A 72,089-nucleotide genomic window follows, 5' to 3' on the forward strand; every position below is an offset into this window, starting at 1 on the left:
CTTCCCCTCATGCTTTGATGCCTTTCGCCTCAAGTATTTTATCTAACTGATTCTTGAAAACATAAATGCTGTGGCCTCAACTGCTTCCTGTGGTACTATCTGCCAGAGGCTCACCACTGTCTGGGTGAAGAAATATTGGCTCATCTCTGTCCTTATCCTCAGACTGCTACCCATGGACACACCCACCATCGGAACCATCCTTCTTGAATCTACCCTCTCTCGTCCTGTTAGAACGTTGTCGGCTTCTATGAGATCCCCTCATTCTTCTGAACTTCGGCAATTAAAATCCCAAACTACTCCATCGTTCCACATACGCCGTCCGTCGTCCCAGGAATCAGTCTGGTAATTATTTGGTGAGCTCCCTCTATAGCAAGAACATTATTCCTCAGATAACGTGACCAAACCTGAACACAGTATTCCACGTGTGGCCTCACCAAGGCCATGCATAATTGTATCAATCCTTGCTCCTTTGCTCGAGTCATTTTGTTACAAAGACCAATATAATATTCGTCATCTTTATCGCCTACTCTGCGTGCATGTCTACCTTCAGTGATTGGTGAGTGGGGACACGGAGGTCTCGGTGCATATTGTCCTATCCTAATTTATGGCCATTCGGATAATTGTCTCTCTTCCAGTTTTGGGAACTATTTGAACCCTTACGAGGCCACGAGGCCACCCGTTTTAAATGCACAAATGGCTCGTGAGTACCTGCTCCACTGTTGAAAGGTAATGGTCCCTCGGCGGACTCATTACTTCCACAGGATAAAACACGGCCCAGATAAAAGTTGGAGTTACAGCATATTCCTAGCTGGGAACTGACGGTCGCTTGTCTAAACGTCTCTCAGACCAATACTTGGAAATCAGCTTATTTTGACTCGACTTTCCAGATTCTTAGTTGATCACCGTATTGGAAAGGAGAATAAAGTTGGCGAGGAAGATAAAGAGGAACAGTAGTTAGCGCTTGCTAGACATTTGGAGGACAGCCTCCTCTCTGCGACGGATTGCGTTTGGCACCGTTTCGAATCTGCCACTGTTTGTAAAACTGGATGCATTCGATTTAATGTTTAACTTTACAGAAATACTTGTGCGCCAGAGACCACATACGTAATTGTAACTTAATCTAATAATTTAAGTATGTTATTTAAATTAATTAATTAACTAGTGCTTAAATGTCACCCAGCGGTATTCTGTGCTCTAACTGTGAGTTGTGGTAGCTCCGTGCCGCTTCAAGCATTCCAGACGATTACGTCTGAAAGAAGTGTAACCAATGGCGGCTCCTCACACACACAGTGGTTCTGTTGGAGCAGCAGTTGGATACTCTTAGGAGCATGCAAATTCCGCAAAGTGTCATAGTAAGGGGCACAGCTAAGCCTTTCTGTGGATGTAAAAGAGAGTCCAGGCTGTTTAGCACAGGGCTAAATCGCTGGCTTTGAAAGCAGACCAAGCAGGCCAGCAGTACGGTTCGATTCCCGTAACAGCCTCCCCGAGCTAGCGCCGGAATGTGGCGACTAGGGGCTTTTCACAGTAACTTCATTTGAAGCCTACTCGTGACAATAAGCGATTTTCATTTCAGTTCATCTCATTTTCATTTTCATTTCATATATTACCTTCCTGATACCAAACTCAAGGAAGTCTCTGAATGAACACAGGACACTCTGAAGAGGGAGTATGAAGAGCCAGATGTCGGAGTACACATTGCATCCAACGGCGTCGGCAGGAAAGGTGAGGAGGTCCTGCAGAAGGAGTTCAGAGAGTTAAGCAGTAAGCTAAAAAAGCAGGACAGCTAGGGTTGTAATCTCAGGAATCCCCCTTGTGCCACGTGCCAGTGAGGCTCTAATAGGAGGAATGTGCAGCTATGTACGTGTTTAAACTGGTGGTGTAGAAGGGAGGGTTTCAGATTTCTGGACCAGTAGGATCTCGACCTGGGCAGGTGTGACCTGTACAAGAATTACGGTCGGCATCTAAACTGGAGGGGCACCAATATCCTGGATGGGAGGTTTGCTTGAGTAACTCGGGAGGATTTAAACTAGTTTTGGGGGGGGGGGGGGGGGGGTGGCGGCAGAGTGTTAGCTCCGAAAGTGTAATAACAGAAGCGATTAGGTGCAGACTGAATGGGTCGAATGGCCTCCTTCAGTAATGCAATGATTAGCTGATTCTGTAATAGCACTGTCTTCTCAAATACAGTGGTTTGAAGTATATTTGTTTCAACGCCTGAAGTATCGCAGGTAAGGCAGATGAACATTGTCAGCACTTGGAATTATGATATTGCATCTGTCACAGAAACGTGGTTCAAGGGCACGATTCACAGCTGAATGTTGGAGGATATAGATGTTTCAAGAGAGATAGTCGGGATGCAAAAGTGGTGGGGCAGTAGCATTACTGGTTAAGGAGAATATTGTAGTCGTACTGCAGAGGACATATCAGACGGCTCATACAATGAGGCAATGAGGGTAGATCTCAGGAAACGGAAGGGGTCAGTTACAATATTAGCCGTTTATTCAGGCCCCCCAACTGCCAGTGAGATAGGGGAGCAGTTAGGTTCCGAGATTTTGGATAGGTGCAAAAGTAACATCGGTTATTGTGGTCGAGGATTATAATTTTGCCGCTTTTGTTTGGGACTAACTTAGTTTTAGGGGCTTGGATGGGCAAAGTTTGTAAGATGTATCCAGGAAGGCGTCTTGATTCCGTATTTAGATTGTCCAACGAGGCAAGGGACAGTACTGGACCTGGTACTGAGTAATGAGCGCGAACAGGTGGTTGTGGTTCAGCAGGGAAACATTTTTGGAGTAGTAAGGCCGACTTGAGGAGTTTCAACACCGTCGTTCTGAGCAGTCTCTATTGACACTCCGAAGCAGCCAGGTCAACACAGCGAGGGTGGAGTCCATAGTGGAGACTTTAACTGCAGGACCTCTGCCCTGCACTCGTGGAGATCACAACCTCCATGGTGGGAGGTGTAAACGCCAGGGTTCCGTCAATTGTGGCCATCCACGAGTGTTAATGCTGGAGAACTGAAGGGCTCCTGCTCTTCATTGCAGCTCCTCTATCTGCAGGAGGAAGCAAAGCCCCAGTGCATGAAGGAGAAGAGACTGGTCCGTACACCTATACCTTCCATACGAGAGGCGCTAGGGGTGCCCGGCCAATAGAATCTTAAAACGTCCTATAAACCATTCGGTCCATTCGGTAGGGGAACTGGCAACATGGGTTGGTACCTGGGACTTCGATGTTGTGGCCATTTCAGAGACATGGACAGAGCAGGGACAGGAATGGTTGTTGCAGGTTCCGGGGTTTAGGTGTTTTAGTAAGCTCAGAGAAGGGGGCAAAAGAGGGGGAGGTGTGGCGCTGCTAGTCAAGGACAGTATTACGGTGGCGGAAAGGATGCTATATGGGGACTCTTCTTCTGAGGTAGTATGGGCTGAGGTTAGAAACAGGAAAGGAGAGGTCACCCTGTTGGGAGTTTTCTATAGGCCACCTAATAGTTCTAGGGATGTAGAGGAAAGGATGGCGAAGATGATTCTGGAAAAGAGCGAAAGTAACAGGGTAGTTGTTATGGGAGACTTTAACTTTCCAAATATTGACTGGAAAAGATATAGTTCGAGTACATTAGATGGGTCATTTTTTGTACAATGTGCGCAGGAGGGTTTCCTGACACAATATGTTGACAGGCCAACAAGAGGCGAGGCCACATTCGATTTGGTTTTGGGTAATGAACCAGGCCAGGTGTTAGATCTGGAGGTAGGTGAGCACTTTGGAAACAGTGACCACAATTCGGTGACCTTTACGTTAGTGATGGAAAGGGATAAGTATACCCCGCAGGGCAAGAGTTATAGCTGGGGGAAGGGCAATTATGATGCCATTAGACATGACTTAGGATGTGTTGGTTGGAGAAGTAGGCTGCAAGGGTTGGGCACACTGGATATGTGGAGCTTGTTCAAGGAACAGCTATTGCATGTTCTTGATAAGTACATACCAGTCAGGCAGGGAGGAAGGGGTCGAGCGAGGGAACCGTGGTTTACCAAAGAAGTGGAATCTCTTGTTAAGAGGAAGAAGGAGGCCTATGTGAAGATGAGGCATGAAGTTTCAGTTGGGGCGTTTGATAGTTACAAGGAAGCGAGGAAGGATCTAAAGAGAGAGCTGAGACGAGCAAGGAGGGGACATGAGAAGTCTTTGGCAGGTAGGATCAAGGAAAACCCAAAAGCTTTCTATAGGTATGTCAGGAATAAAAGAATGACTAGGGTAAGAGTAGGGCCAGTCAAGGACAGTGGTGGGAAGTTGTGTGTGGAGGCTGAGGAGATAAGCAAGATACTAAATGAATACTTTTCGTCAGTATTCACTCAAGAAAAAGATAATATTGTGGAGGACAATGCTGAGACCCAGGCTATTAGAATAGATGGCATTGAGGTGCGTAGGGAAGAAGTGTTGGCAATTCTGGACAAGGTGAAAATAGATAAGTCCCCGGGGCCGGATGGGATTTATCCTAGGATTCTCTGGGAAGCCAGGGAAGAGATTGCTGAGCCTTTGGCTTTGATTTTTAGGTCATCATTGACTACAGGAATAGTGCCAGAGGACTGGAGGATAGCAAATGTGGTCCCTTTGTTCAAGAAGGGGAGTAGAGATAACCCCGGTAACTATAGGCTGGTGAGCCTAACGTCTGTGGTGGGTAAGGTCTTCGAGAGGATTATAAAAGATACGATTTATAATCATCTAGATAGGAATAATATGATTAGGGATAGTCAGCATGGTTTTGTGAAGGGTAGGTCATGCCTCACAAACCTTATCGAGTTCTTTGAGAAGGTGACTGAACAGGTAGACGAGGGTAGAGCAGTTGATGTGGTGTATATGGATTTCAGTAAAGCATTTGATAAGGTTCCCCACGGTCGGCTATTGCAGAAAATACGGAGGCTGGTGATTGAGGGTGATTTAGAGATGTGGATCAGAAATTGGCTAGTTCAAAGAAGACAGAGAGTGGTAGTTGATGGGAAATGTTCAGAATGGAGTTCAGTTACGAGTGGCGTACCACAAGGATCTGTTCTGGGGCCGTTGCTGTTTGTCATTTTTATAAATGACCTAGAGGAGGGCGCAGAAGGATGGGTGAGTAAATTTGCAGACGACACTAAAGTCGGTGGAGTTGTAGACAGTGCGGAAGGATGTTGCAGGTTACAGAGGGACATAGATAAGCTGCAGAGCTGGGCTGAGAGGTGGCAAATGGAGTTTAATGTGGAGAAGTGTGAGGTGATTCACTTTGGAAAGAATAACAGGAATGCGGAATATTTGGCTAATGGTAAAATTCTTGGTAGTGTGGATGAGCAGAGGGATCTCGGTGTCCATGTACATAGATCCCTGAAAGTTGCCACCCAGGTTGATAGGGTTGTGAAGAAGGCCTATGGTGTGTTGGCCTTTATTGGTAGAGGGATTGAGTTCCGGAGCCATGAGGTCATGTTGCAGTTGTACAAAACTCTAGTACGGCCGCATTTGGAGTATTGCGTACAGTTCTGGTCGCCTCATTATAGGAAGGACGTGGAAGCCTTGGAACGGGTGCAGAGGAGATTTACCAGGATGTTGCCTGGTGTGGAGGGAAAATCTTATGAGGAAAGGCTGATGGACTTGAGGTTGTTTTCGTTAGAGAGAAGAAGGTTAAGAGGTGACTTAATAGAGGCATACAAAATGATCAGAGGGTTAGATAGGGTGGACAGCGAGAGCCTTCTCCCGCGGATGGAGGTGGCTAGCACGAGGGGACATAGCCTTAAATTGAGGGGTAATAGATATAGGACAGAGGTCAGAGGTGGGTTTTTTACGCAAAGAGTGGTGAGGCCGTGGAATGCCCTACCTGCAACAGTAGTGAACTCGCCAACATTGAGGGCATTTAAAAATTTATTGGATAAGCATATGGATGATAAGGGCATAGTGTAGGTTAGATGGCCTTTAGTATTTTTTCCATGTCGGTGCAACATCGAGGGCCGAAGGGCCTGTACTGCGCTGTATCGTTCTATGTTCTATGTTCTATGTCCACCGGGTCTGCACCGGTCTGCACCGAGCACCTCTGAAAGAGCACCCTATCAAGGCTCACTCTCTCCCTAACTCTGAAACACCATAAAACCTGCACATCGTTATTCACTGAGGGCAATTTAACATGAGCAATCCACCTGATTAGCACATCAGTACACTGTGGGAGGAAAGTGGGCCACCCGATACACGGGTGAAATTGCAAACTCCACACAGTCACCCAAGGTTGGAATTGAACCTCGGTCCCTGGCGCTAAAGGCAGCAGGTCTAACCAGCTGAGTCCCTCCCTTCTCTGAACATTCCAACTCCAACCCTGCGAGGCTGCCACGTGTCAGCACCCCGAATGCCCGGCTGGGCCTTATCGACCACAGAGCTCCAGAGGACGGCGAGACATGTATGTCGGTTTAGAAAGATGAACAAAGCTAATTTGCTTTCAGTTGGTACTGGTGTTATTCGGCAATTTGTAGGTAGGGAGCAGATTAAAATACCTTTGTAATGTGTGAAACTTTATGCTTGCACGCTTTTTGTGCCTGTCTGTTCCCGTCTGATCTCTCCACGGACTCAAAGTCGTGAGGGGTGGCCATTTTAATGAGCAAGAATACGGGGTTTGTGAGTGCGTAGGAAGTGAGGGAAGCAGGGGGGAGATATGTGATGATGAGTGGGATGTTGGAGGGAATGGAGAGAAGGCAAGTCGAATGTTGGCACATCAGTTGCAGAGGCAGGCAGCGTCCAGAGAAACTTTGAAGGTACGGACAGAGACAGGAGAGTTGGTGTCGGAGCCGAGGATGATAAATGAGGCATTTAGGGAATACTATAAGGAATTGTACAGGGCGGATATGGGGGGGGGGGGTGAAGAGGGGGGCAGGGTGTGTCTTTTGGACGGGCTGGAGTTTCCACAACTGGAGGAATAGAAGACGTTGGTGGTAGAAGAGCCATTGGGACTGAGGGAGGTATTGCAAAGTATAAGGGGGATAAAGTCGGGAAGGGCCCTGGGGCCAGATGGGTAAATGTTGGAATTTTATAAGGAGTTCTTGAGGGATCTGGCAGCGCATCAGTTGGGTGGGGACGGGGGGGGGGGGGCGGTGGCTCTGTAATTCTGTTATCAGGATGGATGTTGTAGCATTCGCATAGACCACAGAAGCTAAATTCATTAACAAAGCTAACTTTTTCTTTACACTACTTATTAAAGCTCGATCACATACTGCTTCAGTAAACAATAATCTAGTAATCTATAATCAACACTCTATTAACACTAGTCTCTGGACTCTATTTGTAACTGTACTCTATACTCTCTCTCTGATCCAGCCTTCAGCCTATATTCTCTCACTCTCCAGCCTTCTCCAAACTTCTCCAGCCTCCTCCAAGAAGCCTGTGAGTGAGTGATTTATATAATTTTGCATCTAGCTCCATCTAATGGTGAATTATGAAATGACATTAACTCTTTGTATTCTGAACATTCACATGATGCACATCCCCCTTTATTTGAAAAAAAATGTTGAAATTCTTTCTACTTTTTTTTTACACACATTGTCAAGAATGCGTTCATACAGTTCATGCATACAATTATATTTCATTATTGATATTATGTTAAAGAGCAGCATGGTAGCACAGTGGTTAGCAGAGTTGCTTCACAGCTCCAGGGTCACAGGTTCGATTCCCGGCTTGGGGCACTGTCTGTATGGAGTTGAACGTTCTCCCCATGCCTGCGGGGATTTCCTCTGAGTGCTCCGGTTTCGTCCCACAGTCCAAAGATGTGCACATTAGGTGGATTGGCCATGATAAATTTATCTTAGTGTCCGAAAAGGTTACACTGTGTTACGGGGAGGTGTGGGCTTAAGTGGCATGCACTTTCCAACGGCCGGTGTCGACTCGATGGCCTCCTTCTGCACTGTAATTTCTATTATTCTATATCATAATTACAGAGTTGCAGTTCTTAGAGTTTTACAAGTTTAGTCTATAAAGTGGTTTTCTTGTCTTTTTTGACATTCTCGATGCCCTGACAGCATCATTCGAATTGTCTCTTGTTGTGTTCTTATGTCTATTCGATAAAAACGCTGTTAGTCAGTCAATGTTACAAAATATGGTGTCTGGGTTTGTTATAGTTGGCACTGGAAACATCAGAGAATTCTTTACTTTCAACAATGCTCAATGATTTCTACGAAACATCAGTCCAGCTACAGATTGTACCACATGCGATCGTGATGCAACCTCATTTAACGCCTTTGTAATGTCTAACCAACCACCAGCTCGATTTCGTATCCGGACGGCATCTCCTTCTTTCAGTGCCGGTAATTGTTTTGCATGCCTCTCATAGTGTGTTTTTTCTTGCATTGATGTTGCTTTATATTTTCATGCATGTACTGCTCATCCATGTTTGGAATTGTTGTGGCAGGCAAGTTATACGAATCTTCATTCTGATTAGCAGCTGGGCAGGCGACAATGCTGGTGACAAGAGATTAGCTCTGCAGCTGAACAGTGCTAGCGAAACATCATTTTTATCATTAAATGCCGTTTTGAACTGTTCCACTATTGTTTCACTATTCCGACTCCTTTCTCAGATTTCCTATTGGATTGGGGATATAATGGACGAGAGTGACGTGTTGGAAGTTGTATCCTTCTGCAAATTACAACCATTCACAACGACTGAAACATGAACAATTATCCTTCACGACTTTTAATGGAATGCCATGTAGAGCAAACACAAACTTCGCTGCTCTTATGACTGAATGAGTGGTCAAATCTGGCAATGTTATGACTTTGGATAATTGGAATAGTAATCACTGATAATTACATAATCATTCACTCTGAAATAGAGAAGGTCTATCTCAACCTTTGATCATGAGTGTGTGACTATCTCAGTTACGACAAAGGTGTCTTTACATTCGGATGGTTGATGTGTTTGAGAGACAATACACTCGTGTACGTAATTGTCATCATCTCTATTGACGCCTGGCCAATATACTAAATGTCTGGCACGTCTTCAACTATCCGCTGATGCCCATCATGCATTTTTTCCATAATACTTCTTCTTAGGATGGTATTACAATTCTGTCTCCTTTCAACAGGAATCCATTTATAATAGTCAGGTCATCCTTGATAGTTTGAAAGCTGTTGCAATTGCCATTAGGCAATCCTCTTAGGTTTTGATCACGCGATGAAGTATTGTGTCTTTTTCAGCTTCATCCTGTACCGAACACACCATATCTGACCCTATTTGTCGGCTCAGTCGACTTCAATATTATATTGCATTGTTGAATTCTATCCAATCCGTCCTTGAGACGGTATCTTAATGGCGCGCTCTCTTCTGGGCACATGTATCACTGGTCTTAGCATCATTTTTGAGTTTACCGCTGTACATGAACGGTTAGTTGCCCATTCCACTAAAGCCATGCTTGAAGATGCTCAATATTTCCTCAATTCTATCATTCAATGAGCCATTTAAATTTCTGGCTGTATGTATTCGGTGTCGCAAATTCAATTTAATTCTGCATCTACCCAAATTAATGATGACTTTGTATAATTCACAATTTTAAATTCCAATGGCATACAGATGTCACTATTCTGTACCATGAGGCAGCAGGAACCTTTGATCACTAATGCTTTTTACTTTGTACTCTGTAAACCTAAAGATTGATTTTTGAATTCTTGGGATCTTGGTCACTTGTTTTAGATCTGCTTCTGTGCTTAAATGTGCATGTGTACCCGTATCCAGCTTGAATGGAACATCACACCCATTAAGTGTCAGAGTCCAATCTTTCATTAAATCAGGGAGTTGAAATATTGTCCTGTGATCAGTTTTATCACGACCCTAAGGGGCTGAGGGAATATCAGGTAAGCTCTTCCTTTCTTTTTCTTGTTTTTATCTAGAGGGGATGGCAGGGAAGGCTCCTCCAGCAGAATGTTTGAGGTGAGGGACGCCGTCAGTGTCCTTGCTGATTTCATCTGTGGGAAGTGCACCATACTTCAGCTCCTCAAAAACCGTGTTAGGGACCTGGAGTAGGAGCTGGATGAACCGGATCATTCGGGAGACAGAGGTGGTCATAGATAGAAGCTTCAAGGAGATAGTTACGCTAAAGAAGAAAGAAATATGGGTGACGGTGAGAGCGGCTGGGGGAAGCTGTCAGTACAGGGATCCCCTGTGGTCATTCCACTTAGTAATAGGTACACCACTTTGGATACTGTTTGGGGGGGGGGGGGGGGTTACCAGGGGTCAGCCATGGGGTACAGGTCTCTGGCACAGAGTCTGTCCCTGTTGCTCATAAGGGAAGGGGGAGAGGAGGAGAACATTAGGCACTGGAGACTCCATAGTTAGGGGGATAGATAAGAGATTCTGTGGGGACGAGAGAGACTCGCGGTTGGTGTGTCGCTTCCCAGGTGCCAGGGTCCGCGATGTCTCAGATCATGTTTTCGGGATCCTTAAGGGGGAGGGGGAGCAGCACCATGTCGTGGTCCACATAGGTACAAACGACATAGGTAGGAAAAGGGATAGGGTTGCAAGGCAAGAATTCAGGGAGCTAGGGTGGAAACTTTGATCCAGGACAAACAGAGTTATTATCTCTGGATTGTTACCTGTATCACGTGCTAGCGAGTCGAGGAATAGGGAGAGACAGCAGTTGAACACGTGGCTGCAGGGATAAGACCATAAGACATAGGAGCGGAAGTAAGGCCATTCGGCCCATCGAGTCCACTCCACCATTCAATCATGGTTGATTTCAACTCCATTTACCCGCTCTCTCCCCATAGCCCTTAATTCCTCGAGAAATCAAGAATTTATCAATTTTTGTCTTAAAGACACTCAATGTCCCGGCCTCCACTGCCCTCTGTGGCAATGAATTCCACAGACCTACCACTCTCTGGCTGAAGAAATTTCTCCTCATCTCTGTTCTAAAGTGACTCCCTTTTATTCTAAGGCTGTGCCCCCGCGTCCTAGTCTCCCCTGCTAATGGAAACAACTTCCCTACGTCCATCCTATTCAAGCCATTCATTATCTTGTAAGTTTCTATTAGATCTCCCCTCAACCTCCTAAACTCCAATGAATATAATCCCACGATCCTCAGACGTTCATCGTATGTTCGGCCTACCATTCCTGGGATCATCCGTGTGAATCTCCGCTGGACCCGCTCCAGTGCCAGTATGTCCTTCCTGAGGTGTGGGGCCCAAAATTGCTCACAGTATTCTAAATGGGGCCTAACTAGTGCTTTATAAAGCCTCAGAAGTACATCCCTGCTTTTATATTCCAAGCCTCTTGAGATAAATGACAACATTACATTTGCTTCCTTAATTACGGACTCAACCTGCAAGTTTACCTTTAGAGAATTCTGGACTAGGACTCCCAAGTCCCTTTGCACTTTAGCATTATGAATTTTGTCACCATTTAGAAAATAGTCCATGCCTCTATTCTTTTTTCCAAAGTGCAAGACCTCGCACTTGCCCACGTTGAATTTCATCAGCCACATCTTGGACCATTCTCCTAAACTGTCTAAATCTTTCTGCAGCCTCCCCACCTCCTCAATACTATCTGCCCCTCCACCTATCTTTGTATCATCGGCAAACTTGGCCAGAATGCCCCCAGTCCCGTCATCTAGATCGTTAATATATAAAGAGAACAGCTGTGGCCCCAACACTGAACCGTGCGGGACACCACTTGTCACCGGTTGCCATTCCGAAAAATAAACTTTTATCCCAACTCTCTGCCTTCTGTCTGACAGCCAATCGTCAATCCATGTTAGTACCTTGCCTCGAATACCATTTTACTCAGCAGTCTCCCGTGAGGCACCTTGTCAAAGGCCTTTTGGAAGTCAGGATAGTTAACATCCATTGGCTCTCCTTGGTCTAACCAATTTGTTATCTCTTCAAAGAACTCTAACAGGTTTGTCAGGCACGACCTCCCCTAACTAAATCCATGCTGACTTGTCCTAATCCGACCCTGCACTTCCAAGAATTTAGAAATCTCATCCTTAACGATGGTTTCTAGAATTTTGCCAACAACCGAGGTTAGGCTAATTGGCCTATAATTTTCCATCTTTTTTCTTGTTCCCTTCTTGAACAGGGGGGTTACAACAGCGATTTTCCAATCCTCTGGGACTTTCACTGATTCCAGTGACTTTTGAAAGATCATAACTAACGCCTCCACTATTTCTTCAGCTATCTCCTTTAGAACTCCAGGATGTAGCCCATCTGGGCCCGGAGATTTATCAATTTTCAGACCTTTTAGTTTCTCTAGCACTTTCTCCTTTGTGATGGCAACCATATTCAACTCTGCCCCCTGAGTTTCCTGAATTGTTGGGATATTACTCATGTCTTCTACTGTGAAGACTGACACAAAGTACTTGTTAAGTTCCTCAGCTATTTCCTTGTCTCCCATCACTAGATTACCAGCGTCATTTTGGAGCGGCCCAATGTCTACTTTTGCCTCCCGTTTGTTTTTAATGTATTTAAAGAAACTTTTATTATCATTCCTAATGTTACTGGCTAGCCTACCTTCATATTTGATCCTTTCCTTCCTTACTTCTCTCTTTGTTATCCTCTGTTTGTTTTTGTAGCCTTCCCAATCTTCTGACTTCCCACTACTCTTTGCCACATTATAGGCTCTCTCTTTTGCCTTGATGCATTCCCTGACTTCCTTTGTCAGCCATGGCTGCCTAATCCTCCCTCTGATAACCTTTCTTTTCTTTGGGATGAACCTCTGCACTGTGTCCTCAATTACTCCCAGAAACTCCTGCCATTGCTGTTCTACTGTCTTTCCCACTAGGCTCTGCTTCCAGTCGATTTTCGTCAGTTCCTCCCTCATGCGCCTGTAATTACCTTTATTTAACTGTAAAACCTTTACATCTGATTCTACCTTCCTTCTTTCAAATTGCAGACTGAATTCTACCATATTATGATCACTGCTTCCTAAGTGTTCCCTTACTTTAAGATCTTTTATCAATTCTGGCTCATTACATAACACTAAGTCCAGAATAGCCTGTTCCCTCGTGGGCTCCATCACAACCTGTTCCAAAAAGCCATCCTGTAAACATTCAATGAATTCTCTTTCTTTGGGTCCACTGGCAACATTATTTACCCAGTCCACCTGCATATTGAAGTCCCCCATGATCACTGTGACCTTGCCTTTCTGACATGCCCTTTCTATTTCGTGGTGCATTTTGTGCCCCTGGTCCTGACCACTGTCAGGAGGCCTGTACATAACTCCCATTATGGTTTTTTTGCCTTTGTGGTTCCTCAACTCTACCCACACAGACTCCACATCGTCTGACCCTATGTCGTTTAGTGCTATTGATTTAATTTCATTTCTAATTAACAAGGCAACCCCGCCCCCTCTACCCACCTCTCTGTCTTTTCGATAGGTTGTAAATCTAGCACTAAACGACATAGGGTCAGACGATGTTTAACTGCCATTCCTGAACCCCCTGCAACCACGTCTCTGTGATGCCTACCACATCATACCTGCCAGTCACAATCTGGGCCACAACCTCATCTACCTTGTTCCGTACACTGCGGGCATTTAAATATAGCACCTTTAATTCCCTATTGACTGTCCCTTTTTGTTTTCTTAGTGTGGTGGACCTTGGTTTACTGAGCCTTTCCATACACTGTGTCATATTTTGTGAGATGGGAACTATCGTAACCTCTCCTGAGCTCTGTCTTTTCGTGATTTTTTGTAATCCCAAGCAGCTACGCTTCCCACTGATTCCTTCACCTCTTGGTTCCCTGACTTTCCCTTCCCCCCCAATCTCTAGTTTAAAGTCCTATTGACCACCCTATTTACTCTTTTCGCCAGAACACTGGTCCCAGCTAGGTTCAGGTGGAGACGATCCCAACGGTATAGGTCCCCCCTGTCCCAAAACTGATGCCAGTGTCCCATGAAAAGGAACCCCTCTTTCCCACACCACTCTTTCAGCCACGTGTTAACTTCCCTTATTATTGCCTCCCTATGCCAATTTTCACGTGGCTCAGGCAGTAATCCGGAGATTATGACCCTTGAGGACCTGTTTTTTAATTTGAATCCTAGCTCTTTATAATCTCTAAACAGGCCCTCTTTCCTAGACTTGCCTATGTTGTTGGTACCGACATGGACCACAACAACTGGATCCTCCCCCTCCCTCTCCAATATCCTTTCAAGCCGGTCAGAGATGTCCCGCACCCTAGCACCGGGCAGGCAACATACCATGTGGGACCCTCTATCCTGCTCACAAAGGATACTATCTATCCCTCTGATAATAGAATCCCCAACAACTACAACTTGCCTATTTACTTCCTCCCCTTGAATGGCCTGCTGAACCATGGTGCCTTGGTCAGCTGACTCATCCTTCCTGCAGCCCTGTTCGCCATCCACACAGGGAGCAAGTGCCTCGTACCTGTTGGACAGGGTCAAGGGCTGAGGCTCCTGAGTTCCTGACTCCTGGTTCTCTTTACCTGCCTGATTTGCAGTCACACCCTGCTATCCCTGGCCACTGGCAGGATTTAAACTATTTACTCTGACAGGTGTGACTACCTCCTGAAACAAAGTGTCCAGGTAAGCCTCCCCCTCCCGGATGTTCCTCATTGTGTGAAGCTCAGACTCCAGCGCATCAACTCTGAGCCGGAGTTCTTCGAGCAGCCAACACTTACTGCAGATGTGGTCGCTGCAGCTCGCAATGGGATCTGCCAGCTCCCACATCAAGCAGCTTAAGCACATCACCTGACCAGCCATCTCTAATTAATTAATTTGTTTAATTTAAGTTTACAGAGTTTTAAATTTGGGGCAGATTGGTTATCAACCAATCAGATCACAGCTTCCCTCTGACGTCACTATTGAAAAAAAAGATGATGCAGAAGGGAGGGTTTCAGATTCCTGCACAACTGGGGCACATTCTGGGGTAGGTGGGACCTCTACAAACGGGATGGTCTGCACCTGGACCAGAGGGGTACTAATATCGTGGGGGGGGGGTTGCTAATGCTCTTTGGGAGGGTTTAAACGAGTTCAGAAGGGGATTGGGAACCTGAATTGTAGCTTCAGTGCACAGGAAGCTGAGAGTAGTGAGGTCATGAGTAAGGTTTCAAAGTTGCAGGAGTGTACCGGCAGGAAGGAAGGTGGTTTAAAGTGCGTCTACTTCAATGCCAGGAGCATCCGGAATAAGGTGGGTGAGCTTGCAGCATGGGTTGGTACCTGGGACTTCGATGTTGTGGCCATTTCGGAGACATGGATAGAGCAGGGAGAGGAATAGTTGTTGTAGGTGCAGGGGTTTAAATATTTCAGTAAGCTCAGGGAAGGTGGTAAGAGAGGGGGAGGGGTGGCATTGTTCGTCAAGGACAGTATTACAGTGGCTGAAAGGACGTTTGATGAGAACTCGACTACTGAGGTAGTATGGGCTGAGTTCAGGAACAGGAAAGGAGAGGTCATCCTGTTAGGAGTTTTCTATAGACTTCCGAAAAGTTCCAGAGATGTAGAGGAAAGGATTGCAAAGATGATTCTCAATCGGAGCGAAAGTAACAGGGTAGTTGTTATGGGGGACTTTAACTTTCCAAATATTGACTGGAAACACTATAGTTCGAGTACTTTAGATGGGTCCGATTTGGCCAATGTGTGCAGGAGGGTTTCCTGACGCAGTGTGTAGATAGGCCAACGAGAGGCGAGGCCGTATTGGATTTGGTACTGGGTAATGAACCAGGACAAATGTTAGATTTGGAGGTAGGTGAGCACTTTGGTGATAGTGACCACAATTCAATTACGTTTTCTTTCGTGATAGAAAGGGATAGGTATATACCGCAAGGCACGAGTCATATCTGGGGGAAAGGCAATTATGATGTGATGAGGCAAGACTTAGGATGCATCGGCTGGAGAGGAAAACTGCAGGGGATGGGCACAATGGAAATGTGGAGCATGTTCAAGGAACAGCTACTGCGTATCCTTGATAAATATGTACCTGTCAGGCAGGGAGGAAGTGGGCGATCGAGGGAACCATCATTTACAAAAGCAGTTGAAACACTTGTCAAGAGGAAGAAGGAGGGTTATGTAATGATGAGACGTGATGGTTCAGTTTGGGCGCTTGAGAGTTACAAGTTAGCTAGGAAGGATCAGAAGAGAGAGCTATGAAGAGCCAGGAGGGGACATGAGAAGTCTTTGGCAGGTAGGATCAAGGATAACCCTGAAGCTTTCAATATATATGTCAGGAACAAAAGAATGACTAGAGTTAGAGTAGGGCCAGTCAAGGACAGTAGTGGGAAGTTGTGCGTAGAGTCCGAGGAGATAGGAGGTGCTAAATGAGTATTTTTCGTCAGTATTGACACGGGAAAAAAACAATGTTGTCGAGGAGAATACTGAGATACAGGCTACTAGACTAGAAGGGCTTGAGGTATATAAGGAGGAGGTGTTAGCGATTCTGGAAAGTGTTAAAATAGATAAGTCCCCTGGGCCGCATGGGATTTATCCTAGGATTCTCTGGGAAGCAAGGGGGGAGATTGCTGAGCCTTTGGCTTTGATGTATAAGTCATCTTTGTCTTCAGGAAAAGTGCCGGAAGACTGGAGGACAGCAAATGTTGTCCCCTTGTTCAAGAAGGGGAGTAGGGACAACCCCGGTAACTATAGACCAGTGAGCCTTACTTCTGTTGCGGGCAAAGTCTTCAAAAGGTTTATAAGAGATAGGATGTATAAGCATCTGGGAAGGAATAATTTCATTAGAGATAGTCAACATGGTTTTGTGAAGGGTACGTCATGCCTCACAAACATTATTGTGTTCTTTCAGAAGGTGACCAAACAGGTGGATGAGGGAAAGCAGTTGATCTGCTTTATATGGATTTGAGTAAAGCGTTTGATGAGGCTCCCCACGCTAGGCTATTGCAGAAAATATGGACGCATGGGATTCAGGCTGATTTAGCAGTTTGGATCAGAAATTGGCTCGCTCGAAGAAGAAAAAGGGCGGTGGTTGATGGGAAATGTTCAGACTGGTGTCCAGTTACTAGAGGTGTACCACAAGGATTTGTTTTGGGGCCGCTGCTGTTTGTCATTTTTATAAATAACCTGGAGGAGGGCGTAGTAGGATGGGTGAGTACATTTGCAGATGACACTAAAGTCGGTGGAGTTGTGGACAGTGCAGAAGGTTGTTACAAGTTACAGAGGGACATAGATAAGCTGCAGAGCTGGGCTGACAGGTGGCAAATGGAGTTTAATGCATAAAAGTGTGAGGTGATTCATTTTGGAAGGAATAACAGGAAGACAGAGTACTGGGCTAATGGTAAGATTCTTGGTAGTGTGGATGAGCAAAGAGATTTTGTTGTCCATGTCCATAGATCCCTGAAAGTTGCCACCCAGGTTGAGGGGGTGGTTAAGAAGGTGGACGGTGTGTTAGCTTTTATTGGTAGAGGAATTTAGTTTCGGAGCCATGAGGTCATGTTGCAGTTGTACAAAACTCTGGTGCGGCAGCATTTGGAGTATTGCGTGCGGTTCTGGTCACCACATTATAGGAAGGATGTGGAAGCATTGGAAAGGGTGTAGAGGAGATTTACCAGGATGTTGCCTGGTATGGAGGGAAGATCTTATGAGGGAAGGCTGAGGAACTTGAGGCTATTTTCGTTGGAGAGAAGAAGGTTAAGAGGTGACTTAACTGAGGCATACAAGATGATCAGAGGATTAGATAGGGTGGACAGTGAGAGCCTTTTTCCTCAGATGGTGATGTATAGCACAAGGGGACATAGCTTTAAATTGAGGGGAGATAGATATAGGACAGATTCAGAGGTAGGTTCTTTACTCAGAGAGTAGTAAGGGCGTGTAATGCCCTGCCTACATCAGTACTGGACTCGCCAACACTAAACATATTCAAATGGTCATTGGATAGGCAAATGGACGATATGGGAATAGTGTAGATGGGCTTTAGAGGGATTTCACTGGTCGGCGCAACATCGAGGGCTGAAGGGCCTGTACTGCGCTGAAATATTTTATGTTATCCTGCAGAATAAACTCGAGGAATCATTATTCGAAGATGACATTTCTTATTTATATCCTTCATTTTGTATACTCTGTACCTTTTTATATCAATGGAATGATTTTTTTAGAGTTGTTTGCCATTATCGCTGACGTAAAATGCCATTATGAGGCAAAATTATTTAAATTGCTGCATCGCATGCATTTGTATCCTTTCGCACAACATTTTTTTCGATAGTTGGTGTTATCACAGCGTATGCACGACATCACGCTGGTGACGTCACTTTCAAAATCGTCACCATCAATGTCCTCTGAACTGCACCACAGAGTTAATGGCGTCGGCCATGTTTCCCGGTTGGCGCCTTTTTCTTCAGCCCTTAACTCGGCATATTTGTCTGTGGTTTGTTCACTGGCCTTGCAAAGATTTTTTTTTCCTTTCTTTTTTTAAATTTAGTGTGCCCAATTATTTGTTTCCAATTAAGGGGCAATTTAGTGTGGCCAATCCACCTACTCTGCACATCTTTGGGTTGTGGGGGCGAAACCCACACAAACACGGGGAGAATGTGCAAACTCCACACAGACAGTGACGCAGAGCCAGGATCGATCCTGGGACCTCGGTGCCGTGAGGCTGCAGGGCTAACCACTGCGCCACAGTGCTGTCCTTTGGCAGATGTGTGGCTTGTTCTCAATGCAAAACTGGTCTTCTTTGTAATCTTTCTCACCATCGCTTATCATATATACCAAACACTATTTGATCCCGCACATCAAATCCGCAATGGAGGAAAAGTTACAGGACTGTATTCTCAAACTTCAATCAGTTAGAAATCAATCTATTGAATCTCCTTTTAGCTTAAGCATTTTTCTAAACATATTGCAGTCATTTGTTTCATTCATTTGCGCATTGCAATGGTCATGAAATTTGTCCAGGACGCAGTCAAAGTTTTTTCAGATCCTCACTGTCTGCGAATTCAAAGGAATTAAACAATTCAAATGCCTGTGGCGCAGTCAAGTTGAGGAGGAGCGTGATTTTCTAATGATCAGGAGCTGATTCTAACACAAAAGCTCCAAATTTTTTTTGAAAATGTTTTCAGTTTATTCTTAGTTTATCAGTCGTCCTGAAGTGCTTTGGCTTTTTCCGACATTACATCTTACGGTCATTAACCATTACAATCAGATCAGTGTATCCGATATCTGTGTAGTGGCGAGATTGTTTGTCTTTTCTTCTTTGAAGCTAAACTCACTGCCTACTTCTTTTAGGAACACACTCGAGACCATGAGGTGTTCTGTGTGACTTAGTTATCAGGATGGATGTTGTAATATTCACAATGATCATAGAAGCTAAGTTCATTAACTGAGCTAACTTTTGTTTCCACTACTTATTAAAGCTCAACCACCTACTCCCATTGTAAACATAAATCTAATAATCTACAATCTACACTCTCCTAACACTCGTATATACACTCTATCGTTAACTCTCTCTGCTCCTCTCCAGCCTGATCTAACCTTCTCCAGTCTTCTCCCAGAAGTCTGTGAGCCAGTGCTTTGTGGTTCTGTGTCTAGCTCCATCTGGTGGTTACTTATGATATTAACCCTTTCCATTCTGAACGGTTCACATACTGTCACAGGGGCATTTAGTGAGACGGTGGAGAAGGGGGAGCTGCTGGAGACGAGGATGCAGGCGACGGGAACATTAATACTGAAGAAGACGATTACATTAATACCAAAGAAGCGGAAGGGCCCATTAGAATGTGGGTCGTGCAGGCCCACGTCGTTGTTAAATAAAGATATAACGGTGCTGGCCATGCTGGTGACGGGATGACGGAAGTGTGTGTCCTGGGGGTAGTTCCGGAGGACCAAACAGGTTTCGTAAAGGGCAGGCAACGGTAGGCCTCACGGTAGCATGGTGGTTAGCATCAATGCTTCACAGCTCCAGGGTCCCAGGTTCGATTCCCGGCTGGGTCACTGTCTGTGTGGAGTCTGCACGTCCTCCCCGTGTGTGCGTGGGTTTCCTCCGGGTGCTCCGGTTTCCTCCCACAGTCCAAAGATGTGCAGGTTAGGTGGATTTGCCATGCTAAATTGCCCGTAGTGTAAGGTTAATGGGGGGATTGTTGCGTTACGGGTATACGGGTTACGTGGGTTTAAGTAGGGTGATCATTGCTCGGCACAACATCGAGGGCCGAAGGGCCTGTTCTGTGCTGTACTGTTCTATGTTCTATGTCTATGTTCTAACTCTCCAGTAATGTAAGGCGACTGTTAAACGTGATACCCATCGAGAGGACGGGTACGGGACGCACTGGTGTCCGTGGAAGCGGAGAAGAAGTTCTAACCGATGGAGTAGCGGTACGTGTTCGAGGTCCTGAAGGCTCGAGTTCGGGCCGACGTTGGTGGCGTGGGTGCGCCTGCTTTTTGTGGCACCAGTGGCAAGAGTACGGAATAACAATATAAGCTCTCAAAGTTTTGTATTACACAGGGGAACAAGGCACGGATGCCTGCTGTCGCCGTTGATATTGGCGCTAGCATTAGTGCCCCTGGGAATAGCCCTCAGGGCATTGGCAGAGTGGCAATAGATGAGCAAGAGGGGCAGGGACCACCAGGTGCCACTATATGACCTATTACTGGACATGTCGGACCCGCCGGAGAGCATGGGGGGGGGGGGGGGGGGGGGTTATGGGCCTAATAGAGATGTCTGAGGTTTTCTCAGGATAAAAGCAGAACGTAAGGAAAAGTGAGATGTTGCTGGTTAACGAATTGAGTCCGCGAGCCAGCTCAGGGCACCTGCTATTCAAGGGAACCAAAGACAGTTTCAGAAGATTGGGGATCCGGGTAACTGAAGAGTTTGCGATGTTGCAGAAATGGAACCTGACTTATCTGGTGGAGGTTATTAGGGAAAATATCAAGAGATGGGATACCCTGCCACTGTCTCTGGTTGGGGGCGGGGTGGAGGTGTTCCAGGTGTTGGAGATGAATGTCCTGCCAAAATTCCGATTTAGATTCCAGACGCACCCGGTTTTTGTACCAAAATCCTTTTTTACGGAAGTTGGATACAGAGTTTCTGTGGGAATAGACGGTGCCAAGGGTAAAGGGGACCCTGTTACCAAGGTGGAGGCAGAGAGAGGGGTTGACGGTGCCAACTCTGCTGCATTATTCCTGGGTGGTGAACGTGGAGAAAGTGAGGAAGTGGTGGGAAGAAGAGGGGGCAGAATAGGTTGAGATGGAGGAAGAATCTTGTAAAGGGTCCAGCCTGAGGGCTATGGTGACGGATACGTTGCCACTGGTGCCATGGAAATACACGGAGAGCCCAGTTGTACAATCCACGGCAAAGGTGTAAACCAGATGAGGAGGCATTTCAGGAGAGAGGGGATGTTGGTGTTAACGGCGTTGGGTGAAAACCATAGATTTTAGCGGCGAGTGGGGTACACATTGTATGTACAGGACGTGGAAAGAAGTGGGGTGGATGAGGACGAGGTATTTCTATCTCGTAGAGAGGTTTGCTCGGAGGGAGGAGTTGCAGGAGAGTGTAGCGCTCCCGAAATGAAACATGTTTCGATATTTACACGCAAAGTACTTTGCGCAGAATGTCTGGGTTGCAGAAAGTTGCTGAAGTATGCCCTATGGAACGGTTGCTGCTACTGGATGTGGAGGTGGAGGGCAGGATCGGGTACATATATGGATGGTTGGGAGAACAGGGGGTGAGCAGGTGGTGAAGAATAAGGAGGCGTTGAAGGGGGATCTGGGAGTGGAGATAAATTGCGGGTGTGGAGTGAGGCGCTACGCAGGGTAAACTCGACATCCTACTGTGTGAGGATGAGCCTGATACAATGTGAGGTAATACATAGGGTGCACATGACTCGGGAGAGAATAGAATAGAATAGAATAGAACAGTACAGCACAGAACAGAACAGGCCCTTCGGCCCTCAATGTTGTGCCGAGCCATGATCACCCTACTCAAACCCACGTATCCACCCTATACCCGTAACCCAACAACCCCCCCTTAACCTTACTTTTTTTTTATTAGGACACTACGGGCAATTTAGCATGGCCAATCCACCTAACCCGCACATCTTTGGACTGTGGGAGGAAACCGGAGCACCTGGAGGAAACCCACGCACACAGGGGGAGGACGTGCAGACTCCACACAGACAGTGACCCAGCCGGGAATCGAACCTGGGACCCTGGAGCTGTGAAGCATTTATGCTAACCACCATGCTACCCTGCTGCCCCTAATGAGTGGGTTATTTCAGGGAGTGGCAGGCGAGTGTGAGGAGGCAGCGACCAACAGACCACGCACAAATTTCCTGAGACTGTGAGAAGTTGGAGACATACTGGGCGGGACTGTTCACGACACTAACAAAGATTCTGGGGTAGGAGGTCGGGAATATGCTGGCAACATTCGGGATATAAGAGAAACCGGATTTGATGGAGATACGGAAGGCAAAGTCGCATCTCTGGTTGTCCGATGAATGTAATGGCAGTCGGCAATGCCGCTGCGGGTGACGATCTGGTCAGGAGACGTCTATGACTTTCCCTGCTTGGTAAGAATTACATATGAACTGAGGGGTTCAGCGGAGAACTTCGAGACATGGAGAGAGCTGTTCGAGTCCATGTTTGAGGAGCTGTTGGTCCCGTGAGGGGGATATTGGGGGAACGGATAAAATTGGGGGAAACCTTGTACAAACTAAAATTGTGTGATGGGGAACATGTTCCCCAGATTACTTATGTTGTATAACTGTTTGAATAAGTTTGGAATAAAATACATTTAAAGAAATCTCTCCACGTACCCACTACCTGAGCTCAATGGCCGCTTATCTATGAACCCCTTTGCAAGTGAGGCTGCCAGGTTCCAGTCTGTAAAAATCTATTTTAACCCATGATGGCTTGATGTCGCGAGACCAGGGGCAAACGATCGAGCATCATGTGAAGTTAGCAGGAGACAAATCACTAATCATGAAACAATGAATTTGAACAGGCTTCACACCACCTTTCCCAAAACTGCTCACAATACTCCAAATGGGGTCTGATCAGAGCCTTATACAGCCTCAGGAGTACATCCCTGGTCTTGTATTCGAGCCCTCTTTACGTGAATGATAATATTGCATATGCCTTCTGAACTGCCGACTGAACCTGCACGTTAACCTAAAGAGAATCGGAAACAAGGACTCCCAGGTCCCTCTGTGCTTCTGATTTCCTGAGCATTTCCCGATTTAGATAATAGTCTATGCCTAAATTCCTCCTTGCAAAGTGCATAATCTCACACTTTTCCACATTGTATTTCATTTGCACATCAGTGCCCACTCTACTAGCTTGTCCAAATCCTTCTGCAGCCCTCTTGCTTCCTCAATACTATCTGTCCCTCTGCAGATCTTTGTATCATATGCAAACTTAGCAAAAGTGCGTTCAGTTCCTTCTTCCAGATCATTGCTGTATATTGTGAAAAGTTGTGGTCCCAGATCAGAGCCCTGAGGCACACCACTAGTCACAAACTGCCATCCTAAAAAAAGTCCCCTCAAGTCGGTCTACATTCTAGAATACATAAATATTTCTAGATTCCATAGCTCTCGTGATGGATATATGTCAGTTTTTGCCTTTTCATACTGAAATATTAATCGTGGTATTAGCTGATCATTTGGGATAGTCCACACGGATGTGTGAGGGGTAGGTCTTGCCTCACAAGTCTTATTGAATTCTTTGAGGAGGTGACCAAGCACGTGGATGAAGGTAAAGCAGTGGATGTGGTTTACATGGATTTTAGTAAGGCATTTGACAACGTTCCCCATGGTAGGCTTCTGCAGAAAGTGAGGAGGCATGGGATAGTGGGAAATTTGGCCAGTTGGATAACGAACTGGCTAACCGATAGATGTCAGAGAGTGGTGGTGGATGGCAAATATTCAGCCTGGAGTCCAGTTATCAGTGGCGTACCGCAGAGATCAGTTCTGGGCCCTCTGCTCTTTGTGATTTTCATTAATGATTTGGATGACGGAGTTGAAGGGTGGGTCAGTAAATTTGCAGACAATACGAAGATTGGTGGAGTTGTGGATAGTGAGGAGGGCTGTTGTCAGCTGCAAAGAGACATAGATAGGATGCAGAGCTGGGCTGCAAAGTGGCAGATGGTGTTTAACCCTGAAAAGTGTGAGGTTGTCCATTTTGGAACGACAAATATGAATGCGGAATACAAGGTTAATGGTAGGGTCTTGGCAAAGTGGAGGAGCAGAGAGATCTTGGGGTCTATGTTCATTGATCTTGGAAAGTTGCCATTCAAGTGGATAGAGCTGTGAAGAAGGCCAATGGTGTGCTTGGGTTCATTAGAAGAGAGATTGAATTTAAGAGCCATGTGGTGATGATGCAGCTGTACAAAACCTTGGTAAGGCCACATTTGGAGTACTGTGTGCAGTTCTGCTCACCTCATTTTAGGAAGGCTATGGAAGCTTTGGAAAAGGTGCAAAGGATATTTCCCAGGATGTTGCCTGGAATGGAGAGTAGGTCTTACGAAGAAAGGTTGAGGGTGCTAGGCCTTTTCTCATTAGAACGGCGAAGGACGAGGGGCGACTTGATAGAGGTTTATAAGATGATCAGGGGACTAGATAGAGTAGACAGTCAGAGACTTTTTCTCCGGGTGGAACAAATCATTACAATTAAATGTGAGGTGAATGGTGGAAGATATAGGAGGAATGTCAGAGGTAGGGTCTTTACCCAGGGAGTAGTGGGGGCATGGAATGCACTGCCTGTGGAAGTAGTTGAGTAGGAAACGTTAGAGACCTTCAAACGGCTATTGGATATGTACATGGATTACGGTAGAATGATGGGGTGTAGATTAATTTGTTCTTAATCTAGGACAAAAGTTTGGCACAACATCATGGGCCGAAGGGCCTGTTCTGTGCTGTATTTTCTATGTTCTATGTTCTATAATTCAAATTGGTTCAAAACGTATGATCACAAAATAATCAGAGCAGGCGTAGACCACTCGTACCGAGGAACCTGCTCTGCCAGTCAATATTGTCAGCTTCAACTCAGGACCGGTATTCCCAGGACCGAGCCAGTGTCTCGCCCAATGAAGCTGGAAATTGACAACATCTCACTGGTCGATACTATGATTATTTCATAAACTACGCCCCTCCCTTTGCTTGTCAGACAAACACTCTGTAAATTGGGAGCAGTAATACATTGCATTAACAATGGCGCGTTCATGGAACTGCCTCAAATCCAAGCTCACCAGTTGTTGAATTTAATAACTTCTCATCCAGAGCCGGATCGCTCTGTGCCTGTGTTATATTGTTGGCAGCTGGACATTAACCCTAACAGCACCATTGTTAGACAACTGCAGGAAGTCTTACAAAAGATTAATGACCCTTGGGTGCAGCTATTAAAACACCTGATAGAGACCAGCCGAGAGAACATAGTGAACCACTGAATGGCTTGGTATGCTCGTGAGGATGAGCTAACATAAAATTTACAAGCGCAAGTGCATGTCAGCCCATTTTTATGTTTTGGTGTTGTGGCATTAGGAATGTTAGTGCAGCTGACCCAGAGTCGGAGGGACCTCTTCAGGATGGATTTAACTTCAGAACCCCATCTAACATTGGCCATAAGACATCCTGCTAAGGAAAAGCAAATAGGAGAACTGATCAAAGAGGCCAGAGAACAAAAACATAATACAGGAGATTGATGTTGAAATAGATGAACAAAATTGTCTGATAGAGTTTTATGGCGAACAGGAGGACAGTGACCTGGAAAGAGGAGCAATGGCCCACTACGTTTGAAAGACAACAACCTCCCCGAGAGAGCCATAATTTACTCACTTCAATCCTGGCCCGGATACCGTGACACCTATGGGCCCAAAATAAAAATCATGTTGGAAAAGTACATTCTGCCCCAGCGCAGACGGTGCAGTTACAGAATAACATTGCCCTGCCCTGCTTAAAAGAATACCGGTAGGCACTGGAAGCAGAAAAGGAGACCGAGGGAGTGATCAATGCACTATTAAAGCAAGGGGTGCTGAAGAGGACACAATGCCCCTGTAATGCCCCTATTCTCCCCATTCCAAAAGTAAGAAGACCCAACGACTGGCGGTTTGTGCAGGATCTCAGAGCCATCAATAAAATTGTTATCCCGATTACTCGATTGGTGCCGGACACAAATGTAAATTTTGTCTTCTGTACCACCAGATACTTTCTCTGTCATAGATTTATGCTCAGCTTTTTTCTCAATATCATTGCACCTGGACAGTCAATATCTATTTACTTTTATGTATTGGAATCAACAGTACACTTGGACCCGCCTCCGGCAGGGCCATACAGAAAGCCCAGCAGTATATTCTGTGGCAGTGAGAGAGACTTGGATGAGTGCCAGTTGTCGTCCGGCTCAATGCTTTTACAATATGCGGACGATATATTATTAGCCTCAAAGGGGGGTCTAGCTTGCCAATAGGATACCCTTTTGTTGTCTTCACATTTTGCAGAAAGAGGGCAGAGGGCCTCAATGTACAAACTGCAATTCCGTCAGGAGACAGTTCAGTATTTGGGATTTCATCTGCAGCAAGGACAGCAGAGGCTTGGGTCTGAAAGAATACAGGGTTCCAACCCCGCGCACTAAAAAGGAAACTCTTTCCTTTCTTGGCATAGTGGGCTAATGCAGGCAGCGGAAACCGGACTATGGAGAGATGGACGTAGTACTGTGCCAGGCTACCTTACATAATGCCTGTTCAGTTGTTACCTGGACTCAGAGGGAGCAAGCATTTCGTAATTTGAAACAAGCCATGATTAATGCCCCTGCCTTGGACTTCCTAATTTCAGCAATCCCTACACTCTTTGTCTATGTGAAGCAGGGGATTTGCAACAACGGCACTGGTACAAGAGCATGGAGGAGGGAAAAGACCCCTTGCCTTTTACTCGGTGGCCCTATGTGCTGTGGTTGCTTAAGTTGCTTAAGAGCAGTATCAGCCACGGCGGCCATAGTACAAAAATCAGTACCCCTTGTACTCGACCATCCTTGTACAGTATTGGTTCCTCTGTTTTGCTGCTGCTTAATTCATCCAGAACGCAGCATTGTACTGGGTACTGGGTACGAAGTAATCCTTCTCTCTAAAACCAACTTTACCTACAAGTGAGCACCAGGAGTCATCCCTGCTACACTCTTGCCCGCGCCCTCGGAAGAAGAACATCTCTTTGATCATCACTGTTTACAATTTTTTGATGCCACCACAACCCCACGACCTGATTTATTAAGTCACCCACTAGACAATCCAAAACACATCTTTTTCATCGATGGGTCAGCAAACCGACCAAATGATATGATCCTCCTGGCTGGTTATGCAATCGTAACTCCATTCCAGATAGTGGAGGCGTCTGCTCTGCCGTCGGGAACGTCTGCTGAAGCAGCCGAGTTGTTCGCACTTACTAGGGCATGTATTCTAGCTATAAGTAAGACAGTCAATATTTATGCTGATTCTCGATACGCTTTTGGGGTAGTACACCATTTGCCCAATTATGGAAAAATAGGGGATTCGTAACTTCCTCCGGCCAACCTATTAAACATGCTAAATTGGTTTTAAATTTACTAGATGCTGTTCAGCTGCCCAGCAAGATTAGCCATTTTAAAGTGCGAAGTGCGTACTGCTGCAGATGATGAAGTCTCATGCATAGATTTGCAGTTAAAAAAGCAAAAGAAGAAGTAGCTCTCAAACAGCAGCCACAACTGCAAACTTTTTTTTCATAGAATTTACAGTGCAGAAGGAGGCCATTCGGCCCATCGAGTCTGCACCGGCTCCCACCCGACCCAAGGTCAACACCTCCACCCTATTCCCATAACCCAGTCACCCCACCCAACAGAAAGGGAAATTTTGGACACTAAGGGCAATTTATCATGTCCAATCCACTTAACTTGCACATCTTTGGACTGTGGGAGGAAACCGGAGCACCCGGAGGAAACCCACGCACACACGGCAGTAGAACTTCCGTCCCGCATAACAGAACCACAGTTAAAACAAGCACAGGAGCATTGCTCTTGGCTAAAAGCTGGTTGCTACAAAGACAACTATCATATCTGGGTCCACCCCGATACTCGGTATATATGAAAGCACAAAACAAAGATTATTTTTCTTCTAGGTGAAATGGACTCTACCAAGTGCTGCTAATAATCCGAACAGCCATTAAAGTAAACGAAAAGCCAGATTGGATCCACGCAAATTGGTGTAAACTACATCATTCGGAACTTTGAGAGTACTAGCGAACTGCTGACCTGAAGAGAATGACGGCGTTGATGTTTATATGTATTATCATATTAATGCAACATCATGTAGAGGGTAAATTGAATACGAACACTTTAATATACATGTCCCACTCATACCCAGAGAGAGTAAATAAATCTATTTTTGGGTTTGTACACAAATTGCTAAATGCTCGGGGGAGAGCATCCCACTGCGACCTACCCCATGCACCAGTAACGAGATAGCAGAATGGGTCCTAAAACGGAATAATACAGGGCGCGGTGAAGATACACAGGATATGCTGGACTGGAGATCAGCTGGATATGGTATGAAAAGATTTAAAGGATGGTGGTTGCCTAGGTTTAATGTAACATGCTCTCCGCCTTGTTTGATACTTCAGAATTACACTGGAGTCCCAAAGGGTAACATATGCTTTAGGAAACATAAAATATATGGGACCCACTCAGTAGGCATGAGTCAGTGTGATTAGACCTTGAATTGGTAAACCCCTATGTTCCGCCTTACAGTTAATGGACTATTCATCTCTGACTGGTCAGGAGTTGAAAAGCAAACTAGTGGAGGCCCCTGGAGAGGGGATCCGATAAGACTACTGATGACTTATAGTAAAGAAAACCTGACGCATGTAATGGTACGGTATTTTATCAATAGCCGTGAGGCGTACCCATGTTTACCAGAAAATTGGGAAGGCTCCTGTTATTTGGGATATGTAGTCCTTTATGTGCATCACATTCAGCAATTGCAGGACCATCCCCATGACAGGATGACACAAAGTATTATGACATGGGCACAAATGCTGGGAATAATGATACCACCATTAGGAATAGCCACTAATGCATATAAACTACGCGAACTAGGAGACATCCTTGAGCAGGTAGCTAATAACACTGCAGAAGCTGTTAACCAGATAGAAACTGAAATGGTTGCTATAAGAGCCGTTGCCCTGCAGAATAGAATGGTCCTTGACTTCTTGATAGCTGAAAAAAGAGGTACTTGTGCCTTGATTGGAAGTGACTGCTGCACGTATATCCCTGATAACTTAGAGAAAATTGATAACCTGGCGGTCACATTCGTAGAGAGGTAACAAAGTTACATGAGTAGGTGACTTTGGCTTTGGCTTTGGGTGGTTAGGATCCTTAGGACAGAGGATTGTGTTTTGGATTAAAATCGCCGTTCTAATCCTGATTGTCATTTTGTTACTATTTAAATGTTGCTCGGGATATTGTTAGGGCATGGGAGCGAGTATGTAAGCATTGCCTCCATGGGCCCAGCAACTTAACAATGAAGTGCCTGTCATAAGTCCATTCCCCTTCCATTATAACCCACCCTTTGCTGCGGAGGACACGGAAATGTACTAACAATGTGTTGATCATAAGGTCAACAAGGAGGGAATTGTACAAGGGACTTTAGTTGGCGGATTAGCTGCCTAATACGCTGTATTCATTTTAACCGGCTGCTTGACTATTTTTCATGGAAATAGGTATTTGGCAAAGCATGATGGACATTTAGCCTTAACTTTGGCAAGAGTTCTGTATGAAATAGTCAGAAGATCATACAATGTAAACAAGCATACAGGTGCACATTGTTTTGCTGACAACATAATTTTATGTTGCTTAGGCAAGGAACATATTATTAAAATATTACTCCGGTCTGCTTGTTTTTCTGTCCCTCTCTCTCTCTAATCTAAAGAAATTCCTTTGTCCCAGATATTGCTTAGTGTATCATATAAATATTTACATTTACGTCTGTAACACAGAGCATTTGAAATGACTGCTGTCCATCCAGCCCTCCACGAACGTCGTGCTCAAATAAAAAGACCTTTGGCGAAAACTTGAAGTGCTGACTTATAATTTCCTCGACACTGACCAAACCACATATCGATTGATTTTTGACATTCCAAAACCTATCTCAGCTCAATGGTGGAACATTAAAGCGGCACGGTGGCGAAGTGGTTAGCACTGCTGTCTCCCGGTACTGGGTGCCCAGTTTCGATCCTGGCTTTGGGTCACTATTCATGTAGAGTTGCACATTCACCCCGTGTGTGCGTGAGTTTCGGCCCCACAACCTAAAGATGTGCAGCGTAGATTGATTTGCCACGCTAAATTGTCCCCTAATTGGGAAAAAATAATTGGGTATTCTAAACTTTTTTTAAAAACGATGGAACATCAATAAATTCCCGAGGTAGTGAATTTTAAATATGAACGTCACTTCTGCTCATTACTGTCCTAAATGTTGGCTCCTTATTCTACAACCATGTTTCAGGGTTGTAGATAATCTAGGCCTCCAAAACAGCCTGGAAACACCGGAAGGTTGACGAGTTGAGAAAAGCGATGGCGAGGCAGAGACATGTGTCCTCAGCAAATCTGTGTATCCTGTTACCATTGTCTCAAGGCACAATATGTAGATTGGAATGACGATGTGTACGGCAGGGATAATTCAACGGAGTCTTGCAGGAACAAGATTAATGATTTGAATGGTAAGAGGAGCACCAAACATGGGCAGTGTTACTGCGCTGGACAAGCGATCAGAGACACTGAGAAAGGACGGCGTGGTCAACCATGTCAGAGTTCACAGGAAACTTGAAGAGTTTTTATGATGAGTTGGGGAGGGTGTGGCTTGGGCGCGATCTATTCACCATGGGCACATTCAGGGGCCATGTAATTTATCCAGACATGCATTTGATAAGGACCGGTTCAGCATGAACGAGGAAGAAAGACCCAATGGAAGAGGTTCCAAAATTGAATTTCCAGAAGGATTTGCATTGATTTGGACCGGAAAATGGAAATAACATTAAGATCGAACTGGAGTTGTAAGTTATATCGGGAGAGAGGATTTGCCTCGGAGGAAGATATGCCAACAATGGCTTGAAATGGAGGGTGGAGAAGATACGCGGAAGGGCATAAGTTAAATAAAAACTAATATCGAATCCAGCAATAGTTCAAAACTTGTTATTAACAGAGTGGAAATCAGCTCAAAGCAGGAGGAGGTGTGCTCCATGGATAAAACAACTACGAACAGTGATTGAGGGGAGATCTTTTTTAATGGTCAGGAAATGGATGATTTTGGTATAGGCTTACATTGCAAAACAAGGAAAAGTCGGTTTCCGCAAAACCTGGTGAGGATATGAACTGAACGCTCATGTAAAAGACATCTGCAAATATCTGAATTATGTTGCATGAAGTGAGATGGGGAAAAAGTATTTGTCGTGAAGAAGCAGGTGAATTGGGTTTGAATTACCGGAATAACCACAAAAATGACCTCTTTGAGAAGAACTAAACTCGCTTTGTGTGACACAGGCCTATCAGCAGTATAGAAGATTGTCTCAAATATGTGTTTCATGGATATGTGGAAAATAATTTAGGATTTTACTAGGATGTTGTAGCCAGGAGGAAGAGATAAAAGTTGACTCTGAGACTGGAACGTTTCCTGTCATTTTGATGCCATTCTGCCCCTTGTGGAGGAACCTTGATTGCTGAAATCTTATAAAATTGTCCCTGTGTGCGTTTGTCTCTCTAGAAGTGTTTATGCATTTAACAAAAAATGACCTGTACCATGTTTAAACATCTTTGGATGAGATTGCTTTTGAGTGTGGAACATGATCTTTAATGTTGCACCTCTTTTAAGGCCCATTAATTTTATGTATTTTGAAAATCTGTACGTTAACTCTTTCAACCCAGTAATCAAACTAACACCGGAATACCTCATGTTTTACGTATCTTGCTCCATCCGACATGTCACTTATCCACATGAAAATTAATCTTTAATATTTGGACCATTATATATAACTAACCAAGCTGCCACTGTTTGCCTTTCATTTTCCCACCTCTATTTGAAGAATATGATAGGCATTTACTGGAAAAACTATATCTGCTTCAGCTCGATGCTATTTTTGAATGATGACATAATTTCCCATTCAGAGTAAACACATATTTCACCCCATTCTTTAATTCGCTCCTGAATTTCCTCTGTGTCAGACCATAAATGCAAGTGTTTGTGCCGGAACTCAGTAGCTGCAGCATGAAACCAACTTGTTGCATAATGTATATAGGGTTACTGTAGTATTTGTTTGAGTAACCAAAGTTCATCACTGGCCAGTTTAATGAGTGCACAACGTACGTCATCCACAGTAGGATGAAATTGGCAGAAATAGCAAACAGCAAGACCATTGATTTCCTCCGGTTCTTCATCTCGGTGTCATTCTGGTTTTCACTGTTGCTCCGAAGTCCACTGCGGACTCTATTTGCCGCTATAATATGTCTGACTGTGAGTGCATTGAACAGCATAATTAAAAGCATCGGTAATAGAGGAGTTATGATACTATCGATACACTCCAATGCTTTCCACAACGGGGACGTGTGATACTCTGTTCTTGGAACACAATGCCATGGCATGCTGTCAATTATGAAGGCAGGTTCAGTTAAAAAATAAAATTGAATACTCCTCAGGCAGCTCACGACAAACACAATGGTGATAACCACCTTCGCTGTTTTCTCTGTACAATATTTTGACTGTATCTTCTGACAGCAAATTGCTACAAAGCGATCAAAAGTGAAGGCAACCGTAAACCAAACAGAACAATCGACAACGACAATGTATGATACAAGGTTCAGAGTACAAATTGGAGTCAGAAGCAGAATAGTAACTGGCAAATATATTCTATTAATCCGATGAAATATCACATGGATGAAAACCACCATTAGATCCGCCGCTGTCATTGCCAGTAGGTAGCAGGTAATGCATTTGGAAAGACCGCATTTTCCTCGTAGCAGGATCACTATCGCCACCAAATTAACTGTAGAAATAAAGTAAAGATGAAATTTTCCGTGAGACTGTTGCGGAACACTGGTTTGAGGGAGTCATTTAAAGCCTATTGTAGACATCTGAAAATGCATGTTCTGTAGTTGTGAAATGACTTGATTGGTAATTTAAAGGGTTACCCAGTTATTTCCCAGTACGGATATCTGTGGCAGAAATTAGGAAATGACTATAGATTGATTAGATGCCAAAAATGATGATTCTGTCAGATAGAGCGAAATGTGCTCACGAGAAAATACTGTTCCTTTTTCTGGAGAATTGACTTGTATCAATCACATATATGCCCGGTTTTACCAATGTCTTCAAATCCAAATATCTTAGACACAGCGTTGTCGTTTGGAATAACACGCCATACAAAATAGATGGTAAGCTTTCATTGTTTGGGGTTATGGTTGGTACAACACGAAAAACGTATTCTCTTTGTATTGTGAGTGCAACATGGAGAGCAGATCTTCGTCTTCTTGGGTTATGACAACATACTCTCTACCTTTCTGTGGAACATACTTAACATCTTGTATAACTGTCTGTCCAACATGCGGAGAGCATCCTCACCCAGTTGTATAATGATCTGTGCAACATGAAGATAGCATCCTCGCCCTGATGATCTGTGCAACATGAAGAGAACATCCTCGCCCTGATGATCTGTGCAACATGAAGATAGCATCCTCGCCGTTATGATCTGTGCAACATGGAGAAAGCATCCTCGCCCTGTTGCACAATGATCTGTACAACGTGAAGAGTACATCCTCACCCTATTGTATAGCCGTCTCGACAACATGAGGAGCATGCTGTATATTCGTGTATTGTTTTAGTTTTTGCATTTGATTGTGACAACTGTGCAAAATGGCAAATGAATAAAACATATACAAACAGAAACATAAAATGACGAAGGGGACAACAGAATAATAGGAAACATATGTACAACTATAAGGCCTGTAGATTGCCGCTCCCCGCCCAGTAGTTGGTTACCACAAATGTCCGATATGACTATTTACATGTGGCCCAATGATAAACAAAAACCAGAGGCGTGCTTGCAGCCTTCGAAACTTACTCCGTTGTGTTGTTGCGGCCGCACCAATGGGCTCACTTTCCTTATGTAACCTTTTGTTCCTCTGCCTTGCTTCCCCGCTACTCTTGGTAGCGTCTCCCCTCCTCCTTTCTCCCAATCTCCTCTCCCCCTTCTTTTCTCCATTTGTATATTTGAGTCTCTCCCCCCAGGCCGTGCTTCCCGCTCCCTTGTTGGTTTCTGATCACGAACAGATCCCTGAGCCGGTCTGTAAATTGCTTCCATGTGTTGAGGAAGTGTCCTCTGATGGGGAAATGTATCTTTAGCAATTTAAGGAATTCCGTGAAGTTAATTAACCAGTCATGATGTTTTGGGTGGCAATGCTGATCTCCAGCTGAGCAGGAGCCTCCAGCAGATGATTAGGGAGGTAAAGACTTTTGCAGCTTCCCCTCCCCCCCCCCCCCCCCCCCACCCCCCGTAAATAGCTCTGGCTGTTCCGATACCCTGACGACCGCCACTAGTGGACGTGCCTCTACCCTCCCACAACCTTGGATATGGTCTCGAAAAAGGCGGTCCAGTACACAAGAAATAAGTCTGGGTCAAGACCAGAACATGTGGGTGTGGGTGGCCAGGTCTCCATGGCACCATTCACATTTGCCCTCCACCTTCGGGAAGAACCAAGATAGGCGTTCTAGTCAGGTTTACCCTGTAGAACATAGAACATACAACATTACAGCACAGTACACGCCCTTCGGCCCTCGATGTTGCGCCGACCTGTGAAACCATCTGAAGCCTATCTGACCTACACTATTCCATTTTCATCCATATGTCTATCCAGTGACCACTTAAATGTCCTTAAAGATGGCGAGTCTACTACTGTTGCAGGCAGGGCGTTCCACGCCCTACTGCTCTCTGAGTAAAGAAACTGCCTCTGACATCTGTCCTATATCTACCACCCCTCAATTTAAAGCTATGTCGCCTCGTGTTGGTCATCACCATCCGATGAAAAAGATTCTCACTGTCCACCCTATCTAACCCTCTGACTATCTTGTATGTCTCTATGAAGTCACCTCTCAGCCTTCTCCTCTCTAACGAAAACAATCTCAAGTCCCTGAGCCTTTGCTCGTAAGACCTTCCCTCCATACGAAGGTAACATCCTAGCAAATCTCCTCTGAACCCTTTCCAAAGCTTCCACATTCTTTCTCTAATGTGGTGAGCAGAACTGCAGGCAGTACTCCAGGAGCGGCCGCACCAGAGTTATGTACAGCTGCAGCATGACCCCATGGCTCCGAAACTCAATCCCCCTACTGATAAGCGCTAGCACACCATATGCCTTCTTAACAGCCCTATTAACCTGGATGGCAACTTTCAGGGATTTCTGTACCTGGATACCGAGATCTCTCTGTTCATCTGCACTACCAAGAATCTTGCCATTACCCCAGTACTCTGCATTCCTGTTACTCCTTCCAAAGTGAACCACCTCACACTTTTCCGCATTAAACTCCATCTGCCACCTCTCAGCCCAGCTCTGCAGCTTATCTATGCCCCTCTGTATCCTATAACATCCTTCAGCACTATCCACAACGCCACCGACCTTCGCGTCATCTGCAAATTTACTAACCCATCCTTCTACACCTTCTTCCAGGTCATTTATAAAAATGACAAACAGCAGTGGCCCCAAAATAGATCCTTGCGGTACACCACTTGTAACTGAACTCTGGGATGAACATTTGTCTTCTTTCAGCTAGCCAATTACTGATCCAAACCTCTAAATCACCTTCAATCCCATACTTCCTTATTTTCTGCAATAGCCTACCGTGGGGAACCTTATCAAACGCCTTACTGAAATCCATATACACCACATCAACCGCTTTCCCCTCATCCACCTGTTTGGTCTCCTTCTCAAAAAACTCAATAAGTTTGTGACGCATGACCTACCCTTCACAAAACCGTGTTGACTATCGCTAATCAACTTGTTCTTTTCAAGATGATTATACACCGTATCTCTTATAACCTTTTCCAACATTTTACCCACAACCGAAGTAAGGCTCACAGGTCTATAATTACCAGGGTTGTCTTTACTCCCCTTCTTGAACATTTGCTATCCTCCAGTCTTCCGGCACTATTCCTGTCGACAAAGACGGCATAAAGATCAAGGACAAAGGCTCTGCAATCTCCTCCCTGGCTTCCCAGAGAATCCTAGGATAAATCCCATCTGGCCCAGGGGACTTATCTATTTTTACACTTTCCAAAATTGCTAACACCTCCTCCTTGTGAACCTCAATCCCATCTAGCCTGGTCGACTGTACCTGAGTATTCTCCTCGACAACATTGTCTTTCACCAGTGTAAACACTGTCGAAAAATATCCATTTAACGCTTCCCCTATCTCCTCTGATCCGACACTCAACTTTCCACTACTATCCTTGATTGGCCCTAATCTTATTCTAGTCATTCTTTTGTTCCTGATATACCGATAGAAAGCCTTAGGGTTTTCCTTGATCCTATCCACCAACAACTTTTCGTGTCCTCTCCTCGCTCTTCTTTACTCTCCCTTTAGGTCTTTCCTGGCTAACTTGTAACTGTCAAGTGCCCTAACTGAGCCTTCATGTCTCACCCTAACATAAGCCTTCTTCTTCCTCTTGACAAGTGCTTCAATTTCCTTAGTAAACCACGGTTCCCTTGCTCGACAACTTCCTCCCTGCCTGACAGGTACATACTTATCAAGGACACGCAGCAGCTGTTCCTTGAAAAAGCTCCGCATTTCGATTGTGCACATCCCCTGCAGTTTCCTTCCCCATCCTATACATCCTAAATCTTGCCAAATAGCATGATAATTGCCTTTCCCCCAGCTATAATTCTTGCCTTGTGGTATTTCCCTATCCCTGCCCATCGCTAAAGTAAACATAACCGAATTGTGATCACTATCACCAAAGTGCTCACCTACATTTAAATCTAACACCTGGCCGGGTTCATTACCCAGTACCAAATTCAATGTTGCATCGCCCCTTGTTGGCCTGTCTACATACTGTGTCAGAAAACCCTCCTGCACACACTGCACAAAAACTGACCCATCTATAGTACTCGAACTATATTATTTCCAGTCAATATTTGGAAAGTTAAAGTCCCCCATAACAACTACCCTGTTACTCTCGCTCCTGTTGAGAATCATCTTTGCGATCCTTTCTTCTACATCTCTGTAACTATTCGGAGATCTATAAACAACTCCCAACAGGTGACCTCTCCTCTCCTGTTCCTAACCTCGGCCCATGCTACCTCAGTAGACGAGTCCTCAAACATCCTTTCTACCACCGTAATACTTTCCTTGATTAACAATGCCACACCCCCCCCCCTCTTTTACCATCTTCTCTGTTCTTACAGAATCATCTAAATCCTGGAACTTGCAACAACCATTCCTGTCCCTGCTCTACCCATGTCTCAGAAATCGCCACAACATCGAGACCCCAGGTACCAACCCATTCTGCAAGCTCACCCACCTTATTCCGGATGCTCCTGGCGTTGAAGTAGACACACTTCAAACCAGCGTCTTGCTTGTCGGTGCCCTGTTTCGAACTTTTAACCCTATCCCTGACCTCTCTACTCTCAACATCCTGTACACTGGGACTATAATTTAGGTTTCCATCCCCCTGATGAATCAGTTTAACCCCCCCCCCCCCCCCCCCGAAGTGCACTAGCAAATCTCGCCCCCAGGATATTGGGACCCCTCTGGTTCAGGTGAAGACCATCCTGTTTGTAGAGGTCACACCTACCCCAGAATAAGCCCCAATTATCCAGGAAACCAAAACCCTCCCTCCTGCACCATCCCAGTAGCCACGTGTTCAACTCATCTCTCTCCTTATTTCTCACTTCGCTAGCACGTAGCACGGGTAACAACCCAGAGATAACAACTCTGTTTGTTCTAGCTCTCAGCTTCCACCCTAGCTCCCTGAATTTCTGTCTCAAATACCCATCTCTCTTCCTACCTATGTCGTTGGTGCCTATGTGGACCACGACTTGGGGCTGCTCCCCCTCCCCCTTAAGGATCCCAAAAACACGATCAGAGACATCACGAACCCTGGCACCTGGGAGGCAACATACCAACTCTTTTGTTCCCACAGAACATCCTGTCTGTTCCTCTAACTATGGAGTCCCCAATGACAAGTGCTCTGTTTCTCTTCTCCCTTCCCTTCTGAGCAACAGGGACAGACTCTGTGACAGAGACCTGTGCCCCATTGCTTACCCCTGGTAAGTCGTCCCCTGCAACAGTATCCAAAACGGTATACTTGTTATGGAGGGGAACGACCACAGGGGATCCCTGCACTGCCTGCCGGTTCCCTCTCCCTCCCCTGACGGTAACCCATCTACCTCCTTCTTTTACCTGAGGTGTGACTACCTCCCTATAACTCCTCTCAATAACCCCCTCCGCCTCCCGAATGATCCGAAGTTCATCCAGCTCCAGCTCCAGGTCCCTAACGCGGTTCTCGAGGAGCTGGAGTTGGGTGCACTTCCCGCAGATGTAGTCAGCAGGGACACTCGAGGAGAGCCTTTCCTCCCACATTCTGCAGGAGGAACATTCAACAGCCCCAACCTCCATTCCCACTGAACTAACTTCCCAACAACTGAAAACTAAAAAAAAAAAATTGTTAGTTTAGCAATCCAATGGACAGAACTTTGTTTTTGGTTAGAGTAGGAGAATGGGTGGGACACACTACATAAGTAGTGTTTCGGGTAAAGCTGTCACTCGAGAACAGCCCCTTCATAAACCACCTTCAACTTACGCTGAACGCACTGCACGTATGCAAATCTCCCCGGAACAGCCAATCAGAAGCTCTGCTCTGCTTCCCTCTGCTGTGCACTACCTTAAGCTGCGTTTGGAACAGCCCTGCACATGAGGTGGAGCTCTCTCTATACAGAGCTTTAATCCAGACTTCTCCCCTTATTTCCATGCCTATTCTTTCTTCCCATTTTTCCCGTGCCTCACCCAATGATTTCCTTACCTCCTCCCGCAGCCGTCCATAAATGTCGGAGCAGCTACCGTCCCCTATTTCATCCAATGTCAGATGTTTGTCGACTAAAGAGTGTTTGGGTCACTGGGGAACATTGCGGTCTCCTTGTGGGGGACGTTCTTTTGTTCAAGTACTGGAGCTCATTCCCCTTTCGGGCACTCGAGCTTATTTGTTATGATCGCCTGAGGTGGTCCTCCTGATTTGGGCCTTTTCCGGAGTGACTGTGGCCCCATTAGAGCTCTGGGGTTTGGCGAAGCTTTTTCTACGACCAGTTCCCCGAGCATACTCGCAACATGCTCTGTCAAGTTGCTGCCCTCTGTGCTCTAAGATAGTGCCAAAAATCCTTAGATTCTGGCAGCAGGAACATTTTACCTGATCATCCACCTTCCGCTTGACCATTCTCTATATAGTTACCACCGTGCCACTTCGGCCTAGAGCGAGGTAACCGATCATTCTGGTGGGTTGCTGCTTACTCCAGGACCTGCACCATCGCTTCCTGGTTTTTCAGTCTCCTCTCTGTTCTTTCCAATTAATCGTTCATTGGGCACAGAGCAGTTTCTATGGCCGACTTCATTGCCAACATGAGATCCTCCTTTATGGACCCCCTATGTCATTGGAGCTCTATTGAAATAAACTCCTTCCACTGTTCCGTCGGTGGGTTGGCCGACGTTTGAGTTCACGATCCTTTGGGTTTGCATTGCGTTGCTCTGCATAACTCCGCACGTCTCCTCGCTCTGAAGTCTGGATCTGCCACTCACAACTCTTACTATTGTGATTATCTTTCCGGCTCCATGGTATTCAAAAGTATTCCCTTGGGTGCTTGTTAGTTTGGAGTGAGAGTGGGGTATATATTTTATGTCTATGGTCTCCAATTTATGGGTTCATAAAGCCTAAGTTGGTTACCAAGGGAAAGCCACTTTCATGCGACCGTCACCGGAAGTCCAGCATATTACATATAGGTCTGTACAACATGCAGAGCACATCTTAGTCCTTTTTGTGTTCTAGTCTCTAACAATGTGGAGAGCACATCCTCGCCCTGTTGTATAATGGTCTGTACAACATGGAGAGTGCATCCTTGCGCTGATATATAGTGACCTGTATAATATAGAATCCATAGACAGAATGTCTACAGTGCAGAAAGATGCCATTCGGCCCATCGAGTCTGGACGAAAACTTCAAATGTGCACTCTACCGATAAAGCCAATTCCCGTAACCCCATAGCCTTCGTTGTACATCCCTGGACACTGAGGGACAATTTGTCATGTCCAATCCACCAAACCTGCACATCTTTGGACTGTGGAGCCGGAGCAAACCTACGCAGACAGGGGGAAAACATACAAACTCCACACAGACAGTGACCCAAGCCAGAATTGAACCCGGTTTCTGTCGTTGTGAGGCAGCAGTGCTAACCACTGTGCCACCGTGTTGCCCTGGAGGAAAGCACATCCTCCCCTATTGTACATTGGCCTTTATAACATGGAGAATGTATCCCCCAGCATGTTATATGCTAGTCTGTGCAACATAGCGACGATATCATCCCATATTATAGATTGGACTCTACAACATGGAGAGAACATCCTCCTCTGGTGTATATTAGTTTGTACAACGTGTAGAGCGCAGCCTCAGCATGTTGTACAATGATCACTACAACATGGAGAGCACATCTTCCCCTATTGCATATTAGTTTGTACAACATGGAGAGCGCATCCTTACCCTGATGTTCAATGAGCTGTACAACACGGAGAGCACATCCTCCCCTGTTGTATATTAGTTTGTACAACATATAGAGCACATCCTGACCCTGTTGTACAATGATCACTACAACAAGGAGAACGCATCATAGAACATAGAACATACAGTGCTGAAGGAGGCCATTCGGCCCATCAAGTCTGCACAGACCTCAATTAAGCCCTCACTTCCATCCTATCTCCGCAACCCAATAACCCCTCCTACCCTTTTTGGTCACTGAGGGCAATTTCTTGTGGCCAATCCACCTAACCTGCATGTCTTTGGGCTTTGTGAGGAAACCGGAGCACCGAGAGGAAACCCACACAGACACGGGGAAGACGTGCAAACCCAGCGGGGAATCGAACCCGGGACCCTGGCGTTGTGAAGCCACAGTGCTATCCACTTGTGCTACCATCCACCCCTATTGTACATTCGTTTGTACATTGTGTAGAGGGCGGCCTCAGCCTGTTGTACAATGATCTCTACAACATGGAGAGCACGTCCTCCCCTGTTGTAAATTAGTTGTGCAACATGTAGAGCGCAGCTGCAGCCTGTTGCACAATGACCTCTAGAGCATGGATAGCATATCTTCCCCTATTGTATACTGGTTAGTGCAGCATGGAGAGCTTATCCCCACTCTGTTGTAAAATGATCTCTAAAACTTGGAGAGAACAGCTTCCCATTTTGCATATCGTTTTTTACAACACGAGAGCGCACCTTCGCCCTGTTATTTAATGGTCTCTAAACCATGGAGACGGCTCGACCTCCCTGCTGTAAATTGGCTTCTCCAACACGGGCAGTGGACCACCAACCCCCCCCCCCCCCCCCCCCCTTCCCATTGTATATTGGTGTGTACAACATGGAATGCACATCCTCGCCGTGTTCTTTATCTTGTTCTAATAAATTTAGAGTACCCAATGTTTTTCCAATTTTGGGGAAATTTAGTGTGGTCAATTCATCTACCAGGCACGTCTTTTTGGGTTGTAGGGTTGAGACCTACGCAGCCAGGGGGAGAGTGTGCAAACTCCACACGGACAGTGACCCCCGGCTGCGATGTAAAACGGGTCCTCAAGCGCTGTGAGGCAGCAATGCTAACCACTGTTCCACGGTGCTTCCCGAACTGTGTTTAATGGTCTCTAAAACCGCGGCGGATACGTCATCCTCTGTTGCATTTTGGTTTATACAACAGGCAGAGCGCATCTTCGCCCTGTTGGATGAGCGTCCCTACGGAAAGGCGAACTAAATTATTTTTCCTTTTGAAAATGATATATTTTTTCTCGTGACCTGCGTCTTAAAGGTGCCGTATGCAGAGAACAGAAATCCAATTCTGTTGGACTTATGGCACACAGCCACATAAACTGGTGGACTGTCCCTTCTACATCAATCAGCTGGAAAACATAATCAAACCTGGAATCAAGTAAATACAAACAACAATAACACAAAATTTAATTCTGCAATAAAACTGCAAGAACTATATTCACGAATAGCATAAAGCATTTCACAGTCGTAATTCATTTCTAATATGATGTCGAGTCTGCATTATCGAAATGTTTCTATTCCGAACATTGAATGCTTTGTATTTCAACGATGTGTGGTGAAAATTAGGAACACGTTATTAATTATTTCAAGAAATTACTTTTAAAAATGCAGCACACTGTATACTTAACCTGTAGCTCAAAACAATGGAAATGTAAAATTAGCTATCACATGTTGATATTCAAATGTTTCATTGTCTTACCAGGAATCACAACGGCTACAACAACCGGGGAGAAAATAAGGTCTATCTGGTATATTACAGGGTATCCCATTTCGGTTCTGAACCTGCAGCAAATGATGTAGCCCTGGCTGTCAGAATATAGAGACTTGTACAGACACGCCCTTATAAATACCGAACGTAATGCCCATGGAGAGTGCTCCCCCGGAGAATGTGAGTAGAGAAATTAGTTCCCTCCCACTGAACAAACTGATTTATTGCAAGGACTTAAGTGTGGCAATACGTCAGTTAGAGACTATGAAAAACAAAATACCTTTATTTCTTGAAATCTGTGAGTAAGTGCATTGAAAATCTATTTCAAATTTTCCCAGTTCGGAGCTGGGTGAACAACCTCATTATCAACAGCTCTGGTGTTGTATTGAATGAGTTTTATTGACATAAATCATGTTGTGGAGTCAAACTAAGATCATCATAGATCATAGAACTTACAGTCCAGAAAGAGGCCATTCGGCCCATCGAATCCGCACCAGCCATTGGAAAGAGTACCTCCACCCTATCCCCATAAACCAGTAACCCCACCCAACACTAAGAGCAATTTTGGACACCATGGGAAGTTTATCATGGCCAATCTACCTAACCCGCACATCTTTGGACTGTGGGAGGAAACTCGAGCATCCGGAGGAAACCCACGCACACGGGAAGAACGTGCAGACTCTGCACATACAGTGACCCAAGCCGGGAATAGAACCTGGAACCCTGGAGCTGTCAAGAAATTGTGCTAACCACTATGGTACCGTGAAAAGTGAAATCCTACAAATATGCAGCAGGTCTGGCAGATTCTGGGGAGAGGCAAATAGCCGCAGAATTGAACTGAAATAACAATCCCACTGATAAAATCCCTGGCTGTCACCCGCACCGGGCAAATCATCGGTACAGGGACCGGCGCCTACTTTTTGGTCTTAAGACCAGATGGATCCTGTGGACACAGCCGCAGAATAGGAGAATCAAGCCCAAAGTCTCAGAAACGGAGAGTCCGACCCATTAGGTTTGTAGTTTTCCAAGCAAAAGCTGGTTGCCTTTGGACAGTGCCTTTGCACATTGTGAATAGCTAAAAGGTGTTGGGCTGGATGGTCCGATCGCTAACTCCGAATCACATTCAGCCATCAACTGGAGAATCATAGGTTCCGACCAAATCAGGGCAGCACCTCTTGCGTGATGCCCCGCCCGCTTCAAAGCATATGGACGTATCGACAGCCTCAAGATATTGGTTGAGACCCGCACCTGACGGCCGAGTCCTCAACAGCGTCAGTTGCCTCTCGACTCACCTGCCAACTTCAGCATGGCGCGTGCGGACTCAGACTCAGGATGGGCACTATTTCGCTGCTAGGTCCACGAGCGGTCTCCACCATGTGCCATGGCATGGTCGCTGCAGGCCGCCGACGTGCACATGCATGGGCCACGGACCGGGCAATTCTTGAGGCCGGATCAGCAGCGAGAGCAGGGTGTTCTACGCTGCCGGCATGCTGACGCCCAGCAAAACAGGGAATCGGTGGCCGTTTTATGACACATTTTCTGGGGTAAACACGATGGACGGGATTCTCTCAGCCCGGGGCCAGGCCGGAGGATCGCCTCGACCGACGCGAATCGCGGCATGCCGCCCCAACACATGGTCAGTGTGGAGAGACCCCCCACCCCGCCGATTCTCGGCCTGGGATGGGCCTAGCGGCCGTAACAAAAGACCCTACTCCCGCCGGCGCCGTCCACATGTGGTCTTACCCAGTGGGACGTCGGCGTGGAAGGGTCCGGGGGTGACCTGTGCAGGGGATGGGGTTCCGATCCTGTGTGTGGGGAGAAGGCTACAAATGTGGCCTGGCCCGCGATCGGGGCCCACTGATCAGCCGGCCGACCTCTCGGGCTGGGGGCCGCCTTTCTTCCATGCTAGCCCCTTTAGCCCTATGCCATGTTGAGTTGGGGCCGGCACAGAGAAAGGAGCCACTGCGTATGCACACCTTGGCGCCGGTGCATGCATTGGTGCCGGTGCAACTGCGCATGCGCAGGCGCTCAGTTGACACCGGGACCGGCAGCTGGAGTGGCGTGTGTCGCTCCAGTGCCATGCTGTCACCCTGTAGGGGCCGGAATTGCCTATCCTGAGGCCATGTTGACTACCATCGGGCAATGCGATGGTGTTTGCGACGGCATCAACAGTTTCCAAGAGGCGGTGCAGACTCGATGGGCCGAATGGCCTCCTTCTGCACTGTAAATTCTATGATCTATGTTTTGGCTTAACGCTAGCATACTGTTCGGATAGAATAACAATCATGTTGGAATGTCATAGTCGCAGATTCACCTGCTGCCAAATCTTCTAAAATGCCTGATGATTCCAGTGTAATTTGAAGTCACTGTGCTTTGTCCAGTTAAGTTGGCATGGGTGCAGGGTGCAATTTAGATATAGCGGTTAGGGCACAAACTTGTATATATTTGTTCACAACAAACACATGTTACCACTATTCCAAAATGCCTCGGTGCTCTGCGTGATGGGTGGGAGGGGTGGGCTGGACTGGACTGGCGGGGGAGGAGGGAAATGGGCGGACGTTGGGAGGGATATGGGCGGATCCTATGGGTGGCCCGTGCTTCCCACCCTTCTGTCCCCTCGACCGCCCCCAACACCCCAGGGAACTGATGGGAACGTGTGATGGAATGGTCAGCTTGCATGCAAGGATCACACAGGAGGGTGGTGGAAACTGCTACCGTGAGCAGGAATAAGACATTATTGTACGATGCGGAGCAGCAGAGCTCATTGCAGAGCGGGTTGTCATCATCCTCCATCTGCTGCTCGTTATGCTCTCCTTAATTTGCTCCGTTTTGATTCCGTTTGCTCAAGAGTCACCAGGTATCCTTTTGATACCGCCACAAGGTTCAAAACCGAATACTGATCAAAGACTCGATACACCAGATAGTAAGTTTAAAATCAGTACACATTTATTTACACACAGTCAATTATACTCATGCACAAACTCTACTCACTAAACTACAATTACTACTAAAAGCCTATACTTAGCTTCAGGGGCCCACTCAGTCAGAGGAACAATGGCAGTTGTCCGGTTCTGAGGCTGCTGGCATCAAACTGGTGCAGAATATTAGCTAGGAGCGTCTATCTCGTTGCATGTGTTGACTTTAGACTTACTTGGCTGGTGCTTGGCGGGTCTCTCGTCGCTGAGAGCCAAGGCCAAGATGAAGGTGAAGAAGAAGAGAGCGATCTGTCTTGGGGGATCCTCTTTATACCCCAAGGGGGCTTCGCGCCCTTTTGGACGGGATTTGAACTTGGCCCCAATTAATTGGACCATGTCCTAATCGTTTGTATTGATTTTCTCCAATAAAGGGGTCGTTGCTTGATCACTGGGCGGGTCCTAGATGACCGTTAGCCTGCCTTTGTTTTAGTCTCCACTGGCACCGGGGAGTCTGCTCTGGTACCAATAGCTTAAATGTTTCTCTTTTGTCCCCGGAAATAGCTCATTACTATGTGAATGGCTTGTAGTATCGGTTTAGTCTGGGAGCTGCAAACTCCAATCCACAGGCAAACCTTGCATTTGCTTGTTTTCTTAGCATTGTACAATTTTCCCTTTACTCTTTGCAAGTGTCCATTTTGAAATCGGGACTTGGCCACCTCAGATGGCTACACATCCCATGGAGCAGACCCGATGTTACTGCCAACCCAGAGCCCCCCCATACCATAGTGCATCAGGTGTGTATCATGGAGGGGGTTGCAGACGGGGAGTGGCCGGAGCGGGGGCGTGAGGGGCTGTGTGGTTGGCATGTGGTGTTGGTACCCCTGGCCAGTTACCCCCCCACACAATCCACCCTCCTAGTCGGTGAACCTGGAGCTGTCAGAGCAGTTTGGCCCTTGCACATCCCTTGTGTAGACTCCCGTGCCTATCTGGGCTCCATGTTCTGCCCACCCTCACCCTCCACCACATCCTCCTCGTAGGACGAGGCCTGGCGTACCTCCTCCGCATACCTCTACTGTGCAATCTTGTGGAGAATGGAGCAGGCTACCATGATGCGGGCAATCCTCTCATCATCATACTGGAGGGCGCTCCACAGTTATCCTGGTACCTGAACTGCATCTTCAGGAGGTCGAACCACCGTTTGACCATTGCTGTCCCGATTTCAGATTCACCGGTCAATCGCCGTACATGATTTAGGTGACGGCAACCGGAGAATGCAGCACTTTGTCTCAGAAATGGAGAATCCCACCCCACGGGATTGGCGCATATGAGGCTCACATGCCGCAGCCGCACATAAATGATCCATCCCCACGCACACTGTCCCAGCCAACAAGATGGCTGGAAGGAGAGCAGCGCCACGGTTCAGGGACGCTGAGCTGGACAGCTATCTGAATGCCGTGGATGAGAGGTGGTTGATCCTGTCTGGGAAGAAGGCCGCCAGGTGCCGCCGTTCACCTTGTCTGGGCACAGGTGGCAGTCACGGTCAGTGCCGTGGGCAATGTTGTCCAGACTGGCATCCAATCAGGATGAAACTGTACAACCTCCTCAGGGCGCCCAGGGGGTGTCGGCAGCACTGTGCCCCTGGCACTAACCTCGGCCCCGCATACCAGTAACCCGGTCCCTAGGGGATGGACGAAACCCCACCCTGCCCGACATGCCAGGACCCATGCCAGCACAATTTAGGGTGCCCTAACCGCTGGTTCCATCATCTGTGGGCTGCATGCGTTGGACTGTCATTGCTTGTATTCCGTGTGTCTGCCCTGCCGGAAGTGGGAGAAGACCGGATGGGCAAACACTCACCTTGGCTGAGCAGAGAGCACTGGATGTGGTCGGCAACCCGGAGGAAAGGCGGTGGGCAAGCAAGTGAGACCCAGCTTAGTTGCGGAACCCCATGAGACATGTGTGGAAGCCCCCCACACATACATCTGCCTCACGCCCGTAACCTGCAACACCCTTCAACTCACGCCCCCAACCCGCACCCCCCTCACGTTTTGAGTGTTACAGGAACTGCCGGAGATTGGGCCTCTCCATCCGGCGCCCCCTGACCCAACCAGTGCCAGAGCCAGTGCCCCCCAGATGGCAGAGCGCTGACTTGGAGAGCGGCGTGAACACCAGATCTCTGCCCAATACTCAGGAGATGCAGAAGTTCGGGTCAGAGGAGGGCACAGACTTTCCATCACAGCTGTCACGAACACACTCTACCATCTCAGAGACTATCACCTCGGTTGGGCACATTAGTGAAGAGGGTCCTTGCACACCATCTGGTGTGCATTATACATCACATCTAGTCAGCGGGTGGAGGTGGGAGCGGCCGATTGGTCGGAAGGTCGGAGGGCAGGTCAGCTCCAGGAACCAGCTGCCTTCAAGACAAGTTCCGGGCTCCTGGAACAACCAGTCCCAATCACATTGTCGGTGCAATCGGACAGCGAGGCGCTATAAAAATGAATCACTGCCAGCTTCCAGGACCTACAGGTACAGGTGGAGGAGTCCATCCACGTGCAGGAGCAGCAGGTGGTGTCAGTCTTGCGTGCCACATAGATGGTGTCTGCGGTGGAAGCGATGGTGCCGGATATGGCTCAGAGTATGCAAGGCCTGGGGCATTCTGTGCAGGCGTGCGTAGAGGCGTAGGACAGGGCTGCCCTTCACTGGCAGGCATGTGCCAGAGGCACCTGGTCACCGCAGCGGTACTCCTTAGCGTGGCGTAGCCAGGGCAGGCCATGGCTGAGAACTCGGCTGCATTTCCCGGGTGCAAACACTGTGTGGTGTTGCCTCGTCCCAAAGGGTTGATGTGGCACAGACACTCAGGGTGGTGGCACAGTCCCAGACGGGGATGGTCCACTCTCTGCATTCCATGGCCGCAAATGTGCAGACCCTGGTCGAGACGTGAGTGACCATCCAAAATTGACAGAGCCAGATGGTGGGGGGCCTCAGGGGATAGCTCCACTCGCCCACCTCCACTGGCAATGCGTTCCAGGCACCCACCATCCTCTGCATCAAGAACATTCCACGCATCTCCCTTTTTCTCCCTTAAACTTTTCTCCTCTCACCATGAACTCGAGATCCCTAGTCCACTCTGGGAAAAAGATTCTTGCTATCCACACTGTCTATATCTCTCATGATTTTGTAGACCTCAATGAGGCCCCCCCTCAACCTCCTACGCAGCCACCTTCAGGGTATAATGGACCTAAACAGCCAGATCTCTCTGTACATCAATTTTCCCCAGGACTTTTTAATTTACAGTATAGTTCGCTCTTGAATTGGATCTTCCAAAATGCATCATGTTGCCTTTGCTTGGATAGAACTGCATCTGCCATTTATCTGCCCAACTCTCCAATCCACCTATATTCTGTTGTATTCTCTGACAGTCCCATTCACTATCTGCTACTCCACCAATCTAAGTGTAATATGCAAATTTACTAATCAGATCACCTATAACTTCCTCCAAATAATTTATGTATATCACAAAGAACAGTGGTCCCAGCACGGATCCCTGTGGAACACCACTGGTCACAGTTCTCCATTTTGAAACTCCCTTCTACGACTACTCTCTTTCTCCTGTTGCCCAGCCAGTTCTTTATCCATCTAGCTAGTATGCCTTGAACTACATATGACTTCCCTTTTTCCATCAACCTGCCATGGGAAACTTTATCAAACGCCTTACTGAAGTCCATGCATATGACATCTGCAGCCATTCCCTCATTAATTAACTTTGTCACTTCGTCAAATAATTCTGTTAGGTTTGTAAGACATGATCTTCCCTGCACAAAACCATGTTGCCTATCACCGATAAACCCTTTTTCTTCCAAATGGGAATAGATCCAACCCCTCAGTATCTTCTCCCACTGCTTCCCGACCACTAACATCAGCCTCACTGGTCTTTAATAACCCGGATTATCCCTGCTACCCTTCTTAAACAAGGGGACAACATGAGCAATTCTCCAGTCCTCCAGTACCTCACCCGTGTTCAAGGATGATGCAAAGATATCTGTTAAGGTGCCAGCTATTTCCTCTCTCACTTCTCACTTCCCTCAGTAACCTGGGATAGATCCCATCAGGACAAGTGGGACTTGTCCACCTTAATGCCTTTTAGAATACCCAACACATCCTCGCTCCTTATGCCAACTTGACCCAGAGTAATCACACATCTATCCTTAACCTGAACATCCGTCATGTCTCTCTCCTCGGTGAATACCGATGCAAAGTACTCATTAAGAATCTCACCCATTTTCTCTGACTCCACGCATAACTTTCCTCCTTTGTCCTTGAGTTTCTCAAGTTACCCTCTTGTTCCTTATATATGAATAAAAGGCTTTGGGATTTTCCTTAACTCTGTTTGCTAAAGATATTTCATGACCACTTTTAGCCCTCTTGATTCCTCGTTTCAGAATATTCCTACATTCCCGATATTCTTCCAAAGCTTCGTCTGCCTTCAGTCGCCTAGACATTATGTATGCTTCCTTTTTCCTCTAAGCTAGTCTCACAATTTCACCTCTCATCCATGGTTCCCGTATCTTGCCATTTCTATTCCTCATTTTCACAGGAACATGTCTGTCCTGCACTCTAATCAATCTCCCTTTAAAAGCCTCCCACATATCAAATGTAGATTTACCTTCAAACAGCACTCCCAATCCACATTCCCCAGCTCCTGTCGAATTTTGGTCTAGTTGACTCTCCCCCAATTTAGCACTCTTCCTTCAGGACCACTCTTGTCATTGCCCATGAGTATTATAAAACGAATCGAATTGAGATCACTATTCCCAAAGTAATCCCCGACTGAAACTTCAACCACCTGCCCTGGCTCATTGCCAGGTCGGGTATGGCCCCTTCCTGAGTTTATATACTGCTCTAGAAAACCCTCCTGGATGCTCCGTGCAAATTCTGCTCCGTCTAGACCTCTGATACTAAGTGTATCCCAGTCAATGTTGGGAAAATAAAAATCTCCTATCACCTGTTGCTCCTACATCTTTCCATAATCTGTTTACATATTTGTACCTCCATCTTACGCTCGCTGTTGCGAGGTCTGTAGTACAGCCCCAACATTGTTACCGCACCCTTCCTATTTCTGAGCTCTGCCCATATCGCTTCGCTGCTCGAGTCCTCCATAGTGCCCTCCTTCAGCACAGCTGTGATATCCTCTCTGACCAGTAATGCAACTCCTCCACCCCTTTCACCTCCCTCTCTATCCCGCCTCATGTCCTTCCCTTAACCAGGTTTCAGTAATAGCAATAACATCATACTCACAGGTACTAATCCAAGACCTAAGTTCATTTGCCTTACCTACTACACTTCCTGCATTAAAACAAATGTACCTCAGACAATCAGACCCTTTGTGTTCATCATCTGCTCCCTGCCTCTTCCCCTTAGTCACGCTGACTTCATGATCTAGTTCCTTACAGGCTTTAGTTCCTACCTCCTTACTGTCCACTAACCTCCTCATTTCGTTCCCATCCCCCGCCACATCAGTTTAAACCATCCCCAACAGCACCCCCAAGGATATTGGTTCCAGTCCGGCCCAGATATAGACTGACCAATTTGTAGTAGTCCCACCTCCCCCAGAACTGGTCCCAATGTTTCAAGAATCTGAACCCCTCCCTTCTGCAGCATATCTTAATTCACGCATTCACAGAACAAAGAACAAAGAAAATCACAGCACAGGAATAGGTCATTCGGCCCTCCCAGCCTGCGCTGATCCAGATCCTTTATCTAAACCTGTCGCCTATTTTCCAAAGTCAATTCACTCTGTTTCCCGCCCGTTCATATATCTGTCCTGATGTATCTTAAATGATGCTATCGTGCCCGCTTCTACCACCTCCGCTGGCAAATCGTTCCAGGCACCCACCACCCTCTGCGTAAAACACTTTCCATGCACATCTCCCTTAAACTTTTCCCCTCTCACCTTGAAATCGATACCCCCTTGTAATTGACACCCCCCACTCTTGGAAAAAGCTTGTTGCCCTCCACCCTGTCCATACCTCTCATAATTTTGTAGCCCTCAATAAGGTCCCCACTCAACCTCCATCTTTCCAACGTAAAAAATCCTAATCTACTCAACCTTTCTTCATAGCTAGCACCCTCCATACCAGGCAACATCCTGGCGAACCTCCTCTGCACCCTCTCTAAAGCATCCACATCCTTCTGGTAATGTGGTGACCAGAACTGCACGCAGTATTCCAAATGTAGTCTAATCAAAGTCCTATACAACTGTAACATGACCTGCCGACTCTTGTACTCAATTCCCCGTCCATAAAGGCAGGCATGCTGTATGCCTTTTAAACCACTCTATCGACCTGCGTTGCAACCTTCAGGGTACAATGGACATGACTCCCAGATCTCTCTGTAGATCACTTTTCCTGAGGACTCTTCAATTGACCACATAGTCTGCTCTTGAGTTAGATCTTCCAAAATGCATCACCTCGCATTTGCCTGGATTGAACTCCATCTGCCATTTCTCTGCCCAACTCTCCAATCAATCTATATTTTGCTGTATTCTCTGACAGTCCTCTTCGCTATTTGCAACTCCACCAATCTTAGTATCATCTGCAAACTTGCTCATCAGACCACCTATACATTCGTCCAAATAATTTATGTACATCACAAACAACAGTAGTCCGAGCACGGATCCCTGTGGAACACCACTAGTCACCCTTCTCCATTTTGAGACACTCCTTTCCACCACTACTCTCTGTCTCCTGTTGCCCAGCCAGTTCTTTATCCATCTAGCTAGTACACACTGAACTCCATACTACTTCACTTTTTCCATCAACCTGCCATGGGAAACTTTATCAAACGCCTTACTGAAGTCCATGTATATGACATCTACAGCCCTTCCCTCATTAATTAACTTTGTCACTTCCTCAAATAATTCTATTACGTTTGTAAGACATGACCTTCTCTGCACAAAACCATCCTGCCTATCACTGATAAGTCTATTTTCTTCCCTATCCCTCAGTATCTTCTCCAACAGTTTGCCTACCACTGACGTCAAGCTCACATGTCTACAATTCACTGGATTATCCCTGCTACCCTTCTTAAACAAAGGGACAACATTAGCAATTCTCCAGTCCTCCAGTACCTCACCCGTGCTCAAGGATGCTGTAAAGATATATATATATCTGTTAAGGCTCCAGCAATTTCGTCGCTTGCTTCCCTCAGTAACCTGGGATAGATCCCATCTGGTCCTGGGGACCGGTCCACCTTAATGCCTTTTATAATACCCAAATCCTCCTCCTTCCTTATGCCGTCATGACCTAGTGTATTTAAACATCCATTCCTAGCCTCAAAATCCTTCATGTCCCTCTCCTTGGTGAATACCGATGCAAAGTACTCATTAAGAATCTCACTCATTTCCCTCTGACTCCACGCATAAGTTCCCTCTTTTGTCATTGAGTGGGCCAATCCTTTCTCTAGTTACCCGCTTGCTCCTTATATACAAATAAAAGGCTTTGGGATTTTCCTTAACTCTGTTAGCCAAAGATATTTCATGACCCCTTTTATCCCTCTTTATTACGCGTTTGTGATTTGTCCTACTTTCCCGATATTCCTCCAAAGCTTCATCAGTTTTGAGTCGCCACGATATTATTATCACTTCCTTTTTCATCTCAGCTAGTCTCTCAATTCCACCCGTCATCCATGGTTCCCGAAACTTGCCATTTCTATCTCTCATTTTCACAGGAACATGTCTGTCCTGCATTCTAATCATTCATCCTGCCTATTCTTTCATTTCCAAGTGGCACTGGTAGCAATACTGAGATTACTACCTCTGAGGGCCGACTTTTTAAACTTGGCTCCTCACTCCCTAAATTCTGATTGTAGGACCTCATCCCGCTTTTTACCTATATCATTGGTACCTATATGCACCACGTCAACTGGCTGTTCATCCTCCTTCAGAATGTTCTGCAGCCGATCTGAGACATCCCTGACTCGTGCAACTGGGAGGCAACATATGATTTGGGAGTCTCGTTGTCGACCACAGAACTGTCTACCTACTCCCCTTACAATTGAATCCCCTGTGACTATAGCCCTTCCACTCTTTTTCCCGCCCTTCTGTACAGCAGAGACAGCCACGGTGCCATGAGCCTGGCTACTGCTGCCTTCCCCTGGTGAGCCATCTGCCCCAACAGTATCAAAAACGGTATACCTGTTTTGGAGGGAGATGACCGCAGGAGACACCTGCACTGCCTTCCTGCTTTTTCTCTGCCTTTTGGTCACCCATTCCCTGTCTCCCTCACCAATCCTAACCTGCGATGTGACCAACTCACTGAACGTGCTATCCACGACCTCCTCAGCATCATGGATGCTCCAAAGTGAGTCCATCCGCAGCTCTAGAGCCGTCATATTGTCTAACAAGAGCTGCAGCTTGACACACTTCCCGCACGTGAAGCAGCCAGGGACATCAGCCACGTCACTGATCTCCCACATTGAGCAAGAGGAGCATAACAGGGGTCGAAGATCTCCTGCCATTTTTAATCTTAAGCTTAATTTAGTCCAACTATAATATCAAGTAATAGATAAATGAAAAAGGAAAAAAAAGAAAAAATGTTACCAATCACACGATTAATAAAAAAGAAAGAGAAAAAACTTGCCTTATAAACACACCTCAGGGGAAAGAAAAACGACTTACCAGTCACCAGCCAATCACTTGCCTGTGGCAGTGACATAACAGTTAAACTTCTTTCTACTTCTACCTGCCCTCGAGTCTCCCTCTTGAATTTTACTCGGCTGGGATAGTTACAGTTATTGTTTTTATTTTTGGTTAGAGGAGGAGGTAGGGAGGGAAACCTTAAATAACTGTTCGGGGTTTAACTGCCACTTGAAAATTGCTCCTCCACAAACCACCTTCTAGATACAGTGACCGCAATGCACTGATGCAAATTTTCCCCGCAACAGCCAATCAGTGGCTCCGCTCTGCTGCATGCTTGCCTTCACTTGAACAAGGAGGGTGTGTTGTTCAAGGACGACTTCTGGATACAGTGACCGCAATGCACCTATGTAAATTTAAGCCGCTACACCCAATCGACAGCTCCACTCTGCTGCCTTCTGCTGGATGCTTATCTTCGCTTGAACATGGATGGTGTCTTGCTCAGGTACACCTTCTGGATACCGTGACCGCAATGCGATGATGCAAATTATCCCCACAACATCCAATGGCAGCTCCGCTCTGCTGCCCTCTGCTAGATGCTCGCTTTCACTTGAACATGGAGGGTGTCTTGCTCAGGTACACCTTCTGGATACAGTGACCACAATGCACTGATGCAAATTTTTCCCGCAACAGCCAATCAGCGGTTCCACTCTGCTGTATGCTTGCCTTCACGTGAACACAGAGGGTGTCTTGCTCAGGTTCACCTTCTAGATACAGTGATATCAATGAACTGATGCAAGTTTTCCCCGCAACAGCCAATCTGCTGCTCCGCTCTGCTGCCCTTTGCTGGAAACTTACCTTCACTTGAACTCAGAGGGTGTCTTGCTCAGGTATACCTTCTGGATACAGTGAGCACAGTGCACTGATGCAAATTTGCCCCACAACAGCCAATCAGCGGCTCCGCTCTGCTGCCCTTTGCTGGATTTCATTCAAATATTTGAAGGTCAAGGGCAGCAGACACAAGGAAACACCAGCACATGTAGGTTTCCCTCCAATGCAAGCACAGTGAAGAGTTGGAAATATATCATCGTTCCTTCACTGTCGCTGGTTCGATGTCCTGGAACTCCATCCCCAACCGCACTGTGGATATACCTAAACCTCATGGACTGCAGTAATTCAAGACATCAGCTCACTACCACCTGTCCTCAGCCAATTAGGGATGTGCAATAAATACTGACCTAGCCCACGATGCCGGAATCCCAAAACTGAATCAAAAGAGAGTAATAGAGGTAGGAACCAAAGAGAAAACGATGGAAAATCTCAGCATGTCTGGCAGCATCTATAGCAGGGGTGGGCAAACTACGGCCCGCGGGCCGCATGCGGCCCGCCAAAGGTATTTCTGCGGCCCACCAAGTCATTAAAATAAAAAATAAAAAAAATAAAAAAAATTTTTTATTTTTTTTATTTTTTTTTTTTTATTTTTTTTTTAATGTTAATAGGGGGGGGGGGCTGTTGGGTTACTTACTGGTATAGGGTGGATACGTTGACTTGAGTAGGGTGATCATTGCTCGGCACAACGTCGAGGGCCGAAGGGCCTGTTCTGTGCTGTACTGTTCTATGTTCTATATGAGGCGCCCAGAATCATAACCAGGTGAAGTAATTATTTTACTTAATATACTATGCGGCCCTTTGTGAATTGTGAATTTCTGAATGTGGCCCTTGCACGGAAAAGTTTGCCCACCCCTGATCTATAGGGAGAAAAACAAGCTAACGTTACGAGTCCAGACGACCCTTTCTCAAAGTTTTGGGTGCAGAGGTGCGCTATACCAGAAAACCGATGCAGCGGATCAGAGAAAAACGCCCATTGACTATCTACTTTATCAAAGCCTGTCATTATTTCATAGACTTCTTTTAAGATCACTCCTCAGCCTCCCAGGAGCCAGCAAAAAAGCCCCAGTCTATCCAGCCTCTCCTCCTAACTCAAAACATTAAGACCCAGGTGCATCCTAGTAAATCTGTTCTGCACTCTTTCTAACGAAAGAGAAAATGCTGGAACATTGCAGCTGGCCAAGAATAGACATGTGGGCATGGAAGCAGAGTCTTTTGTTAAAATGGCAAGCAACAGGAAGGTCAGAGGCCTGAATGCGCACAGACCGAAGATGCTCAGCAAAGAGATCACCCAGTCTGCGTTTGGATTCTCCGATATAAAGGAGACCACATTGGGAGCAGTGAATGCAGTAGACAAAATTGGAGCAGGTGCAATTGAAACGCTGCTTAACCTGGAAAGAGTGTTTTGGGCCTGGAATGTTAAGCATGGAAGAGGTAATGGGGAAGGTGTTACACCTTCCGCGATTGCATGGGAAGGTGCAATGGGTGATGGGAGAGGTACTGGGTATGGTGGAGGAGTGGATTAGATTGTCTCGGAGGGAACGGTCTCTGCGGAATGCTGACAGAGGGAGTGAAGGGCAGATGTGTTTGGTGGTTGTATCACGCTGGATTTGGCGAAAATGGCGGAGGATTATGCTTTGCATACGGAGGCTGGTGGGATAAAATGTGAGAACGAGGGGGACTCTATCCTTGTTCTGGGGGGGAGTGGGTGGGTCATGGATTGTGGCACGGAATGTGTAACCCCAGCCACTTTACCTCTTCCATATTAACATCCCAGGCCCAAACTAATCATTCCAGGTTAAGCAGCGTTTCAATTGCATCTCTTCCTATTTGGTCTACTGCATTTGCTGCTCCCAATGTGGTCTCTATCTCAGAGAGACAAAACTCAGACTGGGTGATCGCTTTCCTGAGCATCTTCGGTCTGTGCGCATTCAGGACCCAGGCCTTCCCGTTGCTTGCCATTTAGACAAAAGACCCTGCTCCCATGCCCACATGTCTGTTCTTGGCCTGCTGTAATGTTCCAGTGAAGCTCAACGCAAACTGGAAGAACAACATCTCATCTTCCGGTTAGGCACGCTACAGCCTTCCGGCCTGAACAACGAATTCAACAACTTCAAATGATCAGCTCTACCCCACCTCGACACATTTGTTTTCATCCCATTTCACTTTAACTGTCTTTTACCTTTTATTTCATTCTAATATATATTTAATTCCCTCCCCCCGCAATCATATCCACCTTTCCTTATACTATGTCCTCTTTGCTTTCCCTCTCCACCCCCCCCCCCCCACTCCTCCTCCCCCCACATCTACAGTTCATCCTCTGATGTTAGTTTCTCTGCTGTTTGATCTTTCACTTCTTTTGTTCTCTCTGGGGACTGCCATTAGCACTCTTGCCTCTTGGTTTCTGTAGCCATTAGCACCCGGTTACCCTGGATTTCTGTGGCAATGACTCATTTTTCATTCTCACTCCACAGTATAAATATTTCCCACTTTCTCTGTCCATTAGCTTTGACAAAGAATCATCGGACTTGAAATGTTAGCTCTTTTCTCTCCCTACTGATAATGCCAGACCTGCTCAGATTTTCCAGCATTTTCTCTTTCATTTCAGATTTCAGCATCCGCAGTAATTTGCTTTTATTCTGTACTCTTTCTAGTTTAATAAAGCCTTTCTATAAGAGGGTGACCAGAACTGTATGCAGTATTCCAAGTGCATCCTTACAGGACGTTCTAACTCCTATATTCAATGTTCTTACCAATGAAACCAAGCATGCCGAATGATTTTTTTATCCAAGCTGTACACCTGTGACTCAACTTTCAATGATCTATAAATCTGTACACCTAGATCTCTTTGTTCTATATCCCTCCCCAACATTAACTGAATAGGTCCTGCCCGATTCAATCGACCAAAATGCATCACCTCACATTTATCTGAATTAAACTCCATCTGCCATTCATTGGCCAATGGCCCAATTGATAAAGATTCCATTGCAATCCTAGACAACATTCTTCACTATCCACTGTGCCTCCAATCTTGGTGTCGTCTGCAAACTTATTAACCATGCCTCCTGAATTCTCATTCAAATGATTAATATAAATAACACAAAACCATGGACCCAGCACTCATCGCTGTGGCACACCGCTGCTCACAGACTTTCAGTTTGGAAAAACAACCCTCTACAGCCACCCTTTTTCTTGCGCCATCTAGCCAATTTTGTATCCAGTTGGCTATCTCACCCTGGATTCATGAGATTGAACCTCATGCATCAACCTATCCTTGGATGCTTGGCTTGGATGAGGATGTGGAAGTGTGGGTAAGTAAGTCTGCCAATGACACGAAAGTTGGTGGAGTTGTGGACAATGTTGAGGGCTGTTGCATGTTACAACATGAGGTGCTTTTTAACCCCGGTAAGTGACTGGTAAGTAGTCTCTCTTTTTCTTTTTTTTCTCTCTTTTTCTTTTCATTGTCTAATTTATTTATTTTTATTTTGAAATTCTAGTTGTTTAAGTTTACCAAGGGTTTAAGACATGGCAGGAGATCCCAGACCCATGTTATGCTCCTCGTGTGCGATGTGGGAGCTCAGGGACACGTCCACTGTCCCTGGCTCCTTCACGTGCAAGAAGTGTGTTCAGTTGCAGCTCTTGTTAGACCGTTTGACGGCTCTGGAGCTGCGGATGGACTCACTTTGGAGCATCCGCGATGCTGAGGAGGTCATGGATAGCACGTTTAGCGAGTTGGTCACATCACAGGTGAAGGTTACTGAGGGAGATAGAAAATGGGTGACCAAAAGAAAGAGCAAGAGTAGGAAGGCAGTACAGGTGTCCCCTGCGGTCATCTCCCTGCAAAACAGATATACCACTTTGGAAACTGTTGAGGGAGATGGCTCACCAGGGGAAGGCAGCAGCAGCCAGGTTCATGGCACCGTGGCTGGCTCTGCCGCACAGCAGGGCAGGAAGAAAAATGGCAGGGCTATAGTGATAGGGGACTCGATCGTAAGGGGAATAGACAGGCGGTTCTGTGGACGCAATCGAGACTCCAGGATGGTATGTTGCCTCCCTGGTGCAAGGGTCAAGGATGTCTCGGAGCGGCTGCAGGACATTCTTGGGGGGGGGAGGGTGAACAGCCAGCTGTCGTGGTGCACATAGGCACCAACGATATAGGTAAAAAACGGGATGAGGTCCTACAAGCGGAATTCAGGGAGTTAGGAGTTAAACTAAAAAGTAGGACCTCAAAGGTAGTAATCTCAGGATTGCTACCAGTGCCACGAGCTAGTCAGAGTAGGAATGTCAGGATAGATAGGATGAATGCGTGGCTCGAGAGATGGTGCAAGAGGGAGGGATTCAAATTCCTGGGGCATTGGGACCTGTTCTGGGGGAGGTGAGACCAGTACAAACCGGACGGTCTGCACTTGGGCAGGACTGGAACCAATGTCCTGGGGGGGGGGGTGTTTTCTAGAGCTGTTGGGGAGGGTTTAAACTAATGTGGAAGGGGGATGGGAACCGATGCAGGAAGTTGGAAGGTAGTCAAACAGGGACAGAAACAAAAGGAAGTAAGTGGAAAAGTGCAAGGCAGAGAAGACATAGTCAGAAATGCATAAGGGCGACAGTACAGTGACTGAGGGGAGCACAGTGAATAGGCCCAGTAATAACAAAAGGAATAAAACTGGAGATGTTAAGATTCAAAACAGAGGTAAAAAAACCAACATAAGTGTACTTTACCTGAATGCTCGGAGTATTCGGAATAAAGTAAATGAGTTGGTGGCACAAATCATCGTAAATGACTATGATTTAGTGGCCATTACTGAAACATGGTTAAAGGATGGTCACGACTGGGAGTTAAATATCCGAGGGTATCAAACTATTCGGAAGGACAGAGTGGATGGTAAGGGAGGTGGTGTTGCTCTGTTATTTAAGGATGACATCCGGGCAATAGTAAGGGATGACATCGGTGCTATGGAGGATAAGGTTGAATCCATTTGGGTGGAAATCAGGAATAGTAAGGCGAAAAACTCACTGATAGGAGTAGTCTATCGGCCACCAAATAGTAACGAGATGGTGGGGCAGGCAATAAACAAAGAAATAACTGATGCATGTAGAAATGGTACAGCAGTTATCATGGGGGATTTCAATCTACATGTCGATTGGTTTCACCAGGTCGGTCAAGGCAACCGTGAGGAGGAGTTTATAGAATGTATCCGCGATAGTTTCCTAGAACAGTATGTAATGGAACCTACGAGGGAACAAGCGGTCCTAGATCTTGTCCTGTGTAATGAGACAGGATTGATTCATGATCTCATAGTTAGGGATCCTCTCGGAAGGAGCAATCACAATATGGTGGAATTTAAAATACAGATGGAGGGTGGGAAAGTAAAATCAAATACTAGTGTTTTGTGTTTAAACAAAGGAGATTACAAGGGGATGAGAGAAGAACTAGCTAAGGTAGACTCGGAGCTAAGACTTTATGGTGGAACAGTTGAGGAACAGTGGAGAACCTTCCAAGCGATTTTTCACAGTGCTCAGCAAAGGTTTATACCAACAAAAAGGAAGGACGGAAGAAAGAGGGAAAATCGACCGTGGATATCTAAGGAAATAAGGGAGAGTATCAAATTGAAGGAAAAAGCACATAAAGCGGCAAAGATTGCTGGGAGATTAGAGGACTGGGAAATCTTTAGGGGGCAACAGAAAGCTACTAAAAAAGCTATAAAGAAGAGTAAGAAAGAGTATGAGAGTAAACTTGCTCAGAATATAAAAACAGACAGTAAAGGTTTTTACAAATATATAAGACAAAAAAGAGTGGCTAAGGTAAATATTGGTCCTTTAGAGGATGAGAAGGGAGTTTTAATAATGGGAAATGAGGAAATGGCTGAGGAACTGAACAGGTTTTTTGGGTCGGTCTTCACAGTGGAAGACACAAATAACATGCCAGCGACTGATAGAAATGAGGCTATGACAGGTGAGGACCTTGAGAGGATTGTTATCACTAAGGAGGGAGTGATGGGCAAGCTAATGGGGCTAAAGGTAGACAAGTCTCCTGGCCCTGATGGAATGCATCCCAGAGTGCTAAAAGAGATGGCTAGGGAAATTGCAGATGCACTAGTGATAATTTACCGAAATTCACTAGACTCTGGGGTGGTCCCGGTGGATTGGAAATTAGCAAACGTGACGCCACTGTTTAAAAAAGGAGGTAAGCAGAAAGCAGGAAATTATAGGCCAGTGAGCTTAACTTCGGTAATAGGGAAGATGCTGGAATCTATCATCAAGGAAGAAATTGCGAGGCATCTGGATAGAAATTGTCCCATTGGGCAGACGCAGCATGGGTTCGTAAAAGGCAGGTCGTGTATAACTAATTTAGTGGAATTTTTTGAGGACATTACCAGTGCAGTAGATAACGGGGAGCCGATGGATGTGGTATATCTGGATTTCCAGAAAGCCTTTGACAAGGTGCCACACAAAAGGTTGCTGCATAAGATAAATTGGAATTTATCATGGCCAATCCACCTGACCATCTTTGGACTGTGGGAGGAAACCGGAGCACCCAGAAGAAACCCACGTACACACGGAGGATGTGCAGACTCCGCACAGATAGTTACCCAAGCCGGAATCGAACCTGGGACCCTGGAGCTTTGAAGCAAGTGTGCTATTCACAATGCTACCGTGCTGCCCATACTGCAAGGCTTTGCTGCAGTTTTATAAAAGCCTGGTTACACCACACTTGGAATATTGTGTCCAGTTTTGGTCGCCTCATTATACGAAGGATGGGGATGCTTTGGAGAGGGTGCAGAGGAGATTTACCAGGAAGCTGCCTGGACTGGAGAGCATTTATTTCGAAGAAAGGTTGAGGGAGCTAGGGCTTTTCTCACTGGAGGGAATGAAGAGAGTTGACTTGATAGAGGTGTACAAGGTGATGAGAGGCATGGATAGAGTGGAGACCAGAGACTTTTCCCCAAGCCTGAAACGGCTGTCATGAGAGGACATCATTTTCAGGTGATTAGAGTAAGGTACTGCATTGGGGAGATGTCAGAGGTAGGTTCTTTACACAGAGAGTGGTGTGTGCGTGGAATGCACTGCCAGCGGAGATGGTGGAATCAGCGTCATTAGGGACATTTAGGCGACTGTTGGACAAGCACATGGACAGCAGTAAATCGAAGGGTGTCGGTTAGGTTGATGTTAGATTAGGATAAACTGATCGGCACAGCATCGTGGGCCGAAAAGCCTGTACTGTGCTGTACTGTTCTACGTTCTATGAATCTAAAACCCTTCCTCCTGCACCAACGCACAAGCCACGCATACATCTGCGCTATTCTCCCATTTCATTACTCTCCAGAGCGTGGCACTGGTACTAATTCAGAGTTTACAACTGGAGAGGTCCTGATTTTTCGTCTTCAGCCTAGCTCCCTGAATTCCTGATGCAAAACCACTTTCTGCCTCTTTCATCAGTACCAACACGTACCATAACCTCTGTCTTTTCACTCTCCCCCTTCAGGGTGCTCTGAATCCATTCAGTGACATCCAGCACCCTGTTAAAAGGGAGGCAACACAGCATCCTAGAGTCACATGGACGGGCACAGTAGCACGTATATGTGCCCCTAACAAATGAATCCCCTACCACTATAGTCCTGCCATTATTCTCATTTTATATGTGTGCCTCTGGACCTAATTCACATGCACCCAGAATAGTCTTTCTAACCTCATCATAAGACCATATGAATTAGACTATTCGGTCCATCGAATCTGCTCTATCATTCAATCACGGCTAGTATTTATCTCATCCCAATTCTCCTGCTTTCCACTCGTAACCCCTGATCCCTTTCTTAATCAAGAAACTTAAAGTTTCTACCTTAAAAAAATTTCTACCTTAAAGGCACTCAGTGAGTGCAATCTTCTGCAGCAATGAGTTCCAGAGATTCTCTACCCTCTGACTCAAGACATTCCTCTTCATCTCAGCTTTTAAAGGATTGTCCCTTCAGTCTGAGGCTGTGCTCTCTGGTTTCATGTCTGACTTGTGAAAACATCTTCTCCACGTCTACTATGTCTAGGCCTCTCAGTATTTTGTTACTTTCAACAAAATTCCCCGTCATCCTTCCAAACTGCATCGAGTACAGACCCAGAGTTCTTAAATGTTCCACATATGACAAGTGCTTCATTCCCCTGATCATTCTCATGAACTTTCTCTGCACCCTTCAGCACATTTTTCCTTCGATCTGCGGCCAAAAACTGTTCACAGTATTCCAAATGGGGGTCTGATGAGAACCGTAAACAGTGTCAGGAGTACATCCCTGCTCTTCTCTCCTAACCCTCTCGAAATGAATGCTAACATTATATTTGATTCCTAACTTCCAACTCAACCTGCATATTAGTCTTAAAATATTCCTGAACTAGGACTCTTATCATCTTATATGCTTCAGATTTCCGAATCAGTTCCACATTTAGAAATAGTCTCGGCCTCTATTCTTTCTACCAAGTTGCATAACCTCACATTGTATTTCACCTGCGACTTCTCTGCCTACTCTCCTAGTCTGTCCACGTGCTTCTGCAAACTCTCTGCTTCCTCAATCAATCATCCCCTCTATATATCTCTATATTGTATTCCTTCCACATCGTTTCTGCATATCATGAATCGTTGTGGTCCCAACACTGACCCCTCCGGAACACCAATTGTCACCAGCTGTCATTGTGATAAAGACCCGGTAAGCCTACTCTCTGCCTTCTACCATTCAACCAAACCTCTATCTATGCCAGTACCTTGCCACTACGACCGTGTGTTCTTATCTTATTTAGGAGCCTCCTCTATGGCACCTTGTCAAAGGCCTTCTGGAAATCCAAATAGTCACGTCCACTGGTTCTCTTTTGTGTATCTTGCTCATTAACTCCTCAAATAATTCTAACAGATTTGTTAGGCATGTCCTCCCCTGACAAATGCACGCTGACCCAGCCTTATATTAACATGCACTTCCAATTTCTCCACAACCTCATCCTTAAAAAGAGACACCAAAATCTTACCAGCGCAGAGATCCTGCTAACCAGCCTATAATTTTCTGTCCTCTGCTTTCCTTCATAAATATTGGTGTTACATTATACATTTCCCACCACTTTAGACCCTCCATGACTCCAGTGTTTCCTGAAAGATCAACACCAATGCATCCACAATGTCCCTCAGAACCTTGGTGTGTAGATCTGGTCTCGGTTATCTATCCACCTTCAGAGTTTTCAGCTTCCCCAGCGCCTTCTGCTTAGTCATGGTCACTACTGTCGCCTGTTCCTCCTGACCCCCTTAAATTCTGGCATGCCAGTGGTGTCTTCCACCGTGAAGACTGAAGCAAAGTACCTAGTCAGTTCCTCTGTCATTTCTTTGTTCCGGATTACTACTTCACCAGGCTCATTTTCCAGTTGTCCAATGCCCAGTCACACTCATCAACTCTCACAGTCACGCCCTCCCTCACACACCCTACTCCCTCTCTCACACACCATATAACCCCTCCCTCACATACTCCAACTGCCACCATTCACGCACACAGACCCATCTCTATCATACAATTATCCCACTCTTACGCACTCAGCCACTATCTCACACACCCTACCCCCAGCCTCACACACTCCAAGGTGCCCACTCACACCCACTCAACCTCCTCTCTCACACACAATGTACCCTCATCTCTCACACACAGCCTACTCCATCTCTCGTAAACACTCACTCGCCTCTCTCGCACAAGCAAACCCTCTCTCATACATGCTCATCCCATTTTTCACAGTCATCTCCTCTCTCACGTTCCATAGATGACTCTGGCCTCCCAATTCACAGTCTGCTCTGCAACTCCCACCCGAAACTCGCTCTATTCCAACACCGCCCACCCCAGGCGCGCTCCCCCATCGCCGAGGCCCGACCCTCGAGGCCCGTTCTGCTTTCCCCTCCCCTCATTGAGGCTTCTCTCCTAACGTCTGCTCTGCACCCTCGTCCACCGAGGTACGAACAGCACCCCGACCATCCATGGTGTATCCCTACCATCTGAGGCACTTTCTGCATCCCATCCTCCGAGGCCCGCTCTGCACTCATCCTGCTAATGTCACTCTGCTCCCTACCACCAACCCCCCCCCCCCCCCCCCGGCCCTCCCCCCAACATGCTGCCAAAGTCCGCTTTGCTGCCCCCCCCCCCCTCAAATCCCATTATCTGGCGCGCTCCATTGATGAGTTTCATTAATGTCCCGTCTTTCCAGCACTCGGCTGTTCAGGCTTATCCATTTACACACTGGTTGTTCCAGAAGCCAGCACTGGATGAACATGCAGCTCTGCACCATTTTACACATTTTTCAAATGTGCATGTCGTGCCATGGGCCCCTAAGAAGAATCAACAAACACCATGGGTTCCACAGACCAAAAGTAGCAAAGCCAGAGATAGATGATTGATACCGACAGGTAGGCAAGACCACCCATGTAAAAGGCATCTTAACAAGTGCTCAGGAACAGGTTTAGGTTCTGACGAGATGGCTTTCCCATGAGGTAGCCACCTTATTCACATGGAAGATAGACCAGAGGATAAGGAGGAAAGAGAGAGAAGAGTTCGATAATCATTTAACTAGAAAACAATTTAATGAAATGAACAGCAACCTGTGCCAGCCGGCCATTCATCCTTTTGAAAGTAAACCATTCCAAACACTCATGGGCTGTATGTGTCATTCTGTCTAATTAGTGGATGTATCATATCTAAACTGTTGCTTCTTCATAAACTTAAGCAATCAACTGAAATACATGTGAGTAGTCCACTGCATATGTTAAACATATGTGGTCCCCGAATCCCCAAAATCTTACACTGTCGGCTTCACAAAACTGAATGATAGTGGAGAAGCACTGGCGGATATTGGAAGGTGGAATTCAACAGAATAATTCTCTCTTTGAACAAGAACATAAGACGCAGGAGCAGGATCACACAATTAGCCTCTCAAGCTTGTTCCACCATTCAATACGATCATGGTTGATCTCACCATAGCCTCATCTCTACCATCCTGCCCATTCTCCATAACCCTTCATCATTACTCATTGAAGATCTGTGTATCTCCTCCTTCAATTTACTCACTGTCCCAGCATTCCCCATACTCTGGGATAGCGAATTCCACAGATTCATAGCAGTTTGGGAGAAGTCATTTCTCCTCATCTCTTTTTTAATAATAATCTTCATTACTGTCAAACGTTGGCTCACAGTAACACTGCAATGATGATACCGTGAAAATCCCCTAGTTGCCATACTCCGAGGCCTGTTCGGATACGCAGAGAGATAATTCAGAATGTCCAATTCACCTAACAAGTGCGTCTTTCAGGACTTGTGGGAGGAATTCGGAGCACCCGGAGGAAACCCACTCAGGCTCGTGGAGAACGTGCAGACTCCGCCCAAACAATGACCCAAGCGGGAATCAAACCTGCGACCCTGGTGCTGTGAAACAACAGTGCTAGCCACTGTGCTACCCATTTTCTACCACTTATCCTGAGAACTGTCGTTCTAGAATGCCCCACAAGAGGAAGCAGCCACTCTATGTCTACTTTATCTATGCATTTTATCATCTTATATATCTCATTTTGATCTCCCTTCATTCTTTTAACCTCTGGACTGTATATTCCTAAACTGCTCAATGTCCCGATAAGACAGACCACTCATCTCTGGAATCAATCAAGTGAACCTCCTCTGAACTGCCTCCAATTCAACAGCATAATTTCTCAAATAAGGGGACCAAAACTGTGCACAGTACTCCAGTTGCGATCCCACCAGTACCATGTAAAATTGCCACACTTCCTTACCTTTATACTCAATTCCTTTTGCTATAAATACCAACATTGCATTCACTTTCTTTATTATCTGTTGTACCTGCATGCCAGTTTTCTGTGACTCATGCATGAGGACACCCAAATCCGTCTGCACACCCCAAAGTCTCTTCCTATTTGGATAATAAGCTGCTTTTTCATGTTTCCGTCCAAATTGAATGACCTCACACTTATCCATGTTGAACTCCATCGACCACATTTTGGCCCACTCACCTAACCTATCCATATCATTTGTAAGGTGCTTATTTCCTCTTTGAAACTTACTACCCCACCTATTTTAATGTCAACATTGTTATTTATCAAGATGGAGAGTGAAGTATTTGATTTGGAGACTAGGGTGCTGAATCTTAATAAAGGGAGCTATGAGGATATGAGGCGTGAGTTCGCCTTGATAAGAAGTAATAACAGGTTAGAGGAACAAAGGAGGAAAATGAATAATTGCAGATAGCGATGGAGGTAGATAGATAAGATAGAACATAGAACAGTACAGCACAGAACAGGCCCTTCGGCCCTCGATGTTGTGCCGAACAATGATCACCCCACTTAAACCCACGTAACCCGTATACCCGTAACCCAACAATCCCCCCATTAACCTTACACTACGGGCAATTTAGCATGGCCAATCCACCTAACCCGCACATCTTTGGACGGTGGGAGGAAACCGGAGCACCCGGAGGAAACCCACGCGCACACGGGGAGGACGTGCAGACTCCACACAGACAGTGACCCAGCCGGGAATCGAACCTGGGACCCTGGAGCTGTGAAGCATTGATGCTAACCACCATGCTACCGTGAGGCCCCACGGTTCAACGAAGATGGTGAAATGATGTGGAGATGCCGGCGTTGGACTGGGGTGAGCACAGTAAGAAGTCTTACAGCACCAGGTTAAAGTCCAACAGGTTTGTTTCCAACACGAGCTTTCGGAGCGCAGCTCCTTCCTCAGGTGAATGGCGAGGTATGTTCCAGAAACATTCATATAGACAAAGTCAGAGATGCTGGACAATGCTTGGAATGCGAGCATTTGCAGGTAATCAAATCATTACAGATCCAGGGAGAGGGATAATCACAGGTTAAAGGGGTGTGAATTGTCTCAAGCCAGAACGGTTGGTAGGATTTTGCAAATCCAGGCCAGCTGGTGGGGGGTGGATGTAATGCAACATGAATCCAATATCCCTGTTGAGGCCACAGTCATGCATGCGGAACTTAGCTATAAGTTTCTGCTCGGCAATTCTGCGTTGTCGCGTGTCCTAAAGACCGCCTTGGAGAACGCTTACCTGGAGATCAGAGGCTGAATTCCCTTGACTGCTGAAGTGTTCCCCGACTGGAAGGGAACATTCCTGCCTGGTGATTGTTGCACGATGCCCGTTCATTCGTTGTCGCAGTGTCTGTATGGTCTCGCCAATGTACCATGCTTCGGGACATCCTTTCCTGCAGCGTAAGAGGTAGACTACATTTGTCGAGTCGCATGAATATGTGCCGCGTACCCGGTGGGTTGTGTTACCACATGTAATGGTGGTATCCAAGTCGATGATCTGGCATGTCTTGCAGAGATTGCCCTGGCAGGGTTGTGTGGTGTTGTGGTCGCTGTTCTGAAGGCTGGGTAATTTGCTGCAAACAATGGTTTGTTTGAGGTTGTGCGGTGGTTTGAAGGCCAGTAGTGGGGGTGTGTGGATGACCTTGGCAAGATGTTCATCTTCATTGATGATGTGTTGAAGGCTGCAAAGAAGATGTCGCAGTTTCTCCGCCCCAGGCAAGTACTGGACGACGAAGGGTACTCTGTCAGTAGTGTCCCATGTTTGTCTTCTGAGGAGGTCGGTGCGGTTTTTTGCTGTGGCGCGTTGGAACTGTCGATTGATGAGTCGAGCGCCATATCCCGTTCGTACGAGAGCATCTTTCAGCATCTGTAGGTGTCTGTTACGCTCCTCCTCGTCTGAGCGGATCCTGTGTATACGGAGGGTTTGTCCATAGGAGATGGCTTCTTTAATGTGTTTCGGGTGAAAGCTGGAGAAGTGGAGCATCGTGAGGTTGTCTGTGGGCTTGCGGTAAAGCAAAGTGCTAAGGTGACCGTCCTTGATGGAGATGAATGTGTCCAAGAATGCAACAGAATTTGGAGAACATGGTGAGTCTGATGGTGAGATGGAATTTATTGATCTCATCGTGTAGTCGTTTCAATGATTCTTCACTGTGGGTCCAAAGGAAAAAAATGTAATCGGTGTATCTGGTGTATAACATCGGTTGCAGGTCCTGTGTGGTGAGGAAGTCTTGTTCAAACTTGTGCATGAAGATGTTGGCATATTGAGGTGCAAATTTGGTCCCCATGGCTGTTCCATGCATCTGGGTGAAGAATTTGATGTCGAAGGTAAAGACGTTGTGATCTAGAATGAAGCGGATGAGTTGCAGAATTGCGTCTGGAGATTGGCAGTTGTCAGTGTTGAGGACTGAGGCTGTTGCAGCAATGCCGTCGTCATGGGGGATGCTGGTGTAGAGTGCCGAGACATCTATTGTGACGAGGAATGTTCCTTGTTCAACTGGTCCATGTGTGCTGAGTTTCTGTAGGAAGTCCGTCGTGTCGCGACAGAAGCTGGGTGTACCTTGTATGATGGGTTTCAAGATGCCCTCGATGTGGCCAGAGAGGTTTTCACACAGGGCCTCTTTGCCTGAAACGATAGGACGGCCTATTGTGTTGGCCTTGTGTATTTTCGGGAGGCAGTAGAGACCTCCAATGCGGGGATTACGTGGGATGAGAGCACGTAAGGTGCTCTGAAGGTCTGGATCCAAGGTCCTGATCAGTCAGTTGAGTTGGCGGATGTGTCGTGCAGCTATGTGGGTGTCCCTGCATCACATGGACTGTAGCAGCTCAAAAAGTCAAACCGGTAAAACCTTTATAATGGATATCAGGGGCAGGCAGAAAACTAAACTGGTCTTGCCAGTGATGCTCACATCCCCTGATAAATCTAACGAAAATAAGTTTGTGAGCGAGGAACATCGACAGATGAAGGGGCACAGCTGCTTAGTTATGGTTTAGTTATGGCTTAGTTATGCTTGATCTTGACATTTATTTAATCACAGGAACTTTTTCTTTGGGAACAAATGGAATATGTTCAAGCTTTTTTCTAGATATAGTTTCCAGTTGTTTCTCCATGGCAAAGTCAGATTTGACTTTTCAATCGATCAGTGACTTTTTCCCACATTTTGATGATTTGAAATGTGGCATTCTTGTTTTTGTCCTGATTTGTACAAAGCGGAAGGTTTTGGTGACATGTCTTTCTGGTCAGAAATATTGAACTCCTGCACAATTTACATAGATGATTTGGAGTTGGGGACCAAGGGCAATGTGTCCAAGTTTGCAAATGACACTAAGGTGAGTGGTAAAGCGAAAAGTGCAGAGGATACTGGAAGTCTGCAGAGGGATTTGGATAGGTTAAGTGAATGGGCTAGGTTCTAGCAGATGGAATACAATGTTGACAAATGTGAGATTATCCATTTTGGTAGGAATAACAGCAAACGGGATTATTATTTAAACGATAAAATGTTAACGCATGCCGCTGTGCAGAGAGACTTGGGTGTGCTAGTGCATGAGTCACAGAAGGTTGGTTTACAGGTGCAACAGGTGATTAAGAAGGCAAATGGAATTTTGTCCTTCATTACTAGAGGGATGGAGATTAAGACTAGAGAGGTTTTGTTTCAATTGTATAAGGTGTTAGCGAGGCCACACCTGGAGTATTGTGTTCAGTTTTGGTTTCCTTACTTGATAAAGGACGTACTGGCACTGGAGGGTGTGCAGAAGAGATTCACCAAGTTAATCCCAGAGCTGAAGGGGTTGGATTATGAGGAGAGGTTGAGTAGACTGGGACTGTACTCGTTGGAATTTAGAAGGATGAGGGGGGATCGTATAGAAACATTTAAAATTATGAAGGGAGTAGATAGGATAGATGCGGGCAGGTTGTTTCCACTGGCGGGTAAAAGCAGAACTAGGGGACATAGCCTCAAAATAAGGGGAAGTAGATTTAGGACTGAGTTTAGGAGGAACTTCTTCACCCAAAGGGTTGTGAATCTATGGAATTCCTTGCCCAATGAAGCAGTTGAGGCTCCTTCATTACATGTTTTAAGGTAAAGATAGATAGTTTTTTGAAGAATAAAGGGATTAAGGGTTATGGTGTTCGGGCCAGAAAGTGGAGCTGAGTCCACAAAAGATCAGCCATGATCTCACTGAATGGTGGAGCAGGCTCGAGGGGCCAGATGGCCTACTCCTGCTCAAGAGGAAGAAGAAGGCTTATGTTAGGATGCGACATGAAGGCTCAGTTAGGGCACTTGAGAGTTACAAGTTAGCCAGGAAGGAGCTAAAGGGAGAGTTAAGAAGAGCGAGGAGAGGACACGAAAAGTCGTTGGCGGATAGGATCAAGGAAAACCCTAAGGCTTTCTATAGGTATATCAGGAACAAAAGAATGACTAGAGTAAGATTAGGGCCAATCAAGGATAGTAGTGGAAAGTTGTGTGTGGAATCAGAGGAGATAGGGGAAGCATTAAATGGATATTTTTCGTCAGTGTTTACACTGGAGAAAGACAATGTTGTCGAGGAGAACACTCAGGTTCAGTCGACCAGGCTAGATGGAATTGAGGTTCAAAAGGAGGAGGTGTTAGCAATTTTAGAAAATGTCAAGATAGATAAGTCCCCTGGGCCAGATGGGATTTATCCTAGGATTCTCTGGGAAGCCAGGGAGGAGATTGCAGAGCCTTTGTCCTTGATCTTTATGTCGTCTTTGTCGACAGGAATAGTGCCGGAAGACTGGAGGATAGCAAATGTTGTCCCCTTGTTCAAGAAAGGGAGTAGAGACAAGCCTGGTAATTATAGACCTGTGAGCCTTACTTCGGTTGTGGGTAAAATGTTGGAAAAGGTTAGAAGAGATAGGGTTTATAATCATCTTGAAAAGAACAAGTTGATTAGCGATACTCAACACGGTTTTGTGAAGGGTAGGTAATGCCTCACAAACCTTATTGAGTTTTTTGAGAAGGTGACCAAACAGGTGGATGAGGGTAAAGCTGTTGATGTGGTGTATATGGATTTCAGTAACGCGTTTGATAAGGTTCCCCACGGTAGGCTATTGCAGAAAATAAGGAAGTATGGAATTGAAGGTGAGTTAGCGGTTTGGATCAGTAATTGGCTAGCTGAAAGAAGACAGAGGGTGGTGGTTGATGGCAAATGTTCATCCTGGAGTTCAGTTACTAGTGGTGTACCGCAAGGATCTGTTTTGGGGCCACTGCTGTTTGTCATTTTTATAAATGACCTGGAAGAGTCTGTAGAAGGATGGGTTAGTAAATTTGCAGATGACACGAAGGTCGGTGGAGTTGTGGATAGTGCTGAAGGATGTTATAGGATACAGAGGGACATAGATAAGCTACAGAGCTGGGCTGAGAGGTGGCAGATGGAGT

At 46.2% G+C, this 72,089-nt stretch overlaps 1 protein-coding gene across 1 annotated transcript; it reads right to left on the minus strand.

The window, feature by feature from the left end:
* Nucleotides 1-31,987: 31,987 nt before the first annotated feature.
* On the minus strand, nt 31,988-43,723 carry LOC119975602 (probable G-protein coupled receptor 139). The gene is made up of 2 exons (XM_038815389.1): nt 43,708-43,723; nt 31,988-32,907 (listed from the first exon to the last, which is right to left on the minus strand). Exons 1-2 carry the CDS (start codon nt 43,721-43,723, stop codon nt 31,988-31,990), a joined length of 936 nt encoding a protein of 311 aa, XP_038671317.1.
* Between the last annotated feature and the right edge of the window lie 28,366 nt (nt 43,724-72,089).

The sequence above is a fragment of the Scyliorhinus canicula genome, chromosome 13, assembly GCF_902713615.1.
Source record: "Scyliorhinus canicula chromosome 13, sScyCan1.1, whole genome shotgun sequence".
NCBI classification, from domain to species: domain Eukaryota; kingdom Metazoa; phylum Chordata; class Chondrichthyes; order Carcharhiniformes; family Scyliorhinidae; genus Scyliorhinus; species Scyliorhinus canicula.